Source organism: Phyllobates terribilis, unplaced genomic scaffold (genome assembly GCF_046119375.1).
Source record: "Phyllobates terribilis strain yellow unplaced genomic scaffold, ASM4611937v1 Scaffold_71__1_contigs__length_7168151, whole genome shotgun sequence".
Classification (NCBI taxonomy): domain Eukaryota; kingdom Metazoa; phylum Chordata; class Amphibia; order Anura; family Dendrobatidae; genus Phyllobates; species Phyllobates terribilis.
Genome location: NW_027362831.1, coordinates 2469381 through 2541469, shown reverse-complemented (window position 1 = coordinate 2541469; position 72089 = coordinate 2469381). Strand labels below are relative to the sequence as shown.

The 72089-nt window shown below is 44.1% G+C and overlaps 3 protein-coding genes across 3 annotated transcripts; 2 read left to right on the top strand and 1 right to left on the bottom strand.

Moving 5' to 3' along the window:
• Positions 1-4636: 4636 nt before the first annotated feature.
• LOC141194442 (uncharacterized) lies at positions 4637-8054 on the bottom strand (the record flags this gene model as incomplete). Its single annotated transcript, XM_073662363.1, has 1 exon — positions 4637-8054. A coding segment is annotated over one exon (1959 nt), but the record flags the coding sequence as incomplete, so codon positions are not given.
• A 47220-nt stretch (positions 8055-55274) lies between these two features.
• Positions 55275-55733, top strand: LOC141194417 (oocyte zinc finger protein XlCOF29-like). Its single transcript, XM_073662331.1, has 2 exons — positions 55275-55379; positions 55509-55733. The coding sequence occupies exons 1-2, from the start codon at positions 55284-55286 to the stop codon at positions 55731-55733; spliced, it is 321 nt and encodes a 106-aa protein (XP_073518432.1). The 5' UTR covers positions 55275-55283.
• A 526-nt stretch (positions 55734-56259) lies between these two features.
• On the top strand, positions 56260-66801 carry LOC141194447 (uncharacterized). Its single transcript, XM_073662368.1, has 2 exons — positions 56260-56371; positions 63378-66801. Exon 2 carries the CDS (start codon positions 63464-63466, stop codon positions 65156-65158), a length of 1695 nt encoding a protein of 564 aa, XP_073518469.1. The 5' UTR covers positions 56260-56371; positions 63378-63463; the 3' UTR covers positions 65159-66801.
• The last annotated feature ends 5288 nt before the right edge of the window (positions 66802-72089 follow it).

The following is a 72089-nucleotide window of genomic DNA, read 5'->3' as shown; positions in this document are numbered from 1 at the left end:
GTGATTTGGAGAGAGTTTGGACGGATGTGCGTGGTAATCTTCAGGAGGCCAACAGAAAATCTAAAGACTACTTTGATAGGAAACGACAGGAGGTTTTGTTCGCTGTTGGTGACATGGTTTGGTTGTCCTCTAGGAATCTGCGGTTGAGGATTCCTTCAAAGAAATTGGGTCCCAAGTTTGTAGGGCCCTTTAAGGTGCTTCAGGTTGTCAACCAATCTGCTGTTAGGTTGGAGGTTCCTACCTCCTGGAGAATTAATCTGGTATTTCATGTCTCTCTGTTGAAAAAAGCTGTTGTATCGGATTGTGACGCCTCTGCCTCTGTTCCTCCGGTGGTGGAGGACGGAGAATATGAAATTTCTCGCATCCTTAACTCTAGACGGTATAGAGGTAGTTTGCAGTATCTTGTGGCCTGGAAAGGTTTCGGTCCCGAGGATAACTCTTGGGTGAGGTCGGATGATGTTTCCGCGTCCAGACTTATCAGAGCGTTTCACAGGAGATTTCCTGATAAGCCTGGTCCTAGGGGATCCGGGGGATCCTCTTAGAAGGGGGGGTACTGTTAGAACCTTGCTCTTAGGTCTTTTTTCCTTTGCTGGTCACATGACCTTGTTGGCCTATTTAATCCTGCTCCGCCCTTCTGGCTTTGCTGGACTTCATTGTATATCTACTTTCTAGCTAGCCTGTGCTCTGTGTCTTGCTCTGTTAGTTTGCTTGGTCTACTGACCTCTATGTTCTATATATTTTGTTTGTTCGTCTGTCTGCTACTATTTCTGTTAGGAGGTGTCCCATATTCCTCCCAGTCCTTAGTACTTGTAGGGATTCCTTCCCCACATCTATAGGTCTCCGTACAGACTAGCTTAGGACTTTAGCAGGTCTGATCGCAGGATCAAGTTCCCTGTTACATCGTAGGGATTAAGCTGAGTTCTATCGTAGGGACAGATCTCCTCTCTTTCCTTAGCTCTGGTAGCAGAACATAACAGGGCAATTGTGTGGACTGAGACTATGATTATTTTCTGACACTTTGGGTATAAGGATAAAAACTCTTACTGTAAGGCAATGGACTATAGTATTTCTGAGAAGGTTTTCTGAAGCAATACCTGGGGTAATTAACCATTGCTCCCATGTGTATGGATTTCTTGAGTGTTCCTTTAATATAAGATCCACTTTCCAAGCATAGAGTGTTATTTATCCTGGATTTTAGATCTGTTATCGTTGGGGGAGAATTGTCTATCCAATATAGTGCTAACAACTTTCTGGCTTGGAATAATATTCTTGAGCTACCTATTGCCATATGGGAGTCTGGGTCGACGTCCTCTCCCAGGAGTCCTAGGATACAGATTTTAGGTTCCAACTGAAGTTGTATACCAGATACAGATAGTACAAGAGCGATCACCCCCTTCCAGTAGTCGCCAATATTCCCACATCATATGCATCAGGTGGGCGTCATTTTGACCACATCTAGGACATGTGTCATCTGTTCGTATTCAAATTTTAAATAAAATACTTGGGGATCTATATGCTCTCTGAATGAGAAGAATTTGGGACAATCTTTGTTACTCTGACAATGAAAGTTTCAGTGTCAAATCCAAGTTTCCCTCCATTGCTCCTCAGATAAGGGACCCACATCCTCCTCCCTTTTTGTCTTAATTATCAAAGGATATTTATCCAAATATAGGGCCAGTAACTGCCTATAAATAAGGGTTAATAGACCTTTTGTATCCACTGCTTTAGCAATGGTATCTATTGGGTGATGTCTATAAATCAGTATGGCGTTTATTCTAAGTTGTGTGCTATATGCATGACATGTTTGCAGATATTGATAAAACACCCCATGTGGAAAGTTAAAATCTGCCTTTATTTGTTCAAAACTCTTGAATAATCCATCCCTCAAGAGTTGTGATACCAAACATATTGTCACGCAAGGTGTGGGAAAGACTTAGTGCAACACAAAGGGAAGGGGCAAAGGGAGTCCAGACTCTAGGGAAAGGGGGGAGTGGAGACCTCATAGGCTGACCTGATATCACCCTGTCTCCACTGACATCCCTATATTGGTTCTTCACCAATCGCGAGCCTAAAACCTGTATTTCCCTAGCTCTTGGCCCTGTATAGGGAAGGGGGGAATGAGTGCTAGTCAGTTCCCACTAAACACTAAAGACAGCAAGGGGAGACAGACACGGGGGAATTAGCTTAGTTTGAGTCAACTTCAGAGAGATTGCAACACGTCCTCTCAGCTCCAGGAGGAAGCAAGCAGACTGCACCAGCTCCAAGCCTTCACAAGGGGTCATGTGAATATCACTGGCCCCTCCCTCTAGCAATAGTCAGTATTTAAACACCCAGCCTGGGTGTCAATTAGCTAGAGGGAGGTAGCCGCTGGGTCCTAGAGTGAGACATCTAAGAAGGTGTCTGTAATGCCAAATGAAGAGATCTTCTGCAACCAACTGCAGGGCGACTGTCTGTCACTTCTGACATACCCCTGACGCATATACCCCTGTCCTCCCACTCACTAACATCTTTTAGTTTCTGTAGCTCTGGTAAGTTATAGTTGGGCCATAAAGTAGAACAGTTTGTGTATTTTCCAATTCCCAGAATATTTTTACCCCTATCCCACACCTTTAATATTAACTTTAGTGTAGGACATTTTAAGTCATTTTCTCGAGGAGGCCCTAAATCTAGTACCGAGAATGGAAGCTTCCACTTGGTTCCTTCCATAAGTATGTGCCCTGAAATTACACAATATTTGCAAGTACCCCATCCATGAAACCATCTTAACTCCTTTCTAGTGTTAAGCAGGTCTGCGTATAACTGGAGGGAAGCAGATTATTTATGTTGTTTGTTAAGGCGATCAATCCGCTCAAGCAAATGGGAGACTTTAGTTGCTCTCTCTTTTTAACCTGGATCCATGTTTATTAGTATCCCTCTGAGAATGCATTTGAGTGCTTCCAATTGAAATGGTAAGGCAGTTTCATCATGCTTATATATTTGAAGGAATCTATAGTCTCAAGAAGGTCTGAGACACAAAGTGAGTCTTTCAGCAGATTAGCATTTGAGTTCCCACAGCTGAAGCCTTGGTGGAGTCAGGTGTAGTCCGGTTACAATATACAGGAGCATGATCTGACCATATAGCAGTTCCTATCTGAGATGTAGGTTGCCATGTAAGCAAGTGATGGCTAATTAATGAAAAGTCTCTACGGCTATACGTATTATGTAAAGGAGAATAATACGAATAATCCTTTACGTCTGGATGTAGTATCCTCCATACATCGACCAGTTGGAAAGACCAGAGCATGTTTAGCAAAGCTTTTGAGTGATTTAGATTTCTGACTCTGGCCCAGGGACGCGTCTAAAGAAGGACCCAAGACAATATTAAAGTCACCTCCAATGATGGTAAGGTCCTCCACAAAATGTTTTAGTTTGTTTAAGAATTGACAGCATGTCTTAATTAGGTCACAATAAGGGAGATAGAAGTTTGCCAAAGTCAACTGACAGAGATCACTGCCGCATACTATCATACTATTGTAGAAACACGGTCTGACATAGAGGGGAGGTATGTGTTTGTTAAGATCTCGATCTATGTCTGGAATAGAAAGTAGTAGATCTGTAGTGGCCGCCGCAGGGTACTGCACATCCGCCTTCCATTCAATTGAATGGGAGGCGGATGTGCACTTACAAGTGGCGGCCACTACAACTTGACGGCCAAGCACCGCAGGTAAGGACTTCCCGCCGGCAGCTGCTGCCGCCGACACCGATAACAGCTGGTCCGCGGGGGTTCAGGACCCTGGCCGATCATACATTGATGCCCTATCCTATGGATAAGACTTCAATGTCAAAGTAGTGGACAACCCCTTTAAGTACTCTGACATTCAATGAACAAGTTTTGAGTTGTGCCTTATTATATGAAAAAAGGAGGAGGGAAGGAGAGAAAGATTTAAGAGAAAAGAGGAAGTATAGACAGTAGATAGTAACGTCTACCTCTCAGTGTCTAAGAAGTATAGATTATGAATAAATCGAAAAAAGTAGGAAATTGCGAAACAAGCAGATCCGAATGCAAGTCCCAAACTGGGGGTTGTCGTTAGAGGCGTGAGTCAAACCTTCAGTCCTAGGGTTCCTATTAGGGGGAACCATGGAATATATAGCGAGTAAAGTAATACAGCCTGATATTACAGTAGTATCATGTGAACTCAACTTAAATGTCGTTCTAAGATATGAACTGAGACATTCTATATAGTGGAAGAATGGCACCTAAAACTCTATTTAGATATATCTAATTATATGCTTAAAGAAATAAGTAAGCATCTGCAAACTGTCTCTCATCAGGGAAGACAAGATTCATTTCAGGAGCTCATATGATTGCCAGGTTCCTTTCCCATCTGGCTGCATCACCATCAAGTTCCTGATCCATTGAACGCCTTCTGTGACGTGCTGAAACTCTCTGTGGCAATGGTGGAGCAGATGGACAGTCAGATATATGGATTCCATCACGTTTTGTTCAAGATTATTGTAATTGTTCTTGTATGTGTACCCCTTTTTCACATGTAAAGCGCCATGGCGCAATAATAATAAATAATAATAATACTTCTGGTAATATCCAGGACATCACAGAATGGTCTCATGTCGCTTGGATCTTTAAAAGTATACAATGTTCAATTTTTTCGGACTTGCAGCTGGAAAGGGTACCACAGGAGTACAACAGGCCATTTTCCCATACAGTATCAAGTAGGGGTTTTAATACCCTTCTTTTAGCAAGTGTCATTCAGGATAGATCTGTGAGCAATTGTATGCTTTGTTCATTGAAATCACCAGGACAAAAATGTATGTGACAGATAATGTCCCTTGGACGCTCAGGATCTGGGCCATGATTGTCTAATGTACGGTGCGCCCTGTCAGTCTTCAGCCTTATCAATAGGGTCACCAAGGATATTATTAAATAATGTCTATAGTGTTGTCATGATCTCTTGTGCATTGATGCTTTCAGATATACACCTTATCCAGATATTATTGTGATTTTCTTGATCATCAACCATATTAAACAGATGGTTTATTTACTGGCTGTGAAGATCCAGTGTTAGTTTCTGAGCATTTTGATGGCCTCTAACTTGTACGACATTATCCTCTAATCTCTGTACCTTGTCAGTAAGCTGTGACAGGATAGAAGTGTGGGGACGTATTTCAGTTTTTTATGTGGTCTCCAGCGTTTGTATATATTGCTCCATCTATTGTTTAGTAGGGATAGATGCAAAATATGAAATAAAAAATCAATTATAGCGTCCCCCATATCAGAATCCCCTGTGGCTCAGGGTGGGGAGTAAATTTCCCTGTGAAGCATGCATTGCTCAATCTGTGGGCTTCGGTTAGAGTAGAGGGAGATTTGTGGAGCTGTTTTCTTGTGAGGCCTACATATTGAGAGAAACTGGTGCAGGACTTACAGACCTGTCTAGCATCATGAGGGTTAAGACTGCTTCCTTTTCCAAGCTGAGATGAGGCAGTAATGGCTCCGGAGCAGGAAGATAAGACTTTCAATAAGAAACACTGCATGTCAGACATGCTGACGGAGGTGGAGAACCTCAGACTAACCTCGGATCTCTTCTTTCTTTCCCATATCGGAAGTCATGTTTGAGGCTGTTTATAATTCCCCCAGGAACACGGTCTGAAGAGAGTGCTCTCAGTGTGTGCGTTCTCTCAGTGCTATGTCCATGCCATGTCCCTCCTGTTGATGTTCAATACGTCCAAAGGCGGCATTGATTGGGAGCAGGATTGTGTGATGTAACAACCTTATGTGAGCCCCGGGAACGCGTGTTGTGACACCAATGGAACAGCGCCAGAACGGGAGCTGTGTATGAGTGTTTTTATTTTATCAAGGCCAAACATGAGGAATGAGAAATAGTTGTCCTAATAGTGGACAATCCCTATAAGAAGATACAATTTTCAGTTAAAAATGAAAAAGGCTTCTCCCCTGTGTGACTTCTCTGAAGTTTGTTAAGACTTGATTTCCGTGTAAAACATTTCTCACATTCAGAAGAGGAAAAAGGTTTCTCCCCTGTATGAGTTCTCTGGTGCTTAACCAAATCTGATTTCCGGCTAAAACATTTCCCACATTCTGATCAGCAAAAAGGCTTTTCCCCTGTGTGAGTTCTGTTGTGCGTAACAAAACCTGATTTCTGGCTAAAACATTTTCCACATTCTGAACAGGAAAAAGGCTTCTCCCCTGTATGAGTTCTCTGGTGTATAACCAAATCTGATTTCCAGCTAAAACATTTCTCACATTCTGAACAGGAAAAAGGCTTCTCCCCTGTGTGAGTTCTCTGGTGCTCAACCAAAACTGATTTCCGGCTAAAACATTTTCCACATTCTGAACAGGAAAAAGGTTTCTCCCCCGTGTGAGTTCTCTGGTGATCAACCAAATCTGATTTCTGGTTAAAACATTTTCCACATTCTGAACAGGAAAAAGGCTTCTCCCCTGTATGAGTTCTCTGATGTCTATCAAGATGCGCTTTCTGGAAAAAACATTTCCCACATTCTGAACAGGAAAAAGGCTTCTCCCCTGTGTGAGTTATATAATGTCTGATAAAACTTGACTTCAATGTGAAATATTTTCCACAATCTGAACAAGAAAATGGCTTCTCTCCTGTGTGAATTGTCTGATGGTTATCAAGATGCACTTTCTGTTTAAAACATTTCCCACATTCTGAACAGGAAAAAGGGTTCTCACCTGTGTGAGTTCTCTGGTGCCTAACCAAATCTGATTTCTGGCCAAAACATTTTCCACATTCTGAACAGGAAAAAGGCTTCTCCCCTGTATGAGTTCTCTGATGTCTATCAAGATGCGCTTTCTGGAAAAAACATTTCCCACATTCTGAACAGGAAAAAGGCTTCTCCCCTGTGTGAGTTATATAATGTCTGATAAAACTTGACTTCAATGTGAAATATTTTCCACAATCTGAACAAGAAAATGGCTTCTCTCCTGTGTGAATTGTCTGATGGTTATCAAGATGCACTTTCTGTTTAAAACATTTCCCACATTCTGAACAGGAAAAAGGGTTCTCACCTGTGTGAGTTCTCTGGTGCCTAACCAAATCTGATTTCTGGCCAAAACATTTCCCACATTCTGAACAGGAAAAAGGCTTCTCCCCTGTGTGATTTCTCTGGTGCCTAACCAAATCAGATTTTTGGCCAAAACATTTTCCACATTCTGAACAGAAAAAAGGCTTCTCCCCTGTGTGAGTTCTCCAGTGATTAACCAAATCTGATTTCTGGCCAAAACATTTCCCACATTCTGAACAGGAAAAAGGCTTCTCCCCTGTGTGAATTCTCTGGTGTATAACCAAATCTGTTTTCTGGCTAAAACATTTCCCACATTCTGAACAGGAAAAAAACTTCTCCTCTGTGTGAGTTCTCTTGTGCTTAACCAAATCTGATTTCTGGCTAAAACATTTTCCACATTTTGAACAGGAAAAAGACTTCTCTCCTCTGTGAGTTGTCTGATGGTTATCAAGATGCACTTTCTGTTTAAAACATTTCCCACATTCTGAGCATGAAAAAGGCTTCTCCCCTGTGTGAGTTCTCTGATGTCTAATTAAACTTGAATTATCTGTGAAATATTTTCCACATTCTGAACAAGAAAATGGCTTCTTCTGCTTGTGACTTCTCTGATGATTAACAAGATTTGATTTCTGGTTAAAACATTTCCCACACTTGAAACAAAAAAATCTATTCTCTGCTGTGTGAATGTTTTGATGTTTAAAAAAAGACTTTTCAAGGGAAAAACTATTTCCATATTCTGAACAGAAAAATGGCTTCTTTGCTTTAGGAGCAGTTTGTTTTTTAATGCTTATTTCGTGACTTTGATTTTCCTTAGTAGTCGGTAATGAATCAGAAGACAGGACATGTTTCAAAGTATCAGATGATTGATCTTTGCTGTGAAGGGATGATGGTAAATCTGGAGTAATGGCATTCACTTCAATTGTATCCTGTGTGATCTCAAGGTCATCTGATTTAAAAATTGAAGATGTCAGCTGTTCCTCTGATCTCCTGGTACAGTCATCTGCCAAGAAGAAAACCAAGAAAAAAAATCAGCCTTACTAACAACAAATCAGATAACAAATGCATTAGCATTTTAGTGTTTCTTGGGTGTACTGGAGTGTCTGTCTATGTGGGGTGCACTTATATAGTGCTAGGCAGCCCTCCTGATCTAATAGTATGGGCAACATCACTAGTTACTCTCTACAAGGAGAAAGGTTACCCCTTAGACCTCAGTCCAGAGCCTCTCACCAGCCAAATCAGTTCTCATACTTTGCACTGACGAGGGCCAACAGCCCGAAACTCCGCGTCTGCAAATTGAGATTCTGATTTGCCTTTTATCCTAAGTCATATTGCACGACTCGTTAAAGGGTTGATTGTGACTTGTAGGAATGCTGCTTCCAATAGGTGGCGCTATAGAGTTCAAATCCTCTTTTTCTCTGAAGAGGCAATTTACATCTGCCAAGAATAAAACCAATTATTTATGAATAACATATCCTTAAAATTTATATTGTTGAATATTTCTAATTAATATTTCTAATTTCTCCGTAAAAATGCACTTTATGTAAAAGTATCATTATTTACCAAGAAAACATCACAGAAAAAAATCAGTCTTACCAACACCAAATCAGATAACAAATGCACTAGCATTTTAGTGTTGGTTGGGTGTACTGGGGTGTCTGTCCATGTGGGGTGCACTTATATAGTGCTGGGCAGCCCTCCTGATGTAATAGTATGGGCATCATCACTATCCTAAGCCAGACACTGTGCATCACACCTACCCGTGTGACTGGCGTCCTATGCAAGCTTCATCTGTGTGCATCTTTAATACTAGGCAACCACCCCCTCCATGAATTGGTAGGTTTGTGAGTGGTTGCTCCACCAGTATTTTGCACCTGCGCTGCCCCCACCTTTATCATGGGGGTCTGCGGCATCCTGCTAGTGCATTTGTTATATGATTTGGTGTTGGTAAGGCTGTATCTTTTTCTGTGATTTTTTTTATTTTGCCCTATGTTAGCCGTCATTATTCACCAAGATAACAGTTCACAGTCTAATAGAAAACCTCATAGGATGAACCAGTGGATCGTAGTGTTCAACTGTTTGTTAATTCTGCCTCCCAAATATGGAATAAAAAGCCACCAAACAATGTTATGTAGGTGAAAATAATATCAATAAAAACTTCTACTCATCTCACAAAAAACAAGTCCCCACTCAGGTCCATCATCTGTCAATGGAAAACCAGAGGTTTCCACATTATTAGTGGCTCAAAGGCTCTTGAAAAGCAACATGGCTTCCATAAACCAATCCAGCAATATCCACTCTCCCAAAGTCAAATTTCACCCTAATTTTCACTCTCCAACATCCACTGCGTGCTAATTTCCGGAAAGTGCCTGTGGAATCAAAATAGTCACTACTCCTATAGATTATTTCACTGAGGGTTATAATTTCCAAAATGGAGTCACTTTATGGGGATTTCTACTGCTCTGGTTTTTGCAATTTGGCCACATTAGGGTTTCTGCAAATGGTGGGTCCCATCTCCTCTGGGATCTGCTCCTGCGACGTCTGCTTCTGTCACCAGGAGCCGCCTTATTCATCCTGCAGGTGGCGCTGGTGATGGAAGAGACGTCAGAACCAGAAGCTCTGGGCGGCGCAGGCTCTGCGCAGCCAGTAAGATTAGAGTGCCTGGGACCAGTAGTACCATCCAGTCTGGCAGTATGGGTGTGTGCTGTCCACCTGGAGTAATCTGCTCCCTGCTTTAGCCAATTGGAAAGTACCACACCCTACTAAAGCTCAAAGCATATTGCCAAAAGCTAAAACACAGCAAAATAGGGCAGAAGTGTGTACCTGCCCAGATCTTCAGAACTAAATACACTACCAGGATGCAGCAAACCCACATAAAGATGGCGGCTACATAGGTGAGACAAAATACTGATGAGACAATCACTCACAACCTACCATTTCATGGAGGGGGTGACTGCGTAGTATTTGAATTGCACACAAAAAGGCTTGTATATGGAGCTGTTCACACTTGGATAGTGCACAGTATCCGACTTACAGCCTATTAGTTACGGCCATACTATTAGATTAGGTGGGCTGCCCGGTACTATCCAAGTGCACTCCATGGGAACAGACACAGTTTACAATGCCCGCACTGATGGGCCTGGCTGCACCCTGGAATAAAAAAGTGCAAAAATGCATATATAATATATGGATAGTACCGGGCAGCCCGCCTAATCTAATAGTATGGGCGTAACTAATAGGCTGTAAGCCGATACTGTGCACTACCCAAGTGTGAACAGCACCCTATACAAACCTTTTTGTGAGTAATTCAAATACCAAGCAGTCACCCCTCCATGAAATGGTAGGTTGTGAGTGATTGTAGGTTGGTTGTGAGTGATTGTCTCATCAGTATTCTGCACCTGTGTAGCCGCCATCTGTATGTGGGTATACTGCACCCTGGTAGTGCATTTAGTTCTGAACATCTGGGCAGGTAAACATTGCTGCCCTTTTTTGCTGTGTTTTTTCTTGAATATTGGGGGAATATTAATTCTTCTTAGTGTGGCTTTGCTTTTTGTGCATATTACCAGAAGCTGCCAGATCCAGCCTTGTTCTCCTCTGGGTCAGTCCTCTGTGCTCAGCTCCCGGCTTTTGTATTTGTTTCTGTTGTGACCTCGGCCCGTTTACTGACTACTCTTGTGTCTTCTGATTTTGTATTTTCTCTATCCTCTGTGTTCTGACCTGGCTACCTGACTATTCTTCTTCCCATCTCACTTAATAGAACGCCAGGTAACACTGTGGCCCAAGCCTAGGGGTCTCTGTCTAAGTCCAAATCCATGTAGAGGGGTTAAATGGTGATGAGCAAGGCAAACCCTGGGATCTGGAAAATGGAGTAGATGACGGCCAAGCCTGTTTGTGGTAGCCATCTTTTGAGCTGCCAGGTGACCATGAACAGTGTCCCCAATACATTGTGTCTGCAAACTATTCCAGCAAGATCTGCATTCAGATAACTAAATGTCGCTCCTTCCCTTCTTAACCTGCCATGTGCCCAGACAGTAGGGTACAACCGTATATAGGGTATTGTCAGATTCAAGAGAAATTGGAAAATAATTTGTAAGATCCATTTGTTTCCTATTATCCTTTGTGAAGAATTCCAAAGTTATCACCACATAAAGTGACACACGTCAGATTTGAAAAATGGGTCCAGATAGGAACACAAAACTGGCTGCAGGAAGGAATCAGAGTATTTTGGGCACTAACTACTATAGTCAAAACTGTGAGTATAGACAATAACACATCTACTGAAATGATCAAACTCAACAGTCTTCATCAGTAATAAATGAGTAACTAGTGGTGAAACCTCTCTGGGGTAATTGGAGTATGGGGCTCGGTGGCTCTTAGCAATCTAAACTATCGTAAGGGACAATATTTTCTGTCAGATGAGTTTCAAGAAGAAATATTAGACATTCAAAGAGAACTTTTTATAATAGTGCAGAGCTGAGGGGTCTTAAATTTAGCTTAGAGATATATCATGGCACAGGTGTAATGTTTTCTGTATAGTTTATAGAAATCCTGTTTGAATTTAGTTGGTTTTAAAAGATATTGAAAATCAGGATAAAGGGAAACTCTGTTGTTATTGTACAGAAATTCACACTTGTCCCTCACTGCACATTTAATGTTGTCGATCATAAAAGTGAAGTTTGGTCAGAAAGACTGGACCTGGTCTTGTAGGGACCATATGAGGACATTCAGCAGCACAGAAGGTAGAGAAGGTAGATTCATCCAATAAGATAACAGGGATCTAGGAAGCCAACAGCATCATTACCCTCCACTTTCTCTTACAGGCTCATCATAATATTTTTCTTCAAGTGATTTTCTCACTTGTCAGCACATTCTACGTACGCTGTCATTTCGCTTTATAGTTTACAGATCTGGGCAGGTAACAGTCAGCGTTTCCTAATCCCAGGGGGTAGGTGGATCCTCCAGGTTGTAAGTTCTATAGAAAAGGGTTGCAATGCCCAAAATCATTTGAACAGTTTTGGGTGGAAGAGAATGTTGTGGTCTAGAGGCAAAATGGTGATCACACGATTGTGATACGGCCGGACTACACCACTGATAAAGTAGCCACAGCCGGTGACCGAGAAGAATCTGTGACTTCTCTGCATTTAGTGTTTACTAGTGATGAGTGAGTACCATAATATTCGTAATCGCTATACTCGCTATATATATAGTACTTTGTAATAATCGCGTATTCGTTCCGAATAGCGAGTACAATGTAAGTCAATAGGAAATGCGAGTAATTTTCTGCTGGACCCTACAAAGAGGTCTGGGGGCCTAAGGAAAAGGCTGAAATGGATGGGAAAGTGATGAAACAGAATGGGAAGAGCCTGTAGAATGTGCCTGCATGCATTTCAGACTCACAAATGGTTTCAGGGAATAAGTTTGTCGCTGTGTTACCCCACTTTTACAGACACACAAGAACAACTACCAAACCTAACCTAAATTGCATTTAACAGGCCAAAAAGGTTAAGAAACAGTTTTTCCTGCACAATCACTTGTATATAAGGCTAAATAAATCAGAGAAACCCAAAAATACCCCTTTTAGGCTATGTGCCCAGGATGCAGAAATGCTCAGGATTTTTTCCTGAGCGTTTCTGCATGTCCCTGGCAGAAAAAAACGCATGCAGATTGTACATGCGCATTGTACATGCGCATTGTACATGCGTTTTCCTGCCAGGGACATGCGGAAATGAAGCGGTCTTCACTGGCATTTCCGCATGCGGGTTGAAAAGCGCTTTCCAAGCGATTAGCATCACTTGGAAAGTGCTTGACAACTTGGTCACACTATATAAATCCATGCAAATGGTATGGATTTATATATTGTGACCCGAGAGAATGGTTAAAAATAAAAAAATAAACCTATACTTACCTTCCGATGGGCCCCGAGACTTGTTGCGCTCCTGTGCTGGCTGCCGGCAGATCGCGGGTACACTGTACTGAAAGACCTGCCGTCACATGACTGTGACGTCAGCGCAGGTCCTTCAGTCCTGCGCGATCTGTCGGCAAGCGAAGAGAAGGAGTCTGGGGGCCGTCGGAAGGTGAATATAATCTTTATTTTATTCTTTTTTTTATGGTACCTGGGTGTGGAGGAGACTCTCCTCTCCCCCACACCCGGGTACCATCCGCACATTAGAACGCGCCAATTACGCAAGTACAGATGCAGTCTTGCGGAATTAGCGCGTTCTAATGCAAGTAAATGGCGGCGAAAACGCAGCGCTTCCGCAAAATTAATGGACATGCTGCGGATTTTTGAGCGCAGCTTAAACGCTGCGGAAAAATACGCAGCATGGGCATTGAAAGTGCGGAATTGCATTGGAGACCATGGGGGAAGGTTTACCAAGCGTTTCCCAAGCGTTTACGCTGCGGAAATTCCGCAGCGTAAACGCTTGAAAAACGCATCATGGGCACACAGCCTTAGCGTTTGTTCACACATACTGTTGTGGCTTTTTTTCGCCTTTTACAATTGGGAGGGCCCTGACTTATACATTTTGTAGGTCCGTCTGTCATACTTCATTTTTAGTTCGCTATTCCCCAGCACTTTAAAAGCAGTTAGAAAGTACCAGTATGTATGTAGATCTTTGACCTGAGAGGCCTCAGGTGGCTCTGTAACATGCGTTTTGGATGGACAGCTATTACTTAGACATTTGGGCGATCCCTCCATCACTTACACTCAGATAGTGGAATACACATTCCATAGCAGTTTACAATATGCTCATTGTAGCATTGGGCTTGACCCTCCTCCTCCTCCACCACGATGTGAGACTCGAGCCCTAAATTCAAATGTTCAGATCGCCTGCAGTAAGCAGGAAAGCTGAGTTTTGTGAGAGCCCTTGTGTGGCCCAGTAACACACATTTTGAAGTGCCCTCCTCTAGAAATTTTGGAGGTGCCTCTTGTGTACACTTGAGAGTGCCCTCACTTATTCATACTGTAGGGCCCTCATTATTATTTAACTAATTTAAGGGCAGAGACTACAGAGAAAATGGGCAAGATACATGGAGCACTAGAAAGTAGCAGTGAGTGCGGACTACGACCCTCAGGTATGGCTGAACTCAGTGAACCGGAAAAATAAAACTGCACTAGTCAACTCGATGACGAGCTCAAATATATCACTTGTGCAAGTCACTGGACAAAGTATTTATGGTGCCCCCCCTCCAGGATGGGTTGGTGAAGCTTCTTAGAGATTTGCTTACAGATTTTGATTGTCAATATTCCCCAGGTTATATAGCAGGAGAAGACTTCTTGATACTGTACTACTTGGTCCAGTAGAATGTGCATCGTATTTCCAAAAATTACTTCTGGGGCTGGGGGCTGTGTCATAGGTGCAGGAAGATTCCATGACAAGGGCCTCCCTTGACAAACATTATCTACGATGGAGTATTGTAGTAGTTGTGATCCTCAGTTTAAATTTTCAGAGGGCCATCAGTCGGTCATCAACAGTCAGTGTAAATTTCTATTGAATATGTATTCCCTATCTCACAATGTGGCACAACCTGTGACAAGGGCCTCCAATGACAAATATTAGTTTGGTAGGACTACTGTACATTCCAGATTTGTCCACTGCACAATGTGCATAGGGTTTGTGAAAATTAGGCCTATTGGCTAAGTCATGGTTGACGCAGGAAGCCACCATCCCAAGGGCCTCCAATCACAAATAGTAGTTAGGCTGGAGTAGGAATGCTGTCCTGGTTTGTCCACTGCACAATGTACATAGGATTTGTAAAAATTAGTCCTATTGGCTGTGTCATGGTTGACTCATTATTTTGGCTGTGCCTTTGACAGCTAGCTTGGCTTGTGCCATCAACATCTGAAAATCTGTCAACAAAACCCAAAATACCAAAAAAGCCTGTTGTTAAGGGATGTGGACGTGGTGTTGTCAGTGGTGCGTGAGAAGGCACTCAGTCTGTGTCAGGTCAGAAGAAGCTTGATGCATCCACAATGTTCCTGGAAAAAATTCCCGGTCTGGAACATAAACGTGTGTGGAAGCCACAAGAGTGAGAGCAGATTCTGTCTTGGATAGCAGACAAGGCCTCTACGCATTTGTCAAGCAGCACCAAAACTTCCACGACCACACAGTCTACTGTGGATACACAGAAGGCTGGCCCTTCCAATCCTGAAGCTGGTTTTCCTTCCTCCCACCATTATCAGTCACAGGAGACATATGACCCCAAGCTTGGCCACTCCGAGGATCTGCTTGGTAAGTATCCTTTGGTTGGCTCTGGACTATCACTGTGCAGCACTGAAGAGGGACAAGAGGTGGTGGCGTGCGTTGATGCTCAAGTATTTTAGGACCTACGACCAGAAGACAGCCACTTGGAGGAATGTCATTTTCTGTCTCCAGAGGTGGAGGCTGATGATGATGAGACACAGTTGCCATCAGGTCAGCCTACAATATCAACTGGGAAGGAGGATGAGATAGAAGACGAGGTGGTCGATGATGAGTCCACTGATCCGACCTGGACCGTTTGCACGCATAGCCATGACAGCAACACAGAGGAAGATGGACCAACATAGGCACCAAGGGGTTGTGGTTTGCCCAGAGTGAGAACTGGGTCAACTGTTCCCAAGAGAACCCCCGCTGTGCGCCAAGTCAGGGCAAGAGGGCGTTCAGCTGCTGTGTGGAATTTTTTTTTCTGAAAGTCCTTCAGAGAAAAATATTGTTGTCTGTAGCATCTGCCATACCAAGTTGAGCAGAGGCCATGGAAAAGGCAACCTGAGCACCATGAGTATGAGAAACCACATGGCAGCCAAGCAGCCCAGTAGGTGGGCGGAACACCAAGGTACCAAATCTGTGTCTGCGGGTCAAACCAATAATAATAATAATAATAATACTCTTTATTTATATAGCGACAACCTATTCCGCAGCGCTTTACAATTCAGAGGTTCATCTTCAACAGTCATAAGTAACACAGCTAAAGATAATAAAAATAATAATATTATATTAATAATAATAATATAATTACTATAATAATTAAAGGAAAAATAATGACGACCCTGCTCGTAAGAGCTTACAATCTACAATGAGGTGGGGGTGACACAAAGGACAGGGACTTATTTACAATGATAGTCCAGTCATCTTGAGGGGATAAGGGATAGACAAAGGCTGCATAAGCTGATCACCAGCCAGTATCTGTAGTGCTTTTGGGTTCGGTGGAAACTTATGCCATGTCGCCTGGGCTATGTCCTTCAGAATCTGCTGTTCAAGAAGCAGGTGCTCATACTTGCTGCCCACAAGCAGCGGTTGCTCACACACAACAAACATCAACCACATCCACTTCCTTGTGCCAGCAAAGTGTCCAATTGTCCGTGCCTGAGAGCTTGGAAAGAATGCGTAAATGCCCAGCCACGCACCCACAGGTACAAATACTAAACTCGCACATTGCCAAATTGCTAGCTATGGAGATGTTGGGCTTGTGGGAACACAGTCTTCTGTGATCTCTTGGCTGTGGCTGCCCCACGGTACAGTGTTCCCAGCCACCACTATTTTGCCCGATGTGCTTTCCCTGCGTTACACAAGCAAGTGTTAAACAATCTGAACCGTGCTCTCACCAACACCATAACCGGGAAGGTCCACCTAATAACAGACACCTGGACAAATTGTGTACAGGGATGATACATTTCTGTCATGCCACACTGGGGGAACCTGGTGGAGGGTGGGACAAAGGCGCAAAGTGGAAGATCACACATCCCACCCAAGCTAAGAATAGCGGGTCCAACTTCTGTCAGGGTCTCCACCTCTTCAAATTCCACTTCCTCTCTCCCCTTCTCCTGCTCCTAATCCTCTGCTGAATTATCCTCCCCATCACTGCCAAGCTGGGACCTGTGCAGTAGCGCATCGGCAAAGTGGCAAGACGCTCTGCTGAAGCTGATCTGTTTAGGTCAGAAAGCACACACTGCAACAGAGCTGCGGCAAGCTTTAAAACAACAGACCAATCAGTGGCCTCCGGTCGTCTGCGATAATGGGCGTAACCTGGTGGCGACTTTAAAGATCGGCAAGCTGGTACACGTGCCATGCATGGCTCACGTGCTGAACATAGTTCAGAAATTTCTGAAAACTTTCCGTGACTTGCTGTACCTACTTGAGAAGGGGAGTCATATTAGCGCCCATTTCCACCATTCCTCTACAACTTTTTCTGCTTTTACAGTGCTGCATAAGCGCTTGAATTTGCCAAGTCACCGACTCATTTGCGACCTGCCCACGCGGTGGAACTCCACCTATCATACGTTTGCGAGGATTAGTGAACAGCAGAGGGCAGTAGCTGAATACCAGCTTCAGCATACAGGTCAGACTGAGAGTCAGCCACCACACATAACATCTGTTGAGGGGGTGTGGATCGCTGACATTTGTGAGGTTGTTGAGAACTTTGAGTACTGCACCAGCCTTGTGAGCGGTGATCAGGCTATTATCAGCGTAACCATCCCGCTGCTGTGTCTCTTGAAACAATCACTGCATAATCTCAAAGAGGAATCTTTGAGTGCCCAGCATGTTGGTATGGAGCCAGATTTCCCAATGGGTGATACTACCCAGCCCAGCCAATATTCTGAGGCAACATTGGGTGATGAGGAGGGAGAGGACTTGTTTTTCTGTGCTACCGAGGGGTAATACTACAGAGGGGACACCCAACCCAAGCTTCATGTCTGCCTAGCCTGGATGGGCTGGAGAGGAGGAGGTGGTGGAGGAGGAGGAAGCGAGTCAGCGTGAGAAGAGGGTGGGTACTGTTTCTACTGTTGGGGACACTGAACATTTGCCTTTTTGCAGCTTGACCCACATTGCACAGTTCATGTATAGGTGTCTGTGGCAAGACCCTCGCGTGATACACATTTTATCCAACAGTAATAATAATAATAATTTTTATCTATATAGACCAGCACAACAGTAAAGGCTATCTGTGCCTGTAACAATGCCAAGGAGGAATAAGTTGCAGAACATGGTCAAGGGGCACTTAAGTGACCATCCGTGTGTCCTTTCTGACACTTCAGTTCCCTTTAATTATTGGGTGTCTAAGCTGAACACTTGGCCCGACCTCTCCTTATATGCCTTGGAGGTGCTGGCCTGCCCGGCTGCTAGTGTGGTGTCTGAGCGTGTTTTCAGTTCCGCTGGGGCAATCATCACTGATAGGCGCACACACCTCTCCACAGAAAATGTAGAGCGATTTACTCTGATTAAATTCAACAAGGACTGGATATCTCCACAGTTTGTAATCCCTCCAGATGAGAGCAAGCCAACCTAACTTCACCAAAAATGCAGATTCATGCTACTGCTGTTAACGTCAACCCCTTCCCATAAGAACCCGTTTCCTTCCTTCATCAACCATGACTCAGCCCATATGGTTAATTTTTACAAACTCTATGCAGATTGTGCAGTGGACAAACCAGGACAGTATTCCTACTCCAGCCTAACTACTATTTGTGATTGGAGGCCCTTGGGATGGTGGCTTCCTGCGTCAACCATGACTCAGCCCATAGGGCTAAATTTTACAAACCCTATGCAGAATGTGCAGTGGACAAACCAGGACAGTATTCCTACTCCAGCCTAACTACTATTTGTGATTGGTGGCCCTTGGGATGGTGCTTCCAAAATAGTGGTTAAAATGGCCTGGTGCGTGCATTGTAGGAGGCAGTAGGAAATGTATGGACTACTGCTTTGTGCAGGGCACTCAATGATTTTGAAAGTGGACTAATAGGGACAGAAGGCAGGCTGACACCCCAAAATAGTGGTTAAGATGGGCTGGTGCGTGCATTGTAGGAGGCAGTAGGAAATGTATGGACTACTGCTTTGTGCAGGGCACTCAATGATTTTGAAAGTGGACCAATAGGGACAGAAGGCAGGCTGACACCCCAAAATAGCGGTTAAAATGGGCTGGTGCATGCTTCTTTTGTAGCAGGCAGTAGGAAATGTTTGGACTACTGCTTTGCGTAGGGCACCAAACACCTTTTTAAGTGGACTAATGTGGACTGCAGAAGACAGGCTCTGACCCCTGAAACAGCAGGGAAAATAGACCGGTGCTAAAAAAAAAAAAAAGCAGCACAAAATGCTACTTCTGTGTGTGCTGGAAAAATATTGCTTTGCCTCTGACAAGAGCTGTTTTAAGATGGACACTGGAAGAACACTACCTAATACACTCCCTACCTAATACACAATCTCTCCCTCCCTGTTCTCTGATTAAGTTTTTGTGCCTTCAGCTCTGAAAAGAGCTATTTTTAATGGTATTATGGAGCTAGTGAGCGGCTCCTTTAAACGCAGAACTAGTATACACTCCAGGTAGCCCTTACAAGGGCTTTTGTTTTATCAAGAGGCCTAAACACTCTACCTAGCAGCTCAGCGATCTTACCATAGGCTATTACAATGCAGGTTCCAGATCCAATGTGCACAAAATGGTGGCGGCAGGGCTTAAATAGACCAAATGACGCTGGGCAGCCAGCCAATCACAGTAATGCCACAACCAAGATGTCTGCGGCATTACTGTGATTGGTTAAGAAGCCCAGCATGCTTAGTGGCAGCAAAGAAGGCGCCAAAACTACAGGGCGGGACATCCGAACATAGCGAAGAGAGTACACAAATACTCGCAGAATAACGAGTAACCCGAATACCGTTCTATCCGTGTGAAAAGCGAATATTAACAAATACACTCGCTCATTACTAGTGGTTACTACTCACCTGGGTAGTCATATGTAGGAATCTCCTCTTTACACCACTCATCACCCCATACATATGCCTCTATAGTATTAATATGGGTCAGATCTTGACCCTGAAACAAATATTGTAAAAGTCACAGACAGATGAGAAGTCCCATCTATGATCAGCTCTAATCCTGTCATCTCCACCGTTCTCATTACACAAGTATAAAACACATACTACTGGTGGATAAAACAAGACTGAGCACAAGACCTTCACAGCCGTCTACACATCATAGGGGAGATCTCATGACACCTTCTCTCCATCTACCTGATGATCCTGAGGAACATTGGGGTTTTCTTGCTTACAGTCATGTTGAAGAAGAGGATAGGGACATCTCTCTGGTGTTGTCCTCTTACTGGATAGATCTGGAGGAAACATATACAGGGACTGTATTCATTCTTTACATACAGATAATTATAGGCCGTGTGTATTTAGTCCTGTCTATTACCTGGTGATGTGAGGGGCTGGGGAACCTCCATCATGACGTCCTTGTACAGATCTTTGTGTCCTTCTAAATACTCCCACTCCTCCATGGAGAAATAGACGGCGACATCCTGACATCTTATAGGAACCTGACACATACAATGATACAGTCATCCCCCGATCCCTTCATAGCATTACTGTATAATGTCCCAGAATTCCCAGCAGTGTCACCTCTCCAGTCAGCAGCTCAATCATCTTGTAGGTGAGTTCTAGGATCTTCTGGTCATTGATGTCCTCATGTATCAGGGGGTGAGATGGAGCCCCGGTGATTGAGCTCTGTGGTCTTCCCCATCCCTCAGACACAGGGGCCTGACAGCACTCACTAGAGGTCTTCTTCACTACTGTGTAATCCTGGTTATGGAGAGACAAATTATTAAATCTCACTACAGACATTTCCAGGGTCCTCACCTCTCCAGTTCTGTCCATCTGTTATTCCCATAGATAACAATGATGTAATGTGACGTCATCAGAATCTCTCACCTCCAGTAAGCCGGAAGACGATCTCTAGGGTGAGGCGTAATATCCTCTCCGCCATCTTGTCTCTGTCCATATCCATCTTTAATGGTTCCATAAGGAAAATTCTCTTAAATAGAAGATCTTCATTGAGAGGATCCGATATTGTAGGGACCTGAATGAGAAGATGATGAGCCGATGTAACATCATAAAAATCCTGTGTAATAATACAATTACTGGAGATAATAAGGGAAAACATATGAGGAGATTTATTATTTTACAGTATTTAGTTTTCTTCTTTACATCTACTAATAAAACCTATATAAAACAAGCAGTTTCTTCCTCGGAGTCTGTAGCTGAACTCGTTTCTCAAAGACTCACCTTCCATAATGCTAATTCTCGTCTCATTTACCGACACTGCAATCGGCATTAGCAATACTGCAGGAGATATTCATTACACGTGACATGAGAAATAATTACTTCATGAATAGGACGACATCTTCATCTTCTACTACGGCTCTAGAAACATATTTGGCCAGAGTGCTTCACTGACTACATCTCCACCGGTCGTCTATATGAATGTTTCCCGTCTTCCCCGGACTGTAATCTTCTATCACGTTAGATCTCATGTCTGATTAACGCGCAGAAGTTTGAGGCTTTCACACATGGTAAGGTTTTTAATATTATACAGAGTAGGACTATCTCGAATGGGTTCACCATGCCATGGTGGGATAGCTTTCATGCTATTTTTGATCAAAAGCAGTGTTACTAAGAACCCTATTTTATTTAAATGCACTTTTACTTTTTATTTATTTATTTACAGCAGGGTTTATGATCATTTTTCTTTATATTTTTTTTCTGATTTATGGCCATAGTAAACATGCGTCTATGTGCCGCATGGATACCAATTTAAACCAAACTCAAAATCTGTGTTTTTTCACAGGCACCATAGTGGCCGTGTCGGCCGATGCTATGGATGATACACCCCTAACTATCCAACTATCATTTGGATTCATTAGTACCTGCACCAAGAATGGGGCTAAGTGGATATTTATTAAAGGGAATCCACTCCACCTTCTACCCCACGGCTGATTAAAGGGAATCTGTCACCCGCTGGGACTTATCTGACTTCTAATATGGACATACAGGTGATAGAAATGTGAATCTATAGTTACCTGTATACCTCATATTAGAGGTCTGTTTGCTGTGAAAAGGCTTTTTATTCAGTGAAGATTCCGATGCTTGTGGGCCGGTGGACAGGAAGAAGTGCCCGGTGACGTGCAGTCACCATGTCCAGGTCCCGCGCACTTCACTTTTTATGGAAGGCGCAGTTGTACTGTGTAGTAGGCAATCATAGTGCTGCAGGGATCTTGTGTGCAGGTGCCGGTGAGTGACGGTGACTTCCCGGCGCCTGGGCACAAGATCCCTTCAGTACTATAACTGCTTAGTACACAGTACAAGTTCGTCACTACCGTAAAAATCACTCAGCTGCGGGATCTGGACATGGTGACTGCACGTCACAGGGCACTGTGACGTGCAGGGGAGGTGGGAAATATTTTAATTAACACAGTAGGCGAGGATTTCTTCCCGTCCCTCGGCCAGCAAGCATTGGAATCTTCACTGAATAATAAAAAGCCATTTCACAGCAAAAGAAACTCTAATATGAGGCATAGATGTATAGATTCACATTGCTATGACCTGTATGCCCATAGTAGAAGTCAGATAAGTCCCAGGGGGTGACAGATTCCCTTTAATCAGCCGTGGGGTAGTCATAAAACCAGATACGTATCTGGGTATTGTAAGGTGGCTAATGGTCGCGTAGTCGATGGGAGGTATGTGTCACAGAGATGGCTGGTCTCTGTGATGTAACCCGGAGTGTTTCTCTAGGGCACATAAGCACTAAGAGGATCGTTTGGTGCACCTGGGAGCCGGGTTACGGGTAACTAGAAAAGAGTGGGTGAGTCCAGCTACCCACATACCTCACCTCTGGGTGTGGTTAACGGCCTATAAAATGAAGGCTGTTGTTTGGCACATGGTCTGTGTGTTTGGAGGGAGCAGGTCTTCTGTGTATGTTTGTCTTCAGACCAAGCCAGGACCCCAGCTTGTGTGCCACACAGGCCTGGCTGAGCAGAGACCTGCTAAGGACATTTACTTTGTTTGCCTGATCTAAAGGCTATTTGCTTTTATGTTTGGCTTCTGGGTTTATGAAGTAATAAACCCACATGAACTTTTAAAGGAACATGCCTCATGTTTTCCTCCCGTCGCATCCAAGTGAGTAAAACCCCTACTATATGTATAAAGAAAAGGGTATGGTACTCAGAGAATGTTTCAATAATCCACCTCAACGCAATTCCCCAACAGGTTCATTAGGAGGCTTGATAGAGGGATAATAATTGATGATGTTCAGCATAGTGTGCCTAATAGCCAGGTGTCCATGTTTAAATAGCCCACTTCATCCAAAACCCCTCCCAGACTAGGAGGCCCATTCCCATTCCTAGAAGTGAATTGTCACAGGATATACAGAATGGAGTCTGTCTACAATAATGTACTGCGCTACTTCTCATGAGCTAGAGGTTCGATAATGTCCATTCCCTAGTGTGCATGTCCGGAAGTGACGTGCTTTACACTGAAATGCCAGATAAACTGATTGCCGCCACGCCACTCGTACCTGTGACTGCGCATGGCCGTTGTTATAATTCCACACCGGAGCGCATATTGTCCGCGATTGCGCATGCCCAGATGTCTGCGCTCCACACGGGAGCACATATGGTATTGGATTGCATTCCACCAAATGAAAAATCCTATCTCTGAGATCAACGTCATGGGAGACTAAAAACAAGTATTGCACATCCTCCCATCATGCAATAGGCATGTAGATCTACTTTATCACTACAAAATATATGGGATGGTGGCCCACAGTAAATTCCTAAATGGTCATATTTGACCCCTATTGCATAATTAGAGATACACAAGGAACACCACACTTGTTAGTTACTTAATAGTATAAGTGGAAATAATTCTGATATAGAAGCTCAGATATCTCAATGAGGTAAAACAATATGTGAACCTCATTCACAGGGAACTGACTAGCAATGGGTAGAGTATAAAATCCAAAAATGTAATCCAGAATGGACCTGTATTCACACAAAACAGGCATAGGAAATTTGCTCATTGAGTCCCTTAGGTGTTTATGAATCAAGTCTGGAAATCCACTTACCGTATTTTTCGGACTATAAGACGCACTTTTTTCCTCCAAAATTTTGCGGCTTATGTTGGGGGTGTGTGTGTATATATATATATATATATATATATATATATATATATATATATATATATATATATACACACACACACACACATACACATACACATGGGGTGTGGGGGCAGTGGTAGCGGTGGAGGAGCGGGGCACAGGAGGCAGCAGCCGCCTGCTGCAGCCTACATTGTCCCCGCTGCTAAAAAAAATGAATATTCACTGCTCCCCACGCCCATGGGGCTTGGGGAGCACTGAGTATTCATGCTCCTTAATAGCAGCACACAGTGTAGCCGCGCTGCGGCTCCTGCTACTGCCGGAATCGCCTGTGCCGCTGTTAAAGGGCATGAATATTCAACCTCTCTCCAAGCCCATGGGTGTGGGGAAGGGTGAATATTCATGCCCTTTAATGAGCGGGCACACGAGATAGCCGGCAGCAGCAGGAGCCGTAGGGCGGCTCCGCTGTGTGCCGGCTATGAAGGAGAGTGAAGTCACTGCTCCCCGCGCACACAGTCCCAGCGTGGGGAGCAATGACTTCCAGCAGCTCATCTCTCCTTGTGAGCCGCGCATGGCAGTGACGTCATGCGCGGCTCACATGCAGAGATCAGTGTGGGCAGACAGGACGCAGCGCTGGAGGAGAGAAGAGAGGTGAGTAGGAGTGTTTATTTATTTTTTTATGTCCAGCATGATGGGGATTAGGGGGACCATGCATGCTAGGATAAAGAATGAAGGGTGCCATGCATACTAGGATAGGGATTAGGGGTGCCATGCATACCAGGATAGGGATTAGGGGTGCCATGCATACCAGGATAGGGATTAGGGGTGCCATGCATACCAGGATAGGAATTAGGGGTGCCATGTATACCAGGATAGGGATTAGGGGTGCCATGTATACCAGGATAGGGATTAGGGGTGCCATGCATAACAGGATAGGGATGAGGGGTGCCATGCATAACAGGATAGGGATGAGGGGTGCCATGCATAACAGGATAGGGATGAGGGGTGCCATGCATACCAGGACAGAGATGAGCGGTGCCATGCATACCAGGATAGGGATGAGCGGTGCCATGCATACCAGGACAGGGATGAGGGGTGCCATGCATACCAGGATAGGGATGAGGGGTGCCATGCATACCAGGATGGAGGGGTTCCATGCATACCAGAATGGAGGGATGCCAGGAATACCAGGATGGGGATGGGGACCACGTATAAAAGGAAGGGGGGGGCATATATACCAGGATGGGGGATATTGTCAGAATTGGGGGACAATACTCCTATACCAGTGTCAGCAGAAGACCCCCTCCCCCTTAAAAGTGCATCATGACCACATTTTTTGCTTAATTTTTTTAAAATTTTCCTCCTCTAAAACCTAGGTGTTTCTAAGGCTATGTGCACACGATGCAGAAATGAAGCAGAAAATTTCTGCATCATTTCTGCATCTCCCTGGCAGAAAAAACGCATGCAGATTGTGCATGCGTTTTTCCTGCAGAATACATGCGGATCCACATGCAGATTCACATGCGTTTCCGCATGCAGATTGACAAGCGCTTTTCAGGCGATTTTAGCATCACCTGGAAAGTGCTTGACAACTAGGTCACACTATATAAATCCATGCAAACAGCATGGATTTATATAGTGTGACCCGAGAGAGTGTATATACTTACCTCCGATGGCCCGCGCTGTCCTGCTCACTCCGTTCTCCCGGCTGCCGGCAACTTTGAATTGAAAGACCTGCCGACGTCAGCGTCACGTGACCCGTCACATGACTGACGTCACCGCAGGTCCTACAACTCACTTCAAGTGCCGGGAAGCAAGCAGGAGCGGTGCGCGGGCCGACAGATGGTAAGTATATATATATTTTTTATTTTATTCTTGTTTTACAGCTTTTTTAATGGTACCTGGATGTGGATGAGACTCTCCTCTCCTCCACACCCGGGTACCATCCGCACATTAGAACGCACCAATTACGCAAGTACAGATGCAGTCTTGCGGAATTGGCGCGTTCTAATGCAAGTCAATGGCGGCGAAAACGCCACGTTTCCGCAAAATTAAATGACATGCTGCGGATTTTTGAGCGCAGCGTTTACGCTGCGGAAAAATCCGCATCATGGGCACAGCACATGCGGATTTCAATTGGAGAACATTGCTTCCCTTCTACCATGCGTTTTTCATGCGTTTCCGCGGCGTTTACGCAACTGCAAAAACGCCGCGGAAATGCATGAAATACGCATCGTGTGAACTCAGCCTTATGGTCCGGTGCGTCTTATAGTCCGAAAAATACGGTACTTTCCTTTTTGAGGATACATCTATTGAGATCACCTCCTCTCACATTGGGTTTAACTATCTCAATGATACAAAAGGAGATGTCTCCGGTTTCACCTCAATGTACACTGTTCATGTGTCTCATTAATGGGGTATCCCGAACATGGAGTATTTCGCCCAAATGCACTCCATCCTCCTCCTATACTCCCTCTTGGTCATGCATACATAATCTAGGGGACAGGTGCATGTGGCCATATATAAAAGTCTTACAGTTGGAATAATCCCTCTGGAAAAATTTTTTACCTGTAGAGGAACTCGAGAAAGATTTACATGGTCTCATCCAATTACATGTACAACTTTCTCCACATCTAAAGGTCTGGAACTCTCCCGCCGACCGTAGCTGTATGCGCTGAGCCAGGGCACCGCAAAACCTTTCAAATACCGCCGGATCCTTGGGGAAAGTCTCCTGACGTCCCGGGGAGCGTTCCTGGAAAGCAAGACTGCCGCAATGACCCGCACCAGGCAGCGGGATCCCGACCCTGGAAGAGGAGGTAAGGGGCCAAGATGGTGCCGTGGCTCAGGAGGAGGCGTCCAGAGCGAACACAGCATGCTCCAGGAGGATGTCGGCTGCTGCACGCCTGGAGAAGTTTGCGAGGGTGGAAGCAAGTGACAATAAAGCTGGACTCTCAGAGTGGGAGGCTGGGGCAGATAATGACATGGAGGATTAGCAGAGTACAATAGGTACAGTGAACTGTGAGGCTGATGGCTCTGGAGATGATGGGCAGGACAAAAATGTGGAGTCTGATGTTGATCCTGATGTGGGAGAACCCACTTTGAGGCTGCGTGCCCACGATGCGTTTTTCATGCATTTCCGCTGCGGAATTTCCGCAGCGGAAACGCATCAAAAACGCATGGTAATCCGCACCCCATGGTCCCCAATGGCATTCCGCAATGTCAATGCACATGCTGCAGATTTTTCCGCAGCGATTCTGCAGCGCAAATAAATCCGCAGCATGTTCATTAATTTTGCGGAAGCGCAGCGGAAGCGCCGCCATTGACTTGCATTGAGACGCATAGAATGCGCGTCTGTACATTTGTACAAGCGGATTATATGCGTCTCTATGTGCGGATGGTACCCAGTTCTGGAGGAGAGGAGACTCTCATCCAGACCTGGGTACCATTGTACCTGTAAAAAAAAGAATAAAATAATAAATAAAGTTTATATTCACTTGTCCGCCGGCCCCTGCAGCGCTTCTCCTTCCAGGACCTGAGATGACGTCGCGGTCATGTGACCGCAGGCTGTCTCGCGAGATGCCGGCAACCCAGAAGAAGCCAGGACGAGTGCGACAGCACATGCGGCGGGGGATCGGGGGTAAGTATAGCTTTATTTTTACGGTCACACTGTATAAATCCATGCCTTTTGCATGGATTTATACAGTGTGACCTAGTTGTCAAGCACTTTCCAAGTGATGCTATCGCCTGGAAAGTGCTTGTCAGTCCGCATGCGGAAACACATGCGTTAACGCATGTGGGTACGCAAGTGAATCCGCATGTATTCCACATGTATTCTGCAGGGAAAATGCATGTACAATCTGCATGTGTTTTTTCTGCCAGGGAGATGCAGAAATGCTGCAGAAATTTTCTGCATCGTGGGCACATAGCCTGAAAGATGTGTTTACTGTGGTGTCGTATTGCAAACAAACGCTTACTAAGCTGTCAAAGCAGGTTACTGGTGTGTAAGCAGAAATTACTAATATTAAAGCTGCCATGCAGAAAGCCGATGTCCACACAGGAGAGGTGGAGGAAAGAGTGAGCACGGCTGAGGACACTATAATATGTGTACAAGCTGCTCAAAAAAAGCAGGACAAGCTGTTAACTGATGTTATTGCTAAAAATGACGACCTGGAAAACAGGTCGAGACATAATAATGTCAGGATAGTGGGGGTCCCGGAAAAAGCAGAAGGATCAAACCGTACAGAATTTTTTGAGAATTTGCTGTTGGAAAAATTTTGAGCTGATAAACTGTCGAAGGTCTTTGTTGTAGAGCGAGCTCATAGAGTCCCACTGAGACCCCAGCCTCCAGGAACAGCCCCCCGAGCCATGCTTGCTTCTGTAATAAGACAGTCAGACGTGGTAAAGGGATTTTGGTATGGAATGGTTTAGGAGAAGACAGCGCTGTACGCAGATGATATTTTATTATTCTTACAGGACCCTCAGGCATCATTACATGGTGCAATAGCTATCATCACTAGATTTGGTCTGTTATCTGGGTTACAAATTAATTGGGATAAATCTCATATTATGGAAATAGATACTTTGGATGGCTTAGATGTTGAACACGTAGAACGTACACAACTTAGATTAGTACGAGAGTTTACATATCTTGGAATTACAATAACACTACCAGTAAAGGAGTACTTTCAGTTGAATGCATACCCAATAATTGGGAAATTAAAAGATAAAGCATCTACGTGGAGCAAAATGCGCCTCTCGGTGGTGAGACGCACCATCTTCTTAAAATGGTGATGATGCCAAAATTGCTATATGTTTTACATAACTCCCCTGTGTGGATTCCTTGGTCGGTGTTCCAGCGTATTAATTCAATATTTAGGGATCTGCTTTGGAGTGGAGGAAAACCCAGGATTAAGCTGGAGACTCTCCAGAGGCCGAAAGAAGAGGGGGGTCTCGCCTTACCAACCCCGTGGATATACTTTTTGGCACCACAGTCCCAACATATTAGAGGGTGGGCGCTGAGGGCGGTGAAAGGGACTATTCAGGCGGTTTTGGAAGCTCATCTTAAAAAAAGTCCATTGGTGGTGGGCCTAGAGTCGGGATTTTTTGGGAAGAAAGGCAGGTCATACCCGACCTGTGGCCTAGTCCATAAACTGTGGACGAGGGTGAAGAGGATTAGTCATATGTAGGAATCTCCTCTTTACACCGCTCATCACCCCTCACATATGTCTCTGTAGTATTAACCCCTTTGCAACCCATGCTGTATTAGTACGCACAAATTGCATCCCCCCGTTCAGTGAGGGCTGCTGCACTGAGCCCGCACTGAACCGAGCACATGTCAGCTGATTCTTACAGCTGACATGTGCCCACAACAGCCGCGGGTGGAATCGCGATCCACCCGCGGCTGTTAACATGTTAAATGCCGCTGTCAATCTCCGACAGCGGCATTTAACGCGCGCTTCCGGGAAGCGCGTCCTAAGCCCCGCCCATCGGCGACCCCGTCACATGACTGCGGGTCACCGATGGGTGCGCATGACAACCCAGGGTCTGCAGCAGACGCCTGTGGTTGTCATGAGCTGGTCGCTATGAGCGCCACCTAGTGGCCGGCGCTCATAGCACAGGACCAATTCTGCTATATGCAGGGGATCTCCTGATCCCTGTATGTAGCAGAGGCGATCGGATAGTTGCTGCTTCTAGTCTCCTATGGAGACTATTGAAGCAAGCAAAAAGTGAAAAAAAAAAGTTTTTAAAAATATAAAAAAAATTAAAAAAATATAAAAGTTTAAATCACCCCCCTTTCGCCCCATTCAAAATAAAATATTAAAAAAAAAAACCTACATAGACATATTTGGTATCGCCGCGTTCAGAATCGCCCGATCTATCAATCTAAAAAAAGAATTAATTCGATCGGTAAATGGAGTAACGAGAAAAAAATTCTAAATGCCAGAATTAAGTTTTTTGGTCGCCGCAAAATTGCAATAAAATGCAATAACGGGCGATCAAAACATCGGATCTACCCCAAAATGTTATCAATAAAAACGTCAGCCCGGCGCACAAAAAATAAGCCCTCACCCAGCCCCAGATCCCGAAAAATGGAGACGCTGCAGGTCTTAGAAAATGGCGCTATTTTTTTTTATTTTTTTATTTACTTATTTTTTTTTTTACCAAATTTTGGATTTTTTTTTCACCACTTAAATATAAAATAACCTATACGTTTGGTGTCTACGAACTCGTAATGACCTGGAGAATAAGAACAGCAGGTCAGTTTTAGCATTCAGTGAACGTGGTAAAAAATAAAAATAAAAAACAACTGTGGTATTGCACTTTTTTTGCAATTTTACCGCACTTGGATTTTTTTTCCCTTTTGTCCGTACACGATATGGTAAAACTAGTAATGGCGTTGAAAAGTACAACTAGTCCCGCAAAAAATAAGCCCTCACATGGCCATATTGACCAAAAAATAAAAACGCTATGGCTCTGGGAACAAGGGGAGCAAAAAAGGAAAAAAGCAAAAACGGAAAATGCTCTGGTTCTTAAGGGGTTAATATGGGTCAGATCTTCAACCTGAAACAAATATTGTAAAAGTCACAGACAGATGGAGAAGTCACATCTATGATCAGCTCTAATCCTGCCATCTCCACCGTTCTCATTACACAAGTATAAAACATATAATACTGGTGGATAAAACAAGACTGAACACAAGACCTTCACAGCCGTCTACACATCATAGGGGAGATCTCATGACACCTTCTCTCCATCTACCTGATGATCCTGAGGAACATTGGGATCTTCTTGTTTACAATCCTGTGGAAGAAGAGGACAGGGACATCTCTCTGGTGTCCTCTTACTGGATAGATCTGGAGGAAACACATACAGGGACTGAATTCATTCTTTACATACAGATAATTATAGGCCGTGTGTATTTAGTCCTGTCTATTACCTGGTGATGTGAGGGGCTGGGGAACCTCCATCATGACATCCTTGTACAGATCTTTGTGTCCTTCTAAATACTCCCACTCCTCCATGGAGAAATAGACAGCGACATCCTGACACCTTATAGGGACCTGACACATATAATGATACAGTCATCCCCCAGATCCCTTCATAGCGTTACTGTATAATGTCCCAGCATTCCCAGCAGTGTCACCTCTCCAGTCAGCAGCTCAATCATCTTGTAGGCGAGTTCTAGGATCTTCTGGTCATTGATGTCCTCATGTATCAGGGGGTGAGGTGGAGGCCCCGTGATTAATCTCTGGTTATGGAGAGACACATTAATAAATCTCACTACAGACATTTCCAGAGTCCTCACCTCTTCAGTTCTGTCCATCCGTTATTCCCATAGATAAGAATGATGTAATGTGATGCCATCAGAATCTCTCACCTCTCCAGTAAGCCGGAAGAGGATCTCTAGGGTGAGGTGTAATATCCTCTCCACCATCTTGTCCATCATTTTCCTGGATGAATCAGGAAAATGTTCTTATATAGACGACTTTCACTGAGAGGATCCGGTATTTTAGAGATCTGAATGAGAAAAAGATAAGCTGATGGATAAGACCATTTTTCTGCAAACGATGATGCGGAATCCAAAATGTACCACGAGTACCCTTCATCCCTTAATCTGGTGTTCAGGTCTATTGCCTGTATATTAAAATCTGTGACATTCGAGCAGTACCTTCTCAACCGTAATATTTGGCCCTTGGGTTTTCCTCTTTTTATGGGGATGGGGGTGGTGGTTATCCCACTTCAATAGTTTATTAGTGCTTGAAGGTTTATGGTAGATGAGTGTCCCTATGGTCCCATTACAATCCTTCTTGATCAGTACATACAGGAAAGGCAACTGGTAATAATTGGTGTTGGTCTGCTCCTTTAAACAAAATGTACTTTTCAGGTTATCCCCCCAGTACCCTCACTTTTCTTCCCTTCTTTTGAGGTCCACACAGTCAGACTCTACCGGCCCTTCTCCCTGCCAGTGGCGGTTGTGTATCGCCCTCCGGGCCCCTCCCGTCAGTTTGTGGATCACTTTGCCACTTGGCTTCCAAACTTCCTATCCTATGACATCCCCACCCTCATCATGGAAGACTTTAACATCCCAATTGGCGATTCCCTCTACCTATCTGCCGCTCATCTTTTATCGCTAACTTCCTCCTTCGGCCTTTCACAGCTTACTAATTCTCCTACACTAAAAGATGGAAATACTCTTTGACCTGATCTTCACCCGGCTCTGTTCAATACATGACATTACTAACTCTCCTCTTCCGCTCTCTGATCACAACCTTCTCTCATTCTCTGTCAAGAACTGTCACCCTGCTCAAGACACCCCCACTTTCCACACTTATAGAAATATACATGCCATTAACACCCAGAAATTTATGAAAACGTTGCAATGATCATTGGCCCCAATCTCCTCCCTCTCATGCCCTGACTCTGCACTGAAGCATTATAACAAAATATTGCAATGCGCCCTGGATGAAGGCGCACCTCCTAGACAGAGAACAATTCGGCACAGACGGCGACAACCCTGGAACACGCTGCAAACACATTTTTTCCAGTGGTGCTCCAGGTGTGCCGAACGGCTGTGGACAAAATCTTGTCTGGCCGAAGATTTCCTCCATTATAAATTTATGCTTAAAACCTATCCCTTCACCTCTCCAAACAAACCTACTTTAACAACCTCATCATCTCATGGTCCAATAATCCTAAACACCTGTTTGACACTTTTCACTCTCTCCTGAATCAATCCGCACAGGCCCCAACCACCGACCTCAGCACTGAAGATCTCGCCAATTATTTCAAAGAAAAAATTGACCTTATCCGACAGGAAATTTTTTTCTCAATCCCCAAGTGTTATGCATGCTCCTCCCTCCCACATTGTATCTTGCTCATTTTCTGACTTCAAACCAGTCACGGAAGAAGTGACAAGGCTCCTTGCTTCCTCTCGCTCTACCACCTGCACCAGTGACCCTATTCCTTCACATCTCCTTCAGTCCCTTTCTCCAGCTGCCACCACTCACCTAACTAATTTTCAAAATTTTAATTTTTATGCCCTTAAATCAGAGAGATGTTACACAAAATAGTTAATAAATAAAATTTCCCACATGTCTACTTTACATCAGCGCAATTTTGGAACCAAATTTTTTTTCTAGTAAGCAGCTATAAGGGTTAAAAGTAGACCAGCGATTTCTCATTTTTACAACAAAATTTACAAAACCATTTTTTTTAGGGACCACATCACATTTCAAGTGACTTTGAAGGGCCTTTATGACAGAAAATACCCAAGAGTGACACCATTCTAAAAACTGCACCCCTCAAGGTGCTCAAAACCACATTCAAGAAGGGGATCTGCTTTGGAGTGGAGGAAAACCCAGGATTCAAGAAATGAATATGCTAAGGGAAATAACTTTGCCTATGTGGCATAATCTGATTGGAGTAAGCAAAGGTGCTGCTATATATGCCTTCTATTGATTTGGACCAATGGTGCAGACTTCATAACTGATGTGCATAAAGAAAAAGACCTTGCCTATGTGGCCTAATCAGATTGGAGTAAGCAAAGGTCCTGTTATGCATCTCCTCTATTGATTTGGACAAATTGTGCAGACGTAGTAAATGATACGTATCAAGAAAAGGACCTTGCTTATGTGGCGTGTTTCGATTGGAGCATGTGACAGCCATGACATGAATCCCTCCTATTTTGAGTCAGCTGATCACGCAAGTGCAGCAATCGTTTAACACTACCTTCCACTTGTGGATTGGATGTAGGTAAGTTAATGCAGATTGGTTCCTGAAACTGAGGCATTCAGGCTATTATGAGAATGCTGATATATCGCTTTAATCTCCACCAATGTGGTTCCTTCTGGCCTGAATGACAGCTTTATCCTCCAATCATTTAAATGGTAGGTAACATTATAATGATATGATCTTCATGATTGGAAATAGGAGAGTCTATTCTATTGGCACATGGCTACAACAATACACATTGGCTTAGAGCCCAAACAGAGGTGATAAAAGCTACCTGGCGGCCATTTTGGGTGTCATTTAGCCTCTATCCCCTGAAGACGCCGGTTAGGCGAAACATGTCGGGGAGGCTATAATTTTAGATTACAATAGGACAGGTAGGGAATAGTGCAATAAGTGGTCCGCGGCCACAGGCATATGATAATGGAAATAGATAGGATGGCTATTGGATACACAGTTATGCCAATTGAATAATCCTGATAGTCCTCACTACCTGCGCCTATATTGGAATTTTAATATAAATTACTACTATAATATGGATTTAATTATTAAAAGTTAAGTTTTATAGAGCTTTAGTTGGGGGTTCTATTTGCCAACAGGCAATATGTTAATGAGAATCATTTTGGAAACTAGACCCCTTAGGGAACATATCTAGATGTATGGTGATCAACTTGAACACCCAGGTGCTTCACAGAAGTTTATAACATTGAACCGTAAAAATAAAATGTTCACATTTTTTCAGCAAAAATGTTTTTCAGCTCCCAATTTTGCATTTTCATAAGTGTAACAGGAGAAATTGCACTATGCAATTTGTTGTGCAATTTCTCCTGAGTAAGCAGATACCCCATATATGCGGGAAAACCACTGTTTGGGCATGCGGCAGGATTCAGAAGGAGAGGAGCGCTATTTGACTTTTTGAATGTAAAATTTGCTTGAATAATTAGCGGACGCCATGTTGTGTTTGGAGAGCCCCTGATGTGCCTAAACAGTGGAAACCCCCCACAAGTGACACCATTTTGGAAACTAGACCCCTCAGGGAACTTATCTAGATGTGTGGTGAGCACCCTGAACCCCCAAGTGTTTTACAGAAGTTTATAACATGGAGCTGTGAAAATAAAAAAATCAAACTTTTACCACAAAAATTATGTTTTAGCCCCAATTTTTTATTTTCACAAGGGTAAGAGGGGAAAATGGACCCCAAAAACTGTTGTGCAATTTTTCCTGAGTACGCCAATACCCCATATGTGGAGAAAATACAGTGTTTGGGCACAAGGCAGAGTTCAGAAGAGAAGGAGCACTGTGTGACTTTTTGAACGCAAAATTGGCTGGAATCGAGAGCGGATGCCATGTCGCGTTTGGAGAGCCCCTGATGTGCCTACGTAGTGGAAACCCCCCACAAGTGACCCCATTTTGGAAACTACACACCTCAAAGATTTTATCAAGGGGTATAGTGAACATTTTGAACCCAGAGGAACGACACAGAATTTGATAACATTAGGTCATCATATTCAATAAGTTGTCATTAGTCTTGAGTGCAAGTGCTCGCTATTTGAGTTTGCATTGGGTGCTCAGATATGCACCATGCATCGCGGGTGCTCGAGTGACATGCTCGTGTCCCCGACCCGCATGCTTCACGGTTATTAGACACCCAAAAAAAAAAACATGCGGGGATCGCTGGTGCATGGCAGGCAATCACCGCAAGGTTTTTTTGGCTGTATAACAGCTGCAAAACATTTGGGGCGGAGACTCGAGCATGTCACTCGAGCAACCGCTATACTCAGTGCATACCCGAGCACCCGATGCAAACTCAAGTAGCGAGCACTTGCGTTCAACATTAGTCACCATATCGTCATTTTTTTTTCTCTACTTCTGAAAAAATCCCAACCCCAACCCTAACGATAGCCCAACCCTAACTCTAGCCTAACCCTAACCCAACCCCAACCCTAACCCTAACCCTAGCACAACCCTAACCATAAAGTTTATTTTTTACGCCGTTCCTCGTGCGGTATAAGTGATTAGACGACTTTATTCTTCAGGTCGGTGCAAATACAGTGATGCCAGATTCATATCGGGTTTTTATGACTGACAGCTGTCACACACTAAAAGACACATTTTTTTGCAGACTAGTTTTTACATCGCCATATTTTGAGAGCTATAATTTTTCCATATTTTGGCCGACAGTCATGTGATGGCTTGTTTTTTGCGGGACAAGTTGACATTTTTATTGGTACCATTTTCGGACACGTGACATTTTTTGATTGCTTTCTATTCTGATTTTTAGAAGGCAGAATGAACAAAAACCAACAATTCAGGAATTGGTTTTTTGAGTTTTTTTTAATGCCGTTCTGCATGTGGTAAAATTGATAAGGTAGCTTTATTCTTTGGGTCAGTACGTTTACAGCAGTACTACATTTATATATTTTTTTATATTTTGGCGCTTTTACACAAGAAAAACTATTTTATTAAAAAAAAAATAGTTTTTGCATCGCTTTATTCTGAGAGCTATAACTTTTTTATTTTTCGGCCGTTGGAGTTGCATGGTGGCTTGTTTTTTGAGGGATAAGATGACGTTTTCAGCGGCACCATTGTTATTTACATTCGTCTTTTTGATCACGTTTTATTCCATTTTTTGTTTGGCGGTATGATGATAAAGCATCGTTTTTTTTTTTATCGTGTTCACTAAAGGGATTAACTAGCAGGACAGTTTTATAGGTCAGGTCATTCCGGACGCGGCGATACCAAATATGTGTACTTTTATTGGTTTATTTTTTTTTTTCCATAAGATTATTTATTTATGGGTACAATATATTTTTATTTATTTTTTTTCATTTTTTTTTCTGACATTTTTATTACTTTTACACATTGTCCCACTATGGGACTTTCACTTTTTGCAGCCTGATCGGTTGCATGACATAGAGAGCAGCAGCTCCCCATGCCATGCAGCCTGTCAGCGCTGCACAGGGAAAAGTTACTTTGCTCGTGCACTGTGCATGACCAAAGCAACTTCCTGCCTCCTGGTGTCCCGGATGTTGTCATGATGACGTCAGGTCACCATGGCAACATCCGGGACCGGACTCAGATGCCGCTGGACGCCGGCAGAGAAGGTAAGTATCGCGCTTACCTCCTCTTGCCACCGGAATGCTGCGATTGATTTCGATCGCATTTCAGTGGTTAATGTGCCGGGAGCGGTGCGGGACTGCTCCCTGCACATAGCACTGGGTGACAGCTGTAACAATCAGCTGACACTCGGCGGCGATCTCGCCCGCACCGCTTGTGTGCGGGCGAAATCGCCAGGGTGTATTAATACGTATCAGGCCCATAAGGCCCAGGGTACAGATACGTACTAATACGCCCTGGGTCATAAAGGGGTTAAACACGCCAGCATACATCCATTACTTAAAAAAACATCCCTCGACCAGAACTGTGCTGCTAACTACAGACCTGTTTCCAATCTTCCCTTTATCTCTAAACTCCTGGAATGACTGGTCCACTCCTGTCTAATACACAATCTCTCAGATAACTCCCTTCTTGACCCTTTACAATCTGGTTTCCGCTCTTTACATTCTACTAAAACTGCACTCACTAAAATGTCTAATGATCTAACAGCCAAATCTAATGGTCACTAGTCACTGGTGATTCTCCTGAATGTCTCTGCAGCATTCAACACTGTGGATCTACCTCTCTGCCTGCTCCTTCACTGTCTTTTGCTGGCTCCTCTTCCTCTCCCCTTCCCCTTATTGTCAGGGTTCCTCAATGATCAGTACTAGGCCCCCTTCTTTTCTACTTATACACCGCTCCTATTGGACAAACAATCGGTAGATTCGGTTTTTAGTACCATCTCTATGCTGATGACACCCAATTATACACCTCTTCTCCGGACATCACCCCTGCATTATTACAAAATACCAGTGATTGTCTTTCAGCTGTCTCTAACACTATTTCCTCCCTCTATCTAAAATTGAATCTGTCAAAAACTGAACTACTCATATTTCCTCTCTCCACTAACCTATCTATGCCTGATATTGCCATTTCTGTTTGTGGCTCCATCATTACTCCCCAGCAAAATGCCCGCTGTCTTGGGGTCATACTTGATTCAGATCTTTCCTTCACTCCTCACATCAAATCACTCGCTCGCTCGTGTCATCTACACCTCCAAAACATCTCTAGAATCAGAAATTTTCTTACTTTTGACTCTGTAAAAACTCTTACTCATTCTCGTCTGGACTATTGCAACTCTTTACTTATCGGTCTCCCTCTTTCTAAACTTTCCCCTCTCCAATCCGTCCTGAACGCAGCAGTCAGGGTCATATTCCTCACCAACCGATACAACAATGCCTCTTCCCTGTGCCAGTCATTGCACTGATTGCCCATCCAATACAGAGTTCAATATAAACTTATCGCTCTTACCCACAAAGCTATCCACGATTCAGCACCACTCTACATCTCCTCCCTCGTCTAAGTCTACCACTCTACCCGTGCACTCCGTTCTGCTAATGACTTAAAACTAAAATCCTCCTCCGAACCTCTCACTCCAGTCTCCAAGATTTCTCGCATGCTGCACCAATTCTTTGGAATGCACTACCCAGGACAATTTGATTAATTCCCAATACTCACAGTTTTAAGCGTGCTGTAAAAACCCATTTCTTTAGATTGGCCTATCACCTCAACACACTTATCTAACTGTCCCAGTTTGGCCCATATTTAAATTTTCTTCAAAATCATGCTCATACCATCCATGCACTGAATAGCCTCTGCCTGTACTGTACACATACTGGCTGGCGACCAGTTCATGTAGTGTTATGTACTTACCCTATTTAGTATATTAAGGCTGTATTATACAATATATGTACATTTTACCTTTTGTGTCTCCCCTATTTCCTTATAGACTGTAAGCTTCCTTATCTGAGTTAGGCTTATTCTGTAAAGTCTGTATTGTCTGTATAAGTCCCCCCCTAAATTGTAAAGTGCTGCAGAATATGTTGTCGCTTTAAAAATAAAAATTATTATTATAATAAATTCAGATGTAAATCTAAGGCCCACTCTATTGATGTTGAGTTCCCCGACAAATTAAAAAGATTGTTCACTCGTCCCTGACCAGGTGATAAAAATGTAGTCAATATATTTGTACCATACCCCAATATATGGATGCCATCACTTATGATCATCCCTGAATATTGTGGATTCCTCCCACTAGTCCAGGGATAAGTTAGCAATATTGTGGATTCCTCCCACTAGTCCAGGGATAAGTTAGCATATGAGGGGGCACAGAGGCTCCCCATCGCAGTACCCCTGAGCTGGTGGAAGTACTTCCTGTCAAAAAGAAAGAAGTTATGAGTAAGAATGAATTTTAGAAGATCCTCCATGAAGTCATTATGTCTGCTACACTCTATTGACCTCGATTTCAAGAAATGTCTTACTCCTCTGATATCATCCTCATGCGGTATATTACTGTACAAAGCCTCGATATCTAGTAAGGCCTGCTCCCCTACATGCATGTATACATGCTCGAGGGTATACATGGAGGGGAGCAGGCAGAGGGAAAACCATTTTCCAGAGGGATTATTCCAACAGCAGGACCTCAGGCGATACTGGGGGAACATTACACAGTGTGGGGCATCATACATACTGCATAAGGGGCATAATGGGGGCATTACACTGTGTGGGGGCATCATATATACTGCATAAGGGGGGCATTACACTGTGTGGGGGGATCATACATACTTTATAAGGGAAACCTTGTGTGAACATGCATTTACATTTTGCATGCACATCAATTTATGTTCCAGTTCACACCTTCAGGTTTTTTCTTTGCAGTTAGTATGCTTGAGTGCATATAAAAGGGTGTGGCCACCCTTTGTCTGGGCTGGGACGCTGATCCTGCCTCGGTTTTATGCTTGCACCAGGGATCCAGTCTCTCTGTCCTTGTCCATATGTATGTCACTTGACAAATGGTAAGGTTTTTAATATTAGAGTTAGGACTGTCCCACAAGGGATGCCGTGACGTGGCGGGACAGCTTTTACATTATTTTGATCAAAATTATGTTAACTAAATACCCTTTATTATTTATTATTATTTTTGCACTGTGCGATTTATATTTACTTTTAATCATTTGGGTATTTTTCTTGTCTTTGGTTTCTCTTTGTCTAATGGCCTTGTGTGAACATGCATTTACATTTTGCATGCACATCAATTTATGTTCCAGTTCACACCTTCAGGTTTATACTTTATAAGGGGCATAATGGGGGCATTACACTGTGTGGGGGGCATCATACATACTGCATAAGGGGAATAATGGGGGCATTACACTGTGTGGGGGCATCATACATCCTGTATAAGGGGCATAATGGGGGCATTACACTGTGTGGGGGCATCATACATCCTGTATAAGGGGCATAATGGGGGCATCATACATCCTGTATAAGGGGCATTACACTGTGTGGGGGCATCATACATCCTGTATAAGGGGCATAATGGGGGCATTACACTGTGTGGGGGCATCATACATCCTGCATAAGGGGCATAATGGGGGCATTACACTGTGTGGGGGCATCATACATCCTGTATAAGGGGCATAATGGGGGCATTACACTGTGTGGGGGCATCATACATCCTGCATAAGGGGCATAATGGGGGCATTACACTGTGTGGGGGCATCATACATCCTGCATAAGGGGCATAATGGGAGCATTACACTGTGTGGGGGCATCATAAATCCTGCATAAGGGGCATTACACTGTGGGGGGCATCATACATACTGTGTAAGGGGCATAATGGGGGCATTACACTGTGTGGGGGCATCATACATCCTGCATAAGGGGCATAATGGGGGCATTACACTGTGTGGGGGCATCATACATCCTGCATAAGGGGCATAATGGGGGCATTACACTGTGGGGCCAGTAAAGGGGTCCTGTACTATGAGAACAATACGTTTCCTCCCTTCCTGTCTACATAGTTGGGTCGTATGTATCTATTACAGGAAACAGAACAAAAACCTTATGATTCTTATAAAGGGGCAACACAAGACCCCAAAAGAGTCTCCGTGCTGAAGGGGTTAATGCCCCCTGCGCCCAGTAATGGGGGAGCTCCACATACCTCCACCTGCAGAGCCGCCACCACATATATGGCTGCTCTGTGCGCACAGGAGCTGTGATGAGGTCACAGGAGGGGAGGAGTCAGGGGTCACATGATCAGGGGCCTCAGTGGATGCAGGACTCTGCTGTGCTGGTTGTCATGGTGCTGGATGAGCTGAAGTTTATGTGTGGGGTCAGGAGGGGTTTACAGTGTGGATGTAGCAGAGCTGTGTGTGTACGAGGTGTACGGAGCGGAGCCGCGCGTGTACGAGGTGTACGGAGCGGAGCCGCGCGTGTACGAGGTGTACGGAGCGGAGCCGCGCGTGTACGAGGTGTACGGAGCGGAGCCGCGCGTGTACGAGGTGTACGGAGCGGAGCCGCATGTGTACGGGGCGGAGCCGCGCGTGTACGAGGTGTACGGAGCGGAGCCGCGCGTGTACGAGGTGTACGGAGCGGAGCCGCGCGTGTACGAGGTGTACGGAGCGGAGCCGCATGTGGACGGGGCGGAGCCGCGTGTGGACGAGGTGTACGGGGCGGAGCCGCGTGTGTACGAGGTGTACGGGGGCGGAGCCGCGTGTGTACGAGGTGTACGGGGGCGGAGCCGCATGTGTACGAGGCGTACGGGGGAGGAGCCGCGCGTGTACGAGGCGTACGGGGCGGAGCCGTGCGTGTACGGGGCGGAGCCGCATGTGTACGAGGCGTACGGGGCGGAGCCGCGTGTGTGTACGAGGCGTACGGAGCGGAGCCGCGTGTGTACGGGGTGGAGCCGCGTGTGTACAAGGCGTACCGAGCGGAGCCGCACGTGTACGAGGTGTACGGAGTGGAGCCGTGTGTGTGTACGATCACTAGATCACTTATCTTTATAAATGTACACATACAGTACAGAATATATACATACAGTACAGAATATATACATACTGACCCTATACACATACAGTACAGAATATATACATACTGACCCTATATACATACAGTACAGAATATATACATACTGACCCTATACACATACAGTACAGAATATATACATACAGTACAGAATATATACATACTGACCCTATACACATACAGTACAGAATATATACATACTGACCCTATATACAGTACCGACCAAAAGTTTGGACACACCTTTTCATTTAAAGATTTTTCTGTATTTTCTTCACTATGAAAATTGTACATTCACACTGAAGGCATCAAAACTATGAATTAACACATGTGGAATTATATACTTAACAAAAAAGTGGGAAACAACTGAAAATATGTCTTATATTTTAGGTTCTTCAAAGTAGCCACTTTTTGTTTTGATGACTGCTTTGCACACTCTTGGCATTCTCTTGCTGAGCTTCAAGAGGTAGTCACCGGAAATGGTCTTCCAACAATCTTGAAGGAGTTCCCAGAGATGCATAGCACTTGTTGGCCTTTTTGCCTTCACTCTGCGGTCCAGCTCACCCCAAACCATCTCGATTGGGTTCAGATCTGGTGACTGTGGAGGCCAGGTCATCTGGCGTAGCACCCCATCACTCTGCTGAAAAATAAATGAAGGTCCAACTAAACGCAAACCGGATGGAATAGCATGCTGCTGCAAGATGCTGTGGTAGCCATGCAGGTTCAGTATGCCTTCAATTTTGAATAAATCCCCAACAGTTTCACCAGCAAAGCACCCCCACACCATCACACCTCCTCCTCCATGCTTCACAGTGGGAACCAGGCATGTAGAGTCCATCCGTTCACCTTTTCTGCGTCGCACAAAGACACGGTGGTTGGAACCAAAGATCTCAAATTTGGACTCATCAGACCAAAGCACAGATTTCCACTGGTCTAATGTCCATTCCTTGTGTTCTTTAGCCCAAACAAGTCTCTTCTGCTTGTTGCCTGTCCTTAGCAGTGGTTTCCTAGCAGCTATTTTACCATCAAGGCCTGCTGCACAAAGTCTCCTCTTAACAGTTGTTGTAGAGATGTGTCTGCTGCTTGAACTCTGTGTGGCATTGACCTGGTCTCTAATCTGAGCTGCTGTTAACCTGCGATTTCTGAGGCTGGTGACTCGGATACACTTATCCTTAGAAACAGAGGTGACTCTTGGTCTTCCTTTCCTGGGGCGGTCCTCATGTGAGCCAGTTTCTTTGTAGCGCTTGATGGTTTTTGCAACTGCACTTGGGACACTTTCAAAGTTTGCCCAATTTTTCGGACTGACTGACCTTCATTTCTTAAAGTAATGATGGCCACTCGTTTTTCTTTACTTAGCTGCTTTTTTCTTGCAATAATACAAATTGTAACAGTCTATTCAGTAGGACTATCAGCTGTGTATCCACCTGACTTCTGCACAACACAACTGATGGTCCCAACCCCATTTATAAGCCCAAAAAATCCCACTTATTAAACCTGACAGGGCACACCTGTGAAGTGAAAAACATTTCCGGTGACTACCCCTTGAAGCTCATCAAGAGAATGCCAAGAGTGTGCAAAGCGGTCATCAAAGCAAAAGGCGGCTACTTTGAAGAACCAAGAATATAAGACATATTTTCAGTTGTTTCACACTTTTTTGTTAAGTATATAATTCCACATGTGTTAATTCATAGTTTCGATGCCTTCAGTGTGAATGTACAATTTTCAAAGTCATGAAAATACAGAAAAATCGTTAAATGAGAAGGTGTGTCCAAACTTTTGGTCGCATGGACTTATTATTTTGAGCTTTGTTCTGTTATTCCTTTTTGTGCCAGGAAAAGGCTGTTACTTTTGTTTCCTCACTGGTGTATGGACACTAAATAAACCACCAGTTTGTTTGAACTCGCGGATTGCATCACTGTGTGAATCTGTGCCTACCTCCAACGCGGCTCAGTGAGTACAAATCCCTACAAATGGTGCTAGAAGCACGGGCACAGATCCCAAGCTGCAGTGTGACTACTGCAAGAAGACATATATGTCCTGGGTGAAGTCCACCATAAGCCAGCAAGTGTCGCCGGACAAAATGGAGTACCTGCTTAAACATTTGTTGCAAGCACAGCAGGAGCAACAAGCGCAACACCAGCAGCAGTACCAGCAGAGCATGCTGCAGCAGGAAACAAACTTCTGATGCAGCAGATCCAACAGCAGCAAAGACAAATGAAATCTTGGCAGAGCAGAACCGTGGCAGGACGACAGCCACATCCTCAGATCCAGGTGATGAGTCATACGTCAGGAAGACGGTAAGAAGAGCATTACAAAAGAAGACCCTGGGTGATGACGTTGAGGCGTTCCTGACTGTCTTTGAGAGGGTGGCAGAGCGGGAAAAATTGTCTCCGGAGCAGTAGGCGGAGGTGCTGGCGCCATATTTGACAGGCGAGCCGCAGAAAGCCTATTATGACTTGGCCTTGCAGGATGCGAAAGAGTACGCTATGTTGAAAACTGAGATTTTGGCACACTTAGGAGTGACTCTGACTGTCAGGGCGCAACGGGTGCACCACTGGGCCTATTGCAGTGACAAACCTCCCCAGTCCCAGATGTTCGACCTCCTACACCTGGTCCAAAAGTGGTTGCAACCAGAATCTTCTTCCCCAGCACAGATGGTGGAGAAGGTCATTATAGACAGGTTTATACATTCTCTTCCGAAGTTGGTGAAATCCTTGGTTGCCCAGGGAGATCCCCATAATGCCGATGACTTGGTGGGGTTGGTGGAAAGATACCAGGCGGTTGAGAGTCCGTTGGGAAAACAAGGGGTCGTAGCCTCTCAATACTGGGGTTCTCAAAAGGCAGCGGACAACCAAAAGGATGGAGCTAGCGCCACACCTGGGGGGCGTCATAGAGTTCAGGAGGGGTCTGAGTTGGTGCCCAAGGTTCCACCCCATAATATAGTGTGTTGAAGATGTCATACCCCTGGCCATACTGCCGCCCGGTGTTCCGTAAACTCTGAGCCAATGGACTGCAACATGGGCCGACGTTGCTCTTATTTTGCCTACCCCGCCTGCAGCGCAGTTTCTCAACATGGCGAGGGTCCTCAGGCATGCTCAGTGTCAGTAAACGGGGCACGAGTCTCTGGACTATTGGACTCAGGAAGTTTGGAGACCCTGATAAGGGCCACACTCCCTCATGGACTGATTCCTGGGAAGGTGGTGCGTGTCCGGTGTATCCATGGGGACGCTAAGAACTATCCAGTGGCCCCGGTGGATGTAAACAATGACTGTGGCACCACATCTCATGAAGTGGCGGTCGTTAAGGACCTATTGCATCCCATAATAATTGGACATGACTTTGCATTATTCTGGGAGATGTGGGGGAAAGCGGGGACACACGTGGCTCCGCTCCGTACACCTCATACACACACGGCTCAGCTCCGTACACCTCGTACACACGCGGCTCTGCTCCGTACACCTCGTACACACGCGGCTCTGCTCCGTACACCTCGTACACACGCGGCTCTGCTCCGTACACCTCGTACACACGCGGCTCTGCTCCGTACACCTCGTACACACGCGGCTCTGCTCCGTACACCTCGTACACACGCGGCTCTGCTCCGTACACCTCGTACACACGCGGCTCTGCTCCGTACACCTCGTACACACGCGGCTCTGCTCCGTACACCTCGTACACACGCGGCTCTGCTCCGTACACCTCGTACACACGCGGCTCTGCTCCGTACACCTCGTACACACGCGGCTCTGCTCCGTACACCTCGTACACACGCGGCTCTGCTCCGTACACCTCGTACACACGCAGTTTCGCTCCGTACACCTCGTACACACACGGCTCTGCTCTGTACACCTCGTACACGCCCGGCTCTGCTACATCCACACTGTAAACCCCTCCTGACCCCACACATAAACTTCAGCTCATCCAGCACCATGACAACCAGCACAGCAGAGTCCTGCATCCACTGAGGCCCCTGATCATGTGACCCCTGACTCCTCCCCTCCTGTGACCTCATCACAGCTCCTGTGCGCACAGAGCAGCCATATATGTGGTGGCGGCTCTGCGGGTGGAGGTATGTGGAGACCCCCATTACTGGGCGCAGGGGGCATTAACCCCTTCAGCACGGAGACTCTTTTGGGGTCTTGTGTTGCCCCTTTATAGGAATCATAAGGTTTTTGTTCTGTTTCCTGTAATACATACAGTACAGACCAAAAGTTTGGACCCACCTTCTCATTTAAAGATTTTTCTGTATTTTCATGACTATGAAAATTGTACATTCACACTGAAGGCATCAAAACTATGAATTAACACATGTGGAATTATATACTTAACAAAAATTGTGAAACAACTGAAAATATGTCTTATATTCTAGGTTCTTCAAAGTAGCCACCTTTTGCTTTGATGACTGCACTGCACACTCTTGGCATTCTCTTGATGAGTTTCAAGAGGTAGTCACCGGAAATGGTTTTCACTTCACAGGTGTGCCCTGTCAGGTTTAATAAGTGGGATTTCTTGCCTTATAAATGGGGTTGGGACCATCAGTTGTGTTGTGCAGCAGTCTGGTGGATACACAGCTGATAGTCCTACTGAATAGACTGTTAGAATTTGCATTATGGCAAGAAAAAAGCAGCTAAGTAAAGAAAAACGAGTGGCCATCATTACTTCAAGAAATGAAGGTCAGTCAGTGCGAAAAATTGGGAAAACTTTGAAAGTGTCCCCAAGTGCAGTTGCAAAAACCATCAAGCGCTACAAAGAAACTGGCTCACATGAGGACCGCCCCAGGAAAGGAAGACCAACAGTCACCTCTGCTTCTGAGGATAAGTTTATCCAAGTCACCAGCCTCAGAAATCGCAGGTTAACAGCAGCTCAGATTAGAGACCTGGTCAATGCCACACAGAGTTCTAGCAGCAGACACATCTCTTCAACAACTGTTAAGAGGAGACTTTGTGCAGCAGGCCTTCTTGGAAAAATAGCTGCTAGGAAACCACTGCTAAGGACAGGCAACAAGCAGAAGAGACTTGTTTGGGCTAAAGAACACAAGGAATGGACATTAGACCAGTGGAAATCTGTGCTTTGGTCTGCTGAGTCCAAATTTGAGATCTTTGGTTCCAACCACCGTGTCTTTGTGTGACGCAGAAAAGGTGAATGGATGGACTCTACATGCCTGGTTCCCACCGTGAAGCATGGAGGAGGAGGTGTGATGGTGTGGGGGTGCTTTGCTGGTGACACTGTTGGGGATTTATTCAAAATTGAAGGCATAATGAACCAGCATGGCTACCACAGCATCTTGCAGCGGCATGCTATTCCATCCGGTTTGCGTTTAGTTGGGCCATCATTTATTTTCCAACAGGACAATGACCCCAAACACACCTCCAGGCTGTGTAAGGGCTATTTGACCAAGAAGGAGAGTGATGGGTTGCTACGCCAGATGACCTGGCCTCCACAGTCACCAGACCTGAACCCAATCAAGATGGTTTGGGGTGAGCTGGACCGCAGAGTGAAAGCAAAAGGGCCAACAAGTGCTAAGCATCTCTGGGAACTCCTTCAAGATTGTTGGAAGACCATTTCCGGTGACTACCTCTTGAAGCTCATCAAGAGAATGCCAAGAGTGTGCAAAGCAGTCATCAAAGCAAAAGGTGGTTACTTTGAAGAACCTAGAATATAAGACATATTTTCAGTTGTTTCACTCTTTTTGTTAAGTATATAATTCCACATGTGTTAATTCATAGTTTTGATGCCTTCAGTGTGAATGTACAATTTTCATAGTCATGAAAATACAGAAAAATCTTTAAATGAGAAGGTGTGTCCAAACTTTTGGTCTGTACTGTACATACGACCCAACTATGGAAACAGGAAGGGAGGAAACGTATTGTTCTCATAGGACAGGACCCCTTTACTGCCCCCACAGTGTAATGCCCCCATTATACCCCTTATACAGGATGTATGATGCCCCCACACAGTGTAATGCCCCCATTATGCCCCTTATGCAGGATGTATGATGCCCCCACACAGTGTAATGCCCCCATTATGCTCCTTATGCAGGATGTATGATGCCCCCCACAGTGTAATGCCCCCATTATGCCCCTTATGCAGGATGTATGATGCCCCCACACAGTGTAATGCCCCCATTATGCTCCTTATGCAGGATGTGTGATGCCCCCCACAGTGTAATGCCCCCATTATGTCCCTTATGCAGGATGTATGATACCCCCACACAGTGTAATGCCCCCATTATGCCCCTTATGCAGTATGTATGATGCCCCCACACAGTGTAATACCCCCATTATGCCCCTTATACAGGATGTATGATGCCCCCACACAATGTAATGCTCCCATTATGCCCCTTATGCAGGATGTATGATGCCCCCACACAGTGTAATGCCCCCATTATGCCCCTTATGCAGTATGTATGATGCCCCCACACAGTGTAATACCCCTATTATGCCCCTTATGTAGGATGTATGATGCCCCCACACAGTGTAATGCCCCCATTATGCCCCTTATGCAGTATGTATGATGCCCCCACACAGTGTAATACCCCTATTATGCCCCTTATGTAGGATGTATGATGCCCCCACACAGTGTAATGCCCCCATTATGCCCCTTATGCAGTATGTATGATGCTCCCACACAGTGTAATACCCCTATTATGCCCCTTATGCAGGATTTATGATGCCCCCACACAGCGTAATGCCCCTTATGCAGGATGTATGATCCCCCACAGTGTAATGCCCCCATTATGCCCCTTATGCAGGATGTATGATGCCCCCACACAGTGTAATGCCCCCATTATGCCCCTTATGTGGGATGTATGATGCCCCCACACAGTGTAATGCCCCCATTATGCCCCTTATGCAGCATGTATGATGCCCCCCCACCGTGTAATGCCCCTTATGCAGGATGTATGATGCCCCCACACAGTGTAATGTTCCCCCAGTACCGCCTGAGGTCTTGCAGTTGGAATAATCCCTCTGTAAAATGGTTTTGCCTTTGCCTGCTCCCCTACATGTATACCCTCGAGCATGTATACATGCATGTAGGGGAGCAGTCCTTACTAGATATCGAGGCTTTGTACAGTAATATACCGCATGAGGATGGTATCAGAGGAGTAAGACATTTCTTGAAATCGAGATCAATAGAGTGTAGCAGACATAATGACTTCATGGAGGATCTTCTAAAATTCACTCTTACTCATAACTTCTTTCTTTTTGATAGGAAGTACTTACCCGAGCTCAGGGGTACTGTGATGGGGAGCCCCTGGGCTCTCTCGTATGCTAACCTATTCCTGGGCTGGTGGGAGGAAACCACAATATTCAGGGATGATCATAAGTGGTGGCATCCATTTATTGGGGTATGGTATAGATATATTGGCTACATTTTAATCATCTGGTCAGGGACGAGTGAATAATCTTTTGAATGTGTCAGGGAACTCAACTTCAACAGAGTCGGCCTGAGATTTACATCTGAGTTTAATGATTACCAGTTGCCTTTCCTGGATGTACTAATCAAGAAAGAAACGGATGGGACCCTAGGGACATTCATCTACCATAAACCGTCAAGCACTAATAAACTATTGAAGTGGGATAGCCACCACCCCATCCCCATAAAAAGAGGAATACCCAAGAGCTAATTTTTATGGTTGAAAAGGTACAGCCATAATGTCACAGATTTTAATATACAGGCAATAGACCTGAACAACAGATTCAGGGAAAAAGGGTACTCCTGGTACATTTTGGATTCCGCATTATTGTTTGCAGAAAAATGGGAGAGACAGACACTCCTACATACCTATCCAAGAGACCAAGAAAAAGATGAGATAACACAAGTAAGAAAAACTTGCGACAGTCAGAGTGACTGCATCTTTAATATCCTCAGAAAACACTGGGATATACTTGTGACTGACCCAGACCTGAGGGTGCTGTGGGATCTACTCCCACAATAACTTTCAGAAAGGATCAGTCAATTAGAGACCATTTAGTGCATAGTTTCTACAAAAAAACTGCACCCAAGGGGACTTGGCTAGATAGAAGAATCTCTGCGGTTTATTTAGATCTGGAGAATGTTGTACATGTAATTGGATGAGACCATGTAAATCTTTCTCGAGTTCCTCCACGACTAAAAAAAATTTTCAGAGAGATTATTCCAACTGTAAAACCTCAGTACTTGTGTATATGGCCACATGTACCTGCCCCCTAGATTATGTAGGCAAGACCAAGACAGAGTCTAGGAGGAGGGTGGGGGGCAGTTGGGTGATATATGCCATGGTCAGTACACCCCATTAGCGAGACACATTAACAGTGCACATTGAAGTGAAACCGGAGACATCTCCTTTTGTATCATTGAGGTGGTTAAACCCAATGTGAGAGGAGGTGATCACAATAGATGTATTCTCAAAAAAGAAAGTAAGTGGATTTTTAGACTGGATTCACGAGCCCCTAAGGGACTGAATGAGCAAATTTCCTATGCCTGTTTTGTATGAATACAGACCCATTCCGGATTACATTTTTGGATTTTATACTCTCCCCATTGCTACTCAGTTCCCTGTGAATGGGGATCACATATTGTTGTACTTCATCGAAATATCTGAGCTTCTATATCAGAATTATTTCTTATCAGTTATATCCCATATATACTATTTAGTAACTAACAAGTGTGGTGATCCTTCTGTATCTCTAATTATGCAATAGGGGTCAAATATGACCATTTAGGAATTTACTGTGGGCCAACATCCCATATTTTATGTAGTGATAAAGTAGATCTACATGCCTATTGCATTATGGGATGATGTGCAATACTTGCTTTTAGTCTCCCATGACGCTGATCTCAGAGATAGGATTTTTCTATATTGGTGGGATGCAATCCAATACCATATGTGTGGAACGCATGCTTCCGAACATGCGCATTCGCAGATAGGAGACCGTGATGCACTCCGGCATGGAACGCACATGTCCGGGCACGTTTTTGCTTTCTGCCCGCCCGTTGTTTTGTGCTGAATTTTGGGGAATACTTGAGAATTTATTTTTGTTCCATCTGTCTTTAGTTGGTCCCACTGATGCATCAGATAAGTCCTCAGAGAATTATAATTAGAGGAACCCATGGACACATTAGGTTTTGTGAAGCTGACCTCCGCTCTCCTCTGTTTCCTTTGAATTTATTGTGTGACCTGTATTTCAGAACAGTAGCTCTTGGTTTGTTTCATTTCCATGCGTAAATTGAATTTGACTCGTTGTCTTTGATATCTCTTTCAAACTTAGTTTTTTTGATGTCTGAGATCCATCCTCCAGACTTTGTAAATTCTTCTGCATATTTTGTTTGAGTTTTGTATCCATAAAGGCTTCTACACTGGGCGGAAAACTTTCACCGAGTTTTTTTCAAGAAACAAATATCAAACGCAATGTGACTTGATTATCCTTTATAAATTTATCTTTATTAAGTTTTGAAAAGGAAATACAAATACAAACACCGGGTACTAGTTGTGCAACAAGTAGTAGGTCAAACATGACCCCATAACCACAACAATAACCAGTATTTCCAAAACATTTGAAAATGAAATAATTAAACACAATACAAAGTAGAGTCGCTGGTAGAACATTGGTTCAATGTGTTTTAGGATATACCAGCGTGGTGACTCAGACTTAAACATTAAGTCATTACATATTCATGTTGATTAACAAATAAGGGCTATAAAAGAAAAAACGAGTAGTTAAAACCAAAAACACAAGTGCACACAAAGACAAAGGGAAGTAATGTATGGGTAAGAGGGTTAGGGTAACTTCGGAGAGGCTCCTTAAGTATAGACTTAGCTTTCCCCTATGAGGTCAAGGTAATCAACGGAAGATTTAAACTCCAGTAGAACCATGTTTTATAAAATTTATCATGGAAGTTATTGATCGTGTAGGTGAGCTCCTCCGTTAACATAATCTCATTTATTTTGGAGAACCATAGTGAGATTGTCGGGATAGTGTTACTTTTCCATAGCGAGGGAATACATGCTCTAGCAGACGTGATCAAGAGTCTCAGTATCGAGTTTTTATATGTTTTTAAAGGGATGTTGCTGTGATGGAGAAGGACGAAAGCTGGGTCATGTCTTGCTCTATCCACCAACGTCACGTTACAACACAGACTGTCCAGGAGTTTACGGAACCTTATTAGGAGCATGCCCAGGCGTTGTAGGGAGGTCATACAGGCACTTAGAGGCCACACACAATACTCATCCTGATTTTGACTTGTTTTAAGGACATTACATCAAAGTTTGATCAGCCTGTAGTGTGTTTTTCCACTTTAATTTTGGGGGTGACTCCAAATCCAGGCCTCCATTGGTTAATAAATTTAATTTCCATTGATAATTTTTGTGTGATTTTGTAGTCAGCACATTCAACTTTGTACAGAACAAAGTATTCAATGAGAATATTTCATTCATTCAGATCTAGGATGTGTTATTTGAGTGTTCCCTGTATTTTTTGAGCAGTGCATTTAATAGAATGTATAGAGAGTAAACTACAATATGTGGGATGCACGTCAGAGTCGCTAAAAAAATGTATTAGAAGACATTTATCTGACGCAATCAATCCCACAACATTAAACGTTTGTGGTTTCAAGACGCTTCACCATGACATATGATTCAAGCCGTGTTAGTTTCCTTGATACCGTGGTGATCAAGGATACACAGGGCCACCTAACAACTGACCTCTATTCCAAGCTCACCGATCGCAATGGCCTATTAGGCTATGCGCCCACGATGCAGAAATGCTCCGGATTTTTTCCTGAGCGTTTCTGCATCTCCCTGGCAGAAAAAAACGCATGCGGATTGTACATGCGGATTGTACATGCGGATTGTGCATGCGGATTGTACATGCTTTTTCCTGCCAGGGACTTGCGGAAATGGAGCGTTATTCACTGACATTTCCGCATGTGGATTGACAAGCGCTTTCCAAGCGATTAGCATCACTTGGAAAGTGCTTGTGACAACTAGGTCACACTATATAAATCCATGCAAACAACATGGATTTATATAGTGTGAACCGAGAGAGTGGTAAAAATAAAAAAATATATATATACTTGCCCTCCGATGGCCTGCACTGTCTTGTTTCGATCAGTCCCGGCTGCTGGCAGCAGTGGATTGAAAGACCTGCTGACGTCGGCGTCGCGTGACCCATCACATGACTCTGACGCCAGCGCAGGGCCTTCAATCCACTTAAAAGTGCCGGGAAGCAAGCAGGAGCGCAGCGCGGGCCGCCAGAAGGTAAATATATATTTATTTTTTATTTTATTCTTTTTTTACAGATTTTTTAATGGTACCTGGGTGTGGATGAGACTCTCCTCTCATCTACACCCGGGTACCATCCGCACATTAGAACGCATGGATTACGCATCTACATATACAGTGATGCGTAATCCATGCGGTCTAATGCAAGTCAATGGCGGCGAAGACGCAACACTTCCCTAAAATAATTGGTAGTGCTGCGTTTTTTTCCGCAATGATAATCCGCAGCGGAAATTTCCGCAGCATGTGCACAGCACATGCGGATTATCATTGGGGAGCATTGCTGCCCTTCTACCATGCGTTTTTAATGCGTTTCCGCAGTTGCAAAAAACACTGCAGAAACACATTAAAAACGCATCGTGGGCACACAGCCTTACACTTTTCTAGCATTTATCCAAGGTCGATGAAGAAATCTATACCTACATCACGATTTCAGAGGGTCAAACGGATTGTGTCCAGTGAAACTATCCACAATCAGAGGTTACAAGAAATGTCGACCAAATTCACTGAACGAGGCTATCCACCTAGCTTCTTGCATCCCCAGGCGTCGAATTCCAGAGCTGTTCGTCCAAACACTAAGGACTGAATCCCCTTCGTTCACATGTTACACCCCTTCATCTACATCTTACATAAAACCATTAGGAAACACAGGAACATCTTACAAACCGGCTATCCCACGATCCCTGCATTCCAACAACCTTTCCTACCTTGTTTTAAGAGAGCAACCAATATTAGAGACTCTCTGGTACGTGCCGATTTGGGCACAGCGCACCAAGATCCTAAACAATGGTTTTTGCAGAATCCCAAAATGGGCACATTCCCATGTCTCCAATGTCGTCAATGCAACAATGTCCTCAGGGGTAGCATTGTTCATCACCCACAAACTGGCAAAATATGCAACATCAAAGGGTACTTTACATGTGACAGTTCATATGTGGTATATCTTATTAAATGTCCATTCGGCCGAATCTATGTAGGGGAGACGGCACAGCCCATAAAGGATAGGATTTCAAAGCACAAGTCCACAATTTGGTGCAAAAACCTAATGTTACCCATTCGCCAACAGTTTATCACGGCAGGACATAGTATTTCTCAATTCAAGTACCAGGTATTGGAACAAGTTTTGACACCACGTCGGGGGAGCGACTGAGTGAGTCTTCTCAAACGTAGAGAAGCCTACTGGATTCATGAATTACAGTCCTTAGAGCCGAAAGGCCTTAATAGGGACTATGACCTGCTGGCTTTTTATATAAGTTTTTTTTATGTTTGGAGTTTGGTTCTCATTGAACAATTGGTATAGAGAAACTTGTCACCCAGGGATCTTATGTGACCCTATGTTGAAATGTATTTGACATTTGGAAATGTGGTCTTCAATTTGAATAGGTCAATAATATACATGTTTTGATCTCCATATCCTACTCATATATTGTCTCCTTTATTGCAGATTTTTCCTCTCTGGTACACTCTTGTCCCCTCTCCTGGATCCTTCTCCACTCCAACAAAGGCTCTGGCTCATGCCCATTGGGTCTTATGCTCTATACTAGTGGAACGCACATTCTCTCTCCCTGGCACTCAAACTTCCGGCTCACTGGAACGCATTTACACCAGCCTGCGGAACGCACAGCTTCCTGGGAGCATTGCATCACTTCCGGTGACGTCACACGTGCACTTCCGGAGTTCACACTACACAGCACTGCGGGATTGGTGGCGATTGGTCAGCTGATACCATCCTGCCCCTGACAACGCTCACAGCACCAGGAACTAGCGGTGGACACAGTGTTCCTCTAAGCCACTACGTGCAGTACCACCTTATAACCCGGAACTAGGGGTCACAGGTATGCTACGTCCAGCTCTATTCTGTGTATCTCTGACTCCACAGTCCCTCTCAGCTGATAACTCTGTGTCTGCCACTCTCTGCTCTTTTCTGCAGACCCAAGTAACCAGAGTCACCATATCTCCACACTTTTGAATTTCTACCTTTGAACACCATCCAGGAGTCTAGTAGGTGTCACCTCTCTTCAATTTGTATATATATTTGCTCTATACTATGATGTATCCGCATTAATGGGGTTTAACAAAATATTATACACTGTTTTAAGAAATTGTTAATATTTTCTCAATATTTCCCTGACAGTGCGTCTATGAGAAACGTATTCAGCTACATACTCCAAGGAAGAAACTGCTTGTTGTATGTGTCCTAAAATATATAGGTTTTATTACTAGATGTAAAGAAAAAAACGAAATACTGTAAAATAATAAATCTCCTCATATGTTTCCCCTCATTATCTCCAATAGTTGTGTTATTACACAGGATTTTTATGATGTTCCATCAACTTATCTTTTTCTCCTCCAGGTCTCTACAATATTGGATCCTCTCAGTGAAGATCTTCTATATGAGAAAATTTTTATGATTTACCCATCAAAGATGGATATGGACAGAGACAAGATGGCGGAGAGGATATTACATCTCACCATAGAGATCCTCTTCCGGCTTACTGGAGAGGTGAGAGATTCTGATGACGTCACATTACATCATTCTTATCTATGGGAATAACAGATGGACAGAACTGGAGAGGTGAGGACTCTGGAAATGTCTGGAGTGAGATTTATTAATGTGTCTCTCCATAACCAGGATTACACAGTAGTGAAGAAGACCTCTAATAAGCGCTGTCAGGACCCTGTGTCTGAGGGATGGGAAAGACCCCTGAGCCCAATCACAGGGCCTCCACCTCACCCCCTGATACATGAGGACATCAATGACCAGAAGATTCTAGAACTCGCCTACAAGATGATTGAGCTGCTGACTGGAGAGGTGACACTGCTGGGAATGCTGGAACATTATACAGTAACGCTATGAAGGGATCGGGGAGATGACGGTATCATTGTATGTGTCAGGTTCCTATAAGATGTCAGGATGTCGCTGTCTATTTCTCCATTTAGGAGTGGGAGTATTTAGAAGGACGCAAAGATCTGTACAAGGACGTCATGATGGAGGTTCCCCAGCCCCTCACATCACCAGGTATTAGACAGGACTAAATACACACGGCCTATAATTATCTGTATGTAAAGAATGAATTCAGTCCCTGTATGTGTTTCCTTCAGATCTATCCAGTAAGAGGACAACACCAGATAGATGTCCCCGTCCTCTTCTTCCACATGACTGTAAACAAGAAGGTCCCAATGTTCCTCAGGATCATCAGGTAGATGGAGAGAAGGAGTCATGAGATCTCACCTATGATGTGTAGACGGCTGAAAAGGTTTTGTATTTTTGGATTCAGTCTTGTTTTATCCACCATTATTATGTTTTATACTTGTGTAATGAGAACGGTGGAGATGGCAGGATTAGAGCCGATCATAGATGTGACTTCTCCATCTGTCTTTGACTTTTATCATATTTGTTTCAGGGTGAAGATCAGACCCATATTAATACTACAGAGACATATGTGAGGGGTGATGAGCTGTGTAAAGAGGAGATTCCTACATATGACTACCCAGGTGAGTAGTAATCACTAAATACAGAGAAGTCACAGATTCTTCTCAGTCACCGGCTGTGGCTGCTTTATCGGTGGTGTAGTCCAGCTGTATCACAATCGTGTGATCACCATTTTGCCTCTAGACCACAACATTCTCCTCCGTTCAAATTACTTTGGGAAATTGTGAAAGCCCTTTTCTATAGAACTTACAACCTGGAGGATCCACCTACCCCTGGGATTAGGAGACGCTGACCGTTACCTGCCCAGGTCTGTAAACTACAAAGCCAAATGACAGCGTACGTAGAATGTGCAGATGATCAGGCCCCATTTTTCAAATCTGACAGATGTCACTTTATGTGGTGATAACTTTGAAATTTTTCACAAAGGATAATAAGAAACAAATGGACCTTACAAATTATTTTCCAACTTCTTTTGAATTTGACAATCCCCTATATATGGTTGTACACTACTGTCTGGGTACATGGCAGGTTAAGAAGGGAAGAAGCGCAATTTAGCTATTAGGAATGCAGATTTTGCTGGAATAGTTTGCAGACACAATGTATTGGGGGCGCTTTGGAAGCTCAAAAGATGGCTACCACGAACAGCCTTGCCTTATCTACCCCGTTTACATATTTCACAAATTACTTTCCTCATCACCCTTTAACCCCTCTACATGGATCTGGACTTACACAGAGACCCCTAGGCTTGGGCCACGGTATTACCTGCTGTTCTGTGGTGTGAGATGGGAAGAACAATAGTCTGGTAGCCGGGTCAGAACAGGAGGGCAGAGAAAATACAAAATCAGAAGACACAAGAGTAGTCAGTAAACGGGCCGGGGTCACAACAGGAAACAAATACACAAGCCGGGAGCTGAGCACAGAGGACTGAACCAGAGGAGAACAAGGCTGTATCTGGCTGCTTCCGGCAATATGCTTCCTGCTTTAGTAGGGTGTGGTGCTCTCCAAATGGCTGAAGCCGGGAGCAGATTATTCCAGCTGGACAGCAGACACACCCATACTGCCAGACTGGATGGTACTACTGGTCCCAGGCTCCCTAATCTTAGTGGCTGGACAGAGCATGAGCCACCCAGAGCTTCTGGTTCTGACGTCTCCTCCATCACCAGCGCTGCCTGCAGGATGAATAAGGCGGCGCCTGGTGACAAAAGCAAACGTCACACAAGTTGAAGCAGGAGGAGAAGCCGACGTCCCAGACGAGATGGGACACACCTTTTGCAGAATCCTTAATATGACAAAATGGCAGAAAACCGGAGCAGTAGAAATCCCCATAAAGTGACTCCATTTTGGAAATTATAACCTTCAGTGAATTAATTTATAGGAGAAGTGACTATTTTGACTCCACAGTCACTCTCCAGAAATTAGCACACAGTGGATGTTGGAGAGTGAAAATTGCAAATATGCTGTTTTATTACCCAACACATAGTGTCCAGATTGTGCTCCAGGAGATACACACCGTAAATTAAGTGGGTTCTTCTCATTATAGTAATACCAAATACATGGATGCTAAATGTAACTTACTTAGGCACATAAACTACTGCAAGGCTCAGAAGCGAGGGGGAGATCTGACATTGGGAGAGTGGATATTGCTGTATTGGTTTATGGAAGCCATGTTGCTTTTCAAGAGCCTTTGAGCCACTAATAATATCGAAACCTCTGTTCTATTCGTTCTCCCATGACAGCACCACGAGAGAGAGGATCCGCCCATCAAGGACAGGAAACCTACAGGTTAAAAAGGGCGGCACCTCTCTCTCGCCTCAGTTTAGGTTTCCTGTCCATGATGGGAGACCTCGCAGGCTTACCTGCAGGAGATGGTCTCTTGCCCCAGAGGGAGCCACAGGGCGCTGGATGGAGCTGTCGGTTCTGGGCCTCTGGAGACGCCACGGCAGGGCTCATTAGGGCACCTCCGTGTGCGTTGCGGCAGGCGTGACATCCCCTCACGGGAGGTAGATATCCGCCATGTGTGGAGCCGCTAGCGGACGTCCCCCCCCCCGCTGTGCGAGGCAGGAGAACCGGGCGTATTTCCGGTGCGTCGGGGACGTCACCGGAAGTGGGCGGAGCTCGCGAGCGCAACCGGGAAGTGCGCGCGAGCATGAGGACGCCGAAGCCATGAGGAAGACAACGTCAGCTGGGCAGGCGGCGGTGAGCCAACCTGGGGGAGGGGAACCACGTGGGAACAATTAACTCCCTCCTGGGTTCGTAAAAAAAATGAAAATAAATAAATAAATCAGCCCACACATGGTACCTGGTATAGCCAGTATAAAAGAGTCCTGGCAACATACAGAGGTGCTTCCCAGCCCATTGTTACCTTGGTAGACATGGGAGATTCACAGGAGCAGCTTTCACCTCAGCAAGAACAACTGCTGCAGGAGCAGCCCTCTGGGGAGCCCTCACAACTGGTGGTGCAACGTCATTCCCGGTCTGGGTCTAGTCGTTCAGCTAGGAAGTTCACCACTAAGAGCAGAAAAAATGGTCCGGTTCAGCGTGATTCCCCGCCGGTTATGATGGATTCTTCTGCGGTACCAGATATTCTGTGGGGTAAGTGGAATCTTCGTGGAAGTTCTACTAATAGTTTCCTCCTCCTTTTTTCTTTCTATAAACTCCTCTTTCAGAGCAAGAAATGTTCAGCTAAATCGAAACATAAAGAATGTGCCTTATGCAGCAATCTGCTCCCAGATGCATATAATAAGAAATTGTGCCAGCTGTGTATTAACAAAGTAATGGCGGAGGCCTGGGCCTAAAAACTTTAATTAGAGAGGAAATAGGCAAGGCTTTGCAAGGCTCAGAATCTACTCATATTTCTCAGGAACCTCAGCCGGGTTCAGACTCTGACATATCTGACATTTCCTCCTCTGCTCTCTCTTCTTGTGATAGTGAATCGGATAGACAGTGTTTTCCTCTGCAGGAAGTTGATGCCTTGGTAAAAGCTGTCCAGCCTACCATGGGCATTGTAGACATGAGGGCAGAAAAATTTGTGGAGGACGTAATGTTTGGTGGATTAGGTCAGAAAAAGAGAAAACGTTTTCCCGTGAATACAAGAGTTAAAGACCTCATTGATAGAGCGTGGAAAAAACCCGACAGGAAGGGCAGTGTTCCTCCATATTTCAAGAGGAGGTACCCATTTGAGGATGCCATATGTTCCTCTTGGTCAAAAGCACCAAAGCTGGACGTTGCTGTCGCTAAAGCGGCAAAAAAGACTTCCCTCCCGTTTGATGACATGGGAGCATTAAAAGACCCCCTGGACAGACGAGCTGATACCTTCTTAAAAGGTGCATGGGAGACAGCTGCAGGAGCACTGAGACCAGCAGTAGCAGCCACCTGCACATTTAGAGCCCTGATGGTTTGACTGTTTAACTGTTCCAGTCAGCTAAGGGATGGTGTCTCTAGGAAGGAGATTATTTCTTCCCTTCCACTGGTTTAGGGTGCAGCGGCCTTTCTTGCTGATGCGTCTGCGGACTTAGTCAGATTGGCAGCAAAGTCATCAGCTCTGTCAAATGCGGCTCGACGAGCGTTATGTATTAAATGCTGGCCTGGGGATGTACAGACAAAGTCCAGGCTGTGTACAATCCCTTGTGAAGGGGAATATCTCTTTGGCCAGACTATGGACGAATTATTGGAGAAGGCCGGAGATCCTAAGAAGGGTTTTCCATCGGTACCTCTACCCTCCTTTAAGAGATCGTTTCGGAAAAGAAAATTCATCCGAAGAAGATTCTTCAGGGAACCGGACAAGTCCGAAGAAAGAGGTCGAAAAGGTAGAGGCCTTCTCTTTGGTTCATCTCCAAAAAATGAGCAGAAGCCAGTGAATGCACAATCAGCCCAGGTGGGAGGGAGATTGTCATTATTTTTCCCAGCTTGGGAACAGATTTCTCATAGTAATTGGATTTTGAGCCTGATTAAGTATGATCTAAAATTTCAATTTCAAGCTTTTCCTCACAAGAGATTCATGATTGTTCCCTCTAGTTCCTCCCCAGAACGCCAGACTGCCCTCGTATCGGAAATTCAAGTCTTAATAAGGAAAAACGTCCTGATTGAGGTTCCAGATTCAGAAAAGGGTCTCGGATTCTACTCCTCGCTCTTCTTGGTCCCAAAAACGCATGGGAGTTTCAGGACAATTATAAATCTAAAATCTTTAAATAGCTTCCTTAAAGTAGACACTTTCAAAATGGAATCCTTGAAAACAGTAATAAAGTTGCTTTTTCCCCACTGTTATATGGTAGTTCTCGATCTCAAGGATGCGTATTACCATATTCCCATTCATAGTTACTATCAGAAATACCTGAGGCTGGCCATTGAAATTGAGGGGGTGGTTAAACACTTTCAGTACTTCACTTCCCTTTGGGTTAGCAATAGCCCCGCGAATTTTCACCAAATTAATGGCAGAGGTTATGGCCCATATAAGAGAAAGAGACATTCTAATAATCCCTTACCTAGATGATCTCCTGATAGTGGGAAACTCTTTTCTCTTTTGTTCAATGCGAGGCCCACCTTCGGGTGACCATGTCTGTCTTGGAGGGCTTGGGGTGGTTTCTAAATTTAGAAAAATCTAGATTAACTCCACTCAAAGCTCCGCAGTATGTGGGGGCCATTTTAGATTCTAAAAGAACAGTTATGTTATTTATCTGAAGAAAAAATTACAAGAATCCAGGGTTTGGTAAGACAGTGTATGGATAAACCCTCTATGTCACTCCGTAAAGCCATGTCGCTATTAGGGACCTTAACCTCGAGTTTTTCCGCAGTTCGTTGGTCACAATTTCATTCAAGGGCTCTTCAGTGGGATGTATTGTATAACAACTCAGTCCTAGAGGGACATTTAGACCGTGAGTTTACCCTGTGTCCTCGGGCCATACATTCCCTTCATTGGTGGTTACGACACGATAATCTTTCTAAGGGGGTCCCCTGGGAGTGTAAGCCGATGGCAGTCTTAACTACGGATGCGAGTGCTGCAGGTTGGGGAGCTCACTTCAAAGGAAACTTAGTTCAGGGGACCTGGTCAAGGAGTGAGATACAGTTGTCATCAAATGTTAAGGAGCTTTTGGCGGTGGATTATGCATTCAACAAGTTCCTTATATATTTACAGGGCCAGCATGTCCATATACTCTCGGACAATCAAGTCTCGGTAGCTTATATAAATCACCAAGGGGGAACCCGCTCAAGAGACTTAATGAGGGTAGCGGACAGACTTCTTCAGAAGGCAGAAGATCATTGTCTCTCCCTTTCAGTTATTCATCTAAAAGGGAAAGAAAACGTCACAGCTGATTTCCTAAGCCGTACTTCCATAAAAGAGGGAGAATGGTCGTTGAATCCTCAAATCTTCTCCAGAATTGTGGCAATGTGGGGTCTTCCGACAGTGGACTTCTTTGCGACAAAATACAACCGACCTGGAGGAAGTTTTTATCATTTACGGAATTTAAACCAGAGGAGGGGCCCCCTATTGGGAAAATACTAGAGTTTCTGCAGCGGGGCTTAGAATTGGGGCTTACCACTAGTACCTTAAAAGTACAGGTGTCGGCTTTGGGAGCTTTGTTTTCTTCCGATATTGCAGCTAATTATTGGATAGCACGATTTATGAAAGCTTCCTTTAGGTGTAGACCCATTATCAAAGCAAAATCCTCTCCCTGGGATTTGAATTTGGTCCTAGATGCCTTAACTAATCCTCCCTTCGAGCCCCTAGATTTAGCCTCCCCAAAAATTATTTTCCTTAAAACAGCCCTGTTAGTGGCCCTGACTTCCGCCAGAAGAGTGAGTGACATACAGGCTCTTTCCATATGTCCGCCATTTACTCAGGATGATAGGATTGTATTAAAACCTGACCCAGCCTTTCTTCCAAAAGTAGTCACTCGGTTCCATAGAACTCAGGAGGTAGTTCTCCCAACCTTTTGCTTTCCCCCAAAAAATCAAAAAGAGGAGAGGCTACACACTTTCGACGTGAGGAGGTGCGTACTCAAATACCTACAGATTTCACGCAGTTTTAGGAAGGATAATTCCCTATTTATATGCCATCAGGGGGCTAGAAAGGGTTGTAAGGCCTCAAAGTCTACGATTGCAAGATGGATTAGAGAGGCCATATCCCTCACCTACTCCTCATGGAATAAGGAGGTTCCGGAGGGGTTGAGAGCTCATTCCACTAGAGCGATAGCAACCTCCTGGGCGGAGAAAACAGGGCTTTCCATCGAAGAGATATGTAAGGCTGCCACTTGGTCTTCTCCTTCTACCTTTTATAAGCATTATAGATTGGACCTGGGTGTCTCTGCCGATCTCACCTTTGGGAGAAGGGTGCTTCAAGCAGTGGTCCCTCCCTAATTTCCTTTCGTCTCTGTAATTCTCTCGTGGTGCTGTCATGGGAGAACGAATAAAGCCTTAGTTACTTACCGGTAACGGGATTTTTCGGAGCCCATGACAGCACCCGTATATTCCCTCCCTTCACTGGTGTTTTGCACTCCCGTAGAGTTGGCTTTCCTTTGTTTTGTGCACCTTTGGGAGAAGTTGGTGAAAGTAATGTACTTAATGTAATGATGTGTTTATTGTAACTAACCTTGGCGGTCCTCTCATGCTCTGTTAACTAAACTGAGGCGAGAGAGAGGTGCTGCCCTTTTTAACCTGTAGGTTTCCTGTCCTTGATGGGCGGATCCTCTCTCTCGTGGTGCTGTCATGGGCTCCGAAAAATCCCGTTACCGGTAAGTAACTAAGGCTTTTCCATTGACAGATGATGGATCTGAGTGGGGACTTGTTTATTGTCAAATAAGTAGAAGTTTTTATTGGTATTATTTTCGCCTACATAACATTGTTTGGTGGCTTTTTATTCCATATTTTGGAGGCAGAATGAACAAACAGTTGAACACTACGCTCTACTGGTCCATCCTATGAGGTTTTCTATTAGACAGTCATTGTCCTGGTGAATAAGTGAATTTTTTTATATAACTTGCCTTTTTTACGGACAGTTTATGTAGAAATGTTCAAAAATATAAAATTCAAGGATTTTTTATTAAAAATAATAATTGGTTTTATTCTTGGCAGATGTCTGTACCAGGAGATCAGAGGGACAGCTGACATCTTCAATTTTTAAATCAGATAATTTTCAGATCCAACAGGATACAATTCAAATGAATGACATTTCTCCAGATTTACAATCATCCCTTCACAGCCAAGATCTGTCATCTGATCCTTTGAAACAGGTCCTGTCTTCTGATCCATTACCAACTACTAAGGAAAATCAAAGTCACAAAATAAGCATTAAAAAACAAACTGCTCCTAATGCAAAGAAGCCATTTTCACATTCAGAATATAGAAATAGTTTTCCTCTCAAAAAGTCTTTTCTTAAACCTCAAAAAATTCACACAGCGAAGAATAGATTTTCTTGCTCCAAGTGTGGGAGATGTTTTAATCAGAAAACAAGTCTTGTTAGGCACCAGAGAACTCACACAGGAGAGAAGCCATTTTCCTGTTCAGAATGTGGTAAATGTTTTACAGATAAATCAAATCTTATCGCACATGAGAGAACTCACACAGGAGAGAAGCCATTTTCCTGTTCAGAATGTGGTAAATGTTTTACAGAGAAATCAAATCTTATCGCACATCAGAGAACTCACACAGGGGAGAAGCCATTTTCCTGTTCAGAATGTGGAAAATGTTTTAACCAGAAATCATATCTTAATATACATCAGAGAACTCACACAGGGGAGAAGCCTTTCCCATGTTCAGAATGTGGAAAATGTTTTAACCAGAAATCATATCTTAATATACATCAGAGAACTCACACGGGGGAGAAGCCTTTTCCATGTTCAGAATGTGGAAAATGTTTTAACCAGAAATCTAGTTTTCTTAAGCACCAAAGAACCCACACAATGGAGAAGCCTTTTTCATGTTCAGATTGTGGGAAATGTTTTGTACAGAAATCATATCTTAATATACATCTGAGAACTCACACAGGGGAGAAGCCATTTTCCTGTTCAGAATGTGGGAAATATTTTACAGAGAAATCAACTCTTATCAACCATCAGAGAACTCACACAGGAGAGAAGCCATTTTCCTGTTCAGAATGTGAGAAATGTTTTTCAGAGAAATCAAATCTTATTGTACATCAGAGAACTCACACAGAGGAGAAGCCATTTTCATGTTCAGAATGTGGGAAATCTTTTGCAAAGAAATCAAATCTTATCAAACATCAGAGAACTCACACAGGAGAGAAGCCTTTTCCATGTTCAGAATGTGGAAAATGTTTTAACCATAAATGTAGTTTTCTTAAGCACCAGAGAACCCACACAGAGGAGAAACCATTTTCATGTTCAGATTGTGGAAAATGTTTTGGACACAAATCATATCTTAATAAACATCAGAGAACTCACACAGGGGAGAAGCCATTTTCCTGTTCAGAATGTGGGAAATATTTTACAGAGAAATCAACTCTTATCAACCATCAGAGAACTCACACAGGAGAAAAGCCATTTTCCTGTTCAGAATGTGGGAAATGTTTTACAGAGAAATCAACTCTTACCAAACATCACAAAACTCACACCGGGGAGAAGCCTTTTTCATGTTCAGAATGTGAGAAATGTTTTACAGAGAAATCAAGTCTTATCAAACATCAGAGAACTCACACAGGGGAGAAGCCTTTTTCATGTTCAGAATGTGGGAAATGTTTTAACCAGAAATCGGATATTGATAAGCACCAGAGAACTCACACAGGGGAGAAGCCTTTTTCATGTTCAAAATGTGGGAAATGTTTTAACCAGAAAGCGCATCTTGATAGCCACCAGAGATCCCACACAGGGGAGAATGCCGCAACTACACCCAACTAGTCTCTGTAGAAACTAGAAAAAAAAAACATAGCAGCACAGCTAAAAATGCCACCACACACCTAACTAACTAATAAGCCGTTGAGGAGTTTCTCATACCTCCTGAGGAACTAGAGAGGAGGCTGCAACACACTCTCAACGAGGGAAAAGGAAAGTATGAAGTAAAATACGAAACCTCTGAATGAGAAACAAAAACACATTCATATAGGGCAAAGAAGGCAGGCTAAGGAGAACCAAAAATAAAAGGAACAAGTATAATCTCCCAGAAACCTATCACTGTTAGAATGAAAAGGTACTGGGAGGGAAAGCAAACTGACCGGGAGGATAGTTTCACCTTTGTGGTGAAGCTTACAAAATTTGTTCTCACCAACTGTATATGTAAAACCCGTCCATTTATAATGACCACGGACAAGATAAAGATTCCCAACTCACATCATGACCACAAGATCCCAGCTACTTTCAGCTGCATCACAACTAATGTAATGTACTTAATTATATGTAGCAAATGTCCAACTGGGGGTCTGTATGTAGGGAAGACAGGGCAAAAAAATAAAACAAGGATGAATTCTCATCGCCACCCAAAAAAAGAAAAAAAAGAATAGATCTACTTGTGTCCACACATATTTACGGCCACAACTGCTTATCCCTTTCCGAAACGGATAGTTCTGCTTCACGTCACTTGTCTTATTTATTGCATTATTGCTGTGCCCTCTTGTGTATAAATATGTGACTCTTCAGATTTTGTGTTATACTATGTCTGCTGAAGAGATCTGAGTAGTCTCGAAAGCTTACTGACTAATGGCTAACTGAAAAGATTGTATCAACCACTGAGGACTCTCAAATTTTAATGTTTTTCTCCAAACAGCAATTTTAAGATCTCTCCACAGGTGTTCAATGGGATTTAGATCCGGATTCATTGCTAATCAGAACTGTCCAGCACTTTGTTTCCATCCATTTTCTGGGTGCTTCTTGAAGTATGTTTGGGGTCATTGTCATGCTGGAAGACCCATGACCTAGCACGCAAACCCAACTTTCTGACACTAGGCACTACATTGTTCCCCAAAATCCTTTGCTAATCTTCAGATTTCATGATTCCTTGCACACAGTCAAGGTACCTGACCAGAGGCAGCAAAACAACCCCAAAACCTCTTTGAAGCTCCACCATATTTGACTGTATGTGTTGTAAATTTATTGATTATGTTGCACATTGGACAGAGGAACATCCGGATCTCAAAAGATGGGCTTATAACCTTGAAATTATTGATATTTTTCAACAATTTTGGTTCTCAAGTCCTCAGACACTTCTCTTCTTCTTTTTCTGTTTTCTCCATGCTTAGTGTGCCACACATATGCACACAATGCAAAGATTGAATCAACTTCTCCCTTTTTTATCTGGTTTTAGTTGTTATTTTCATATTGCCCACACCTGTTACTTGCCACAATTGCGTTTGAACAAGCTTCACATGCTTGAAACAAAGTTGTTTACCCACAATTTTGGCAAGGTGTCAATAATTTTGTCCGACCTATTTTATGTGGTTTTGTGTGAAATTATGTTCAATTTGCCTTTTTTTTCTCTGTTTTCTTGTGCTGTTTCAATACACGCTAAGGAAATAAACGTGTATAATAAAACATGTAATTGCAATAATTTTCTGGGGGAATTACTTCATTTTCTGGAACAATTTCAAGAGAGCCAACACTTTTGACCATGACTTGTTTTTGTTGCTTTTTTAATTTGTTGCAGCATATCATCCTCTACGTGTTCAGCTATATTAGGAGGCTTCTAGCAAAGTCCAATTAGCAGCTTTCCATTATTGCCATTCCATGTACATTACCCATACTGATTTTACATCAGGGATGTAAAGGTCAAAATATGCAGAGGGCCAAAATGAAAAACTTGGATAAAGTTGTGGACCAACCAGTACACAGTATAATGGGCCCCACATAGTCCTCCATACAGAATAATGGGCCCCACAAAGTCCTCCATTCACAATAATAGCCCCACATAGGTGTGGTGGTTCTGGTGTCGTGGGTCAAATATAATCACCAAGAGTTGGGCATGTGTGCTGTACATTGTCGAAGCTGCCCCCCATGTCGTCATTGAGCTTGAGGTCTTAAGTTGGTTTTAACGAAAATACACACCCGTCTACCTATTTTTCTTTCCTATCCGTTTGAATGTAGTGTAACCCTCTATGTTTGACTCCAAGTCATGGCTTTCATCCAACCAGGTTTCTGTAATCTGTGGCTGACCTAAGAGTCTCTGATTCATTCATTTTGTTTTCAAGACTTCTTTCATTTGCCTGCAGACATTTAATACTATTAGCACATTTATTACTGTTACTCTCCTCCTTACTTTCCTTGAATGTCTCACTCTCTGTCTATTCTACCTCCTTATTTGCACGGCTAACCTCTCTCCCCCAGATTCTAGTTTGAAAGCTCCTCCATCCATCTGACCATTTTTTTCCCCAGCACATCTGCATTCTCCCCATTGAGGTGCAGCCTGTAGCCGACAGAGAAGTCATCCCAGTTCTCCATGAACCCAAACCCTTTCTTCCTGACAATTATCTCCTTAAGTTCCCGCTGACTTTCTAGTGACGTAGTGGAATCAGCAGTATTTCTGAAGACACCACCTGTACTTCAGCTTCTCTCCTAATTCCCTGTAATCATTTTTAAAGACCTTTCACCTCCCTCTAACTTTGTCATTGGTACCAACGTGTACCATGACTACTGGGTTTTCCCCAGTCCCACCCAATAATCTGTCTATCTGATCTTATGAAGATCCCCCTGTTAGGTGCACACATAATGCGTGTGTTCTCGTCTGAGTTGTCTGCCGCCAAATTGTATATAGGATCTATACGGTCGGAGAAATCACAAATGAACACTGAGTAGTGTCTCAAATAGGCTTTTTATAGGAAAAATCAGGTCCCTTTCCACACATTACCTCATTGCCTTATCTCATAATTATGGCTGACATCTGTCGCTAATGGGTCATTATTTTAATGTGTAAACAATTAAGTCAAGCTGACTCTCAATTAAATCAGTTAAGTCCGTCTTGCATGTAAGGTTCAAAGGTCAATCAGTATAGTCACTTATCTTTTATTATTCTGTAATTTCCCTAAAAGTAATAGAGATCATTAGCAAGCTCTTATTATCAGATTAATATGTTAGTCAATAATTATTAGGGATTTTCCATAATTTCATGTTCCACGTAGTATGTGGATCTTTGATCAATATGAGGTTATTGGTACAATGTGGTATGGGCAGGAGGAGGGAATTTTGGATTGTCTGCAATTCTTAATACATACTATTTTCATATAACTTCCATAATCATACATTTATTTATCCATAACACCCCAAATTAACTTAGGAATTATCTTAAGGACCATAATCTTTCCACTTGAAGAGATAATGCAGACGGTACCTGACCCACCTGGAACCAAGAATTCGCCTTACCTCATCCTCCCGATACCCTTCCAAATCCACCTCAATTATGTCTTGAGGTCCCCTCAATTTTTTTTAAAAGAGAAGAATGGAAATGATTATTGATTTTCCAGGCAATAGGAAGTTGCAACTTAACTGTCACAGGATTTAAAATTTTAATAATTTTATAAGGACCTACAAATTTAGGTGCAAACTTTCTAGATATTATCTTTAAGCGCAGATTTTTTGAGGACAACCACACAAAATCCCCCACCCTAAAGACAGGAGCCTTCCTATGTCTGCGGTTAGCAACTCTTTTGGTCCAGTCACTATCTACCAAAAGATACATTTCGACCTCCCTCCAGATCTTAAAGAGGTTGTCCACTACTATTAACAATGCCCCCATGGATTTAAATTGTGCCAACAAGTCTTTTTGTTCTTTATTTTATTTTATTCTTTATTGCCTGTGAGCGGCGCTATTGCTGGCCGCTCACCAGGTATCATGTGACCCCGGCTGCAGCCGGCTCCGACATCCACTGATGTCACGTCAAGTTCCGGCTGCAGTCAGGCGTGAGCAAGTGACGCACTCCCCCTTGAGTGATGGGCTGTGGTCGTGGTTTCATCGCACATCACAGCTCAGCATCCACCTCGCTTTCCCTCTCTGCTTTAGTTAGGAAAGAGCAATAAAAAATTGAATTGCACTCGGACCAATGTTAATGAATGAATGACATCTCATCTGCAATTTTTTTTAATCAGCTGAAATCGGGCTGAGAAAAAATTCACAGCATGCTGCGATTTGCCACATATCTCGGACGAGACTCGCCAATGCAAGTCAATGGGTGTGTGAAAAAAATCGCACAGCACTCAGACCATGCGAGTGCCGTCCGATTCTCACTCACCCGTCTCTTTAAAAGCCGGCAATTCATCAGCCGCATACAGTTAACAATACATCGGTGCCCAATAATTTAGAATAGAAAGAATAGCTATACACATAGAATAGATAGAAAGGTGTCAGTCATGTATATAATTAGTACAGTGACTGTTGGTTACTGTACTTGTCATTTATTGTTAAATTAAAGGATTTATTAAAAAAAAATTGGTGTGGGGCCCCCCGTAATTTTATAGTCTAGCAGAGGTTAAGCAGACAGCTGGAGCAGATTTTTGAAACCTGGGAAGGGCTTTTTGTGGGGTCTTGAAGCCTTTGTGTGGGGTCCCCCTATTTTACCAGCTAGCACAGGCTATGCAGACAGTTGGGGACTGATATTAATAGCCTAGGAAGGGATCATGAATATTGGCCCCCTCCGAGGCTAAAAACAGCAGCCCTCAGCCATCCCAGAAGTGGCGCATCCATAGGATGCACCAATTCTGCCACTTAGCCTCCGCTCTGCCCACTGCCCTGTAGCGGTGGCAGTGGGGTTATAGGGCTGGGGTTGATGTCAGCTTATAAGGCCAGCTGACATCAAGCCCAGCTTAGTAATGGAGAGGCGTCTATAAGACGCCCCCATTACTAACACCATAGTGAAAGTGATATGTGAAATAACTACACTGCTCAAAAAAATAAAGGGAACACTCCAATAACACATCCTAGATCTGAATGAATGAAATAGTCTCATTGAATACTTTGTTCTGTACAAAGTTGAATGTGCTGACAACAAAATCACACAAAAATCATCAATGGAAATCAAATTTATTAACCAATGGAGGCCTGGATTTGGAGTCACCCCCAAATTTAAAGTGGAAAAACACACTACAGGCTGAGCCAGCTTTGATGTAATGTCCTTAAAACAAGTCAAAATGAGGCTCAGTATTGTGTGTGGCCTCCACGTGCCTGTATGACCTCCCTACAACGCCTGGGCATGCTCCTGATGAGGTTGTGGATGGTCTCCTGTTGGATCTCCTCCCAGACCTGGACTAAAGCATCCGCCAACTCCTGGACAGTCTGTAGTGCAACGTGCACGTTGGTGGATGCAGCGAGACATGATGTCCCAGATGTGCTCAATCGGATTCAGGTCTGGGGAATGGGCGGGGCAGTCCATAGCTTCAATGCCTTTATCTTGCATGAACTGTTGACACACTTCAGCCACATGAGGTCTGGCATTGTCCTGCATTAGGAGGAACCCAGGGACAACTGCACCAGCATATGGTCTCACAAGGGGTCCGAGGATCTCATCTCGGTACCTAATGACAGTCAGGCTACCTCTGGCGAGCACATAGAGGGCTGTGTGGCCCTCCAAAGAAATGCCACACCACACCATTACTGACCCACTGACAAACCGGTCATGCTGAAGGATGTTGCAGGCAGCAGATCGCTCTCCACAGCGTCTCCAGACTCTGTCACATGTGCTCAGTGTGAACCTGCTTTCATCTGTGAAGAGCACAGGGCGCGAGTGGCGACTTTGCCAATCCTGGTGTTCTGTGGCAAAGGCCAAGCGTCCTGCACGGTGTTGGGCTGTGAGCACAACCCCCATCTGTGGACATCGGGCCTTATACCACCCTCATGGAGTCGGTTTCTAACCGTTTGTGCTGACACAGGCACATTTGTGGCCTGCTGGAGGTCATTTTGCAGGACTCTGGCAGTGCTCCTTCTGTTCCTCCTGGCACAAAGGAGGAGGAAACGGTCCTACTGCTGGGTTGTTGCACTCCTATAGCTTCCTCCACATCTCCTGGTATCTGCTCCATGCTCTGGACACTGTGCTGACAGACACAGCTACCCTTCTTGCCACAGCTCGCACTGATGTGCCATCCTGGGTGAACTGCACTACCTGAGCAACTTCTGTGGGTTGTACTGTAGACACCGCCTCATGCTACTGTACCTGTAGGGGTGAGAGCAATGGCAAAATGAAAAAGTGACCAAAACAACAGCCCAAAAGGATGAGAACAGAGAAATGGTCTGTGGTCACCACCTACAGAACCACCCCTTTATAGGGGGTATCTTGCTAATTGCCTATCATTTCTACCAGTTGTCTGTTCAATTTGCACAACAGCAGGAGAAATTGATTCAGTGTTGCTTCATAAATGGACAGGTAGATTTCACAGAAGTGTTATTGACTTGGAGTTAAATTGTGTTGTTTAAGTGTTCCCTTTATTTTTTTGAGCAGTGTACAACAACACCATGAATAAAATATTTTATTTGAAATAAACACAGAGACCTTTTATTGTTCTAAAGTAAACCCTACTTACCATAATGCCCATTCCAGATGAAGCCAATGTCCCCTGCAATGAAAGTTAAATAATAAAGCAACCTCATCCTTACCTAACTAGAAACACTAGTGATCTTAGGCCATGGTCCCACTATCAGTATTCTGTCAGTATTTTTTCTCAGGAGTGAGACAAAATGAGGTGAGGAACAATCAGAGAAAAGGTATAATAGAAACAAGTTACCAATTCCTGCATTTATCCCCCATTGCTGAGAAAAAATACTGACCGAATACTGATAGTGGGACCGGGGCCTTAGAATAAAAAACTGCATTGTATTGACATCAGCGGTATAGATTTGAGTAACTAACTCAAAAACGAG

Bases quoted from the DNA above. Each gene is read 5' to 3' on its own strand.
- LOC141194417 (XM_073662331.1), top strand. From the start codon at position 55,284: ATGATTTACCCATCAAAGATGGATATGGACAGAGACAAGATGGCGGAG. The intron at 55,380-55,508 runs GTGAGAGATTCT...CTCCATAACCAG, and splicing joins TCTTCCGGCTTACTGGAGAG to GATTACACAGTAGTGAAGAA.
- LOC141194447 (XM_073662368.1), top strand. From the start codon at position 63,464: ATGAATGACATTTCTCCAGATTTACAATCATCCCTTCACAGCCAAGAT.